This window comes from Megalobrama amblycephala, linkage group LG2, assembly GCF_018812025.1.
Source record: "Megalobrama amblycephala isolate DHTTF-2021 linkage group LG2, ASM1881202v1, whole genome shotgun sequence".
NCBI classification, from domain to species: Eukaryota; Metazoa; Chordata; class Actinopteri; order Cypriniformes; family Xenocyprididae; genus Megalobrama; species Megalobrama amblycephala.
In genome coordinates, this window is record NC_063045.1 from 61,206,130 (window position 1) to 61,278,218 (window position 72,089).

The following is a 72,089-nucleotide window of genomic DNA, read 5'->3' on the forward strand; positions in this document are numbered from 1 at the left end:
ATTATTATGTATATATAAATGCACACACATGCATATTATATATATATATATATTTTTATTTTTTTTTTTATTTTTTTTCGCATGTATATATTTAAGGAAAGAATTATGTAAACAAACTATTTTGGATGCAATTAATCATTTGACATAACTCTGATTGGTAGACATTTATTTAAAGAATTATGGGTCATTTCAATTTTCATCAAGAACCGCTGTTAAATATGATTATTTTAATTAAGAAACAATGTGGGTTGTTTGCTTCAACAAAACCAAATACCATCTATTAGCAACCTCGTAGTTCACAGCGGGTCTGTCTTTAAAGGTTTACAAGTTATTATTAAAAACAAAATAACAAAAATGCATGGGATTTTTACTTCTGGAACCCGACTGCTGCGCTCTATTACCGAAACATCAGATGCATGCATAATGTCTCGTAAATTTAAGGTCATAATCTCTGCTCTGAAGAAACATTCATCCTCCCACATTCCTGCTGAGTCAGACAGACTTCAGACGATGACAAAATCTCTCCGATATACTCGGTGCAAACATGCACCACACAGAAACGTTTCGAACGACAAATGCAACGACCAACAATGCAGCATATGCATTTCTTTTCTTTTGCAATCGTGGAGCCAGACACCTGCCTCCCATTCCACTTCCCTGACTGCAGCTTGGAGCGTTTCCAAATCCAGTCAAACGAGGTCACATTTTCCCCCGCCTCAGCCCGCCATACTGAGCGCGGATGAACCCAATGAACCCAACTGCCTGCTGCAGAACAGACTGATTGTGGAAACACGCCCCTGCTGACACAGTTCCAGCTCACGCCAACGATACCCTATTCCATACTATTTTTTCAATATATGTATAAATTCACCATGCAATAATGAGCAATTGCACAATTGTACAAAATAAGCCCTAGAATTGCATGCACACCAATTCCATGCAATGCAATGCAAAAAAAATAGGGCTTTGTGATCCAATGCAATCACTGCATGTCTGCAGAAGCATTTGAAAGCAGACCAGTGATTTGCATGATGCTGAAATAACTATAGCAGCAAAGGAGACACGTCTCCAGCGATGATGCCCGTATGCATGACTTCATCTTTGTGTCTAAATTTAGGACTGTGCCATGCATGCATCTGCTTTGGAGCTCCCTAGACAGTCTCTTTCACAGATATGTGGTGTTCCTGCTTCCTGTAGCTCTGCTGAATGAGGTGAAAATGGTGGAGAAAAAAGGCACCTTGTCCTAACATGAACTGAGAAACGAGTCTGGCATCGAGAGGCTGCAAATGCTGCAACATTTAAGCATATGCAAGTTTCTTATAGTCAACTATAAGCCATAATGCTTTAAAGCTGTGTGTAGGTGGCAGACTGGGGGAATACAGTCAGTCTGTCTGGGTACAAATAGTACATTCAGTTCTAGTAGTGGGCTGCTGGTCACGTTTCTGCCGTTTATTAATCGAGTAGATCAAGTTTAGACTTTCCTGTTTAACGGCAGATAGAACAAAGGAAGCGCTGAGATATCAGCGGCACTTTCGTTATTCCTGTTTTTCGATTTAATTCCCATCAGTCTTGCTTTCTGTACAGTTTAGGCTTGTTTTGGACTAAGAAAAACAATTTCATGCATTATCTTCAAATCACTAAGTGAGCTCTAAAGAAGTCTAAACTTGAACTTTTGGCGAATGTGTGAAGGTTTACTTACAGATAAAGCCTTTGTTCTCGTCCTTTCACTGTAAAGTTGCTGCTGGAAAAGGCGTTTGTGGACGAAAGCAGACCCGAGCAGCAGCCTTGCGGGGCTCTGTCACCCCATACAAGGCTGCAGGGACTGGGACGTCAAGAACTCAGCCGCTTCCACTGGCTGACTGCATTTATTTCAACAGAGAGCTAATTTTGACCGTGCTGGACCGGGGCCAAGCCCCCCATTCCGGGTCTGCACTGCAGTTCGGTTCAGACGGACCGTCGATTAACCGGCGTTGGGCGGGGTCTGGGAGTCTCCGCCCCCTCTGCGTGCGTGCGGCAGCGTTATTGGGCGGTTAATGTTGTCCGATGATGAGACACAAAGGATCTTGATGTGGGCGCTTGGTGGCCCAGAGCTCCGAATCTCTCATTGAGACGCATTCAAATCTTTAGGCGATTTTTGTATTGTTGAGGGATTTTCATCTTTAGAGAGGGTAATCTTTTAAATCTACATGTTGATATGATATATAAGCCTTGGAAGACAAATGAAATCCGCTTGTGCAAGTTCTATAAAACATAATGTAAATATATTCATCAAGCACGGATGTGATTGGTCCATCTTGATCATCGCGGTGAAAAGTAACAGATACTACCTGACCACGCGGCTTCGTGAATCATCAATCCCGGCCATAATTTAGATATAAATAATGATATTGTTCAACTTTAATAGCGATTATTTAATAAATAAAAAATAAACAGTAACATCTTAAAATAGGAGCATTATTATTATAAACTCTGCCGCGCTGATGTCCAATGAGATCCCAGCAATGAACGTGTGCTTGAAATCGATTGGCGAACGCCTGAAAAGTCCGTTGAGCGCTGAGCGTCACCAAAGACTTTGGCGTCACTCATTGTTTTGAAACTGACAGTTAATTTGAATAAAAACTTTTAAAATTGTGAAACAATCAGATCATATCAGTTAAAACAATATTATAATGACATATATTGTGCCCCAAAATAAAGAGCCTCACATTTCTCTAAAATGGTGAAATGTGAGATTTATAATAGAAAAGAGAGTCGGTGGAAACAATTACATAGGCTACTAAATCTTTAATAATCATCAGTCATCATATGAATAGTGTTAAATAAAAATATCATATTGTGCAGTAATAATGTGAAACTGCACTGTGCTAGACAGTAATAATTCAACACAATACCATTTCAACACTTCTCGGGTATATTTAGTTCATCAAAATTAACTAAAGCTCTCGACTTGTAAGTTTAGCTTCATGATGATGAGAAAACCGTTGAGCGTGTGCACAACACCTGTCCAAACCGTCCAAACTGACACGCGCCTCGTTGCTAGGTGACGCGTGACAAATGAAAAAAAAGATCTAAAATCGGCTCAAAATCAGTTTTGACAAGTTCGCTAACTTTTAAATGGTTGATTATTTTTCCCGCGGGTTAAAGGTGCATTAAATACTGTATAGAGTAAATCTATATTAAAAAAAAAAAAAAGAAGAAAGAAAATGTAACGTATAATGTTAAAATGTGTTTTAATGTAACATTCTCCCTTTAAATAATTTGATTAATTCAAGAATAATTTATGCAATTTTATAATATTTATTTAAAATATATTAGTATTGTTCAACTGCTCGAGGTTAATATGGGATTTAGAATATAAGTAATATAATAGAGAGAGAGCAACCATTGTCGCTCACTCGCAACAGCTAAAGGCTATCTACACTGGACACGACAAAGCACCTGTTGTAAAACATTTGTCCTTTGTGTCAGTATGTATAAATTGAACAAGACATGAGTTTAATGTCGGAGATTTGTCACTCATGTTGCGCCACATTCAGTGTAGACATCATCACTGATTGTAATGAGTCTTTTGTTTTGTCGCATATCGCCTCTGGCATCCGGTGTAGACACGGTGTAATTACTACAGTAATCTAATTACACTGTTGAAGATGTAATTAGCTAGTAATTAATTACTTTTTTAGAATAACTTACCCAATACTGATTGAAACGAATTTTCGCCTGCAAAAATTCGCCAAACAACAGTAAATGTGACCGCACACATCAGAGTCGCGATTTTCTGTTATATATTACAGCTTTTAGTATATTTTAAAAAAATAATAAAATAATAGCCTAATTTAAAAATAAAACGACCAACAAATTAACACTTAGGCCGCGTGTCCACCAAAGCGTTTTTTCCCTCCACTAGCGTATTTTTCCAATTGTTTTCAATTGAAACGCCACGTTTATTAAACGGCACTGAGCGTCTATTTGAGCACTCTGCGTTTTTTACCAGTCGACGCGAGTTGAAGAATATTCAACTTTGCGTAAAATGCAGCGCTCATCTTTGTCACTTTATACCCAGCCGTCCAATCACAGTGGAGGAGGGGCAGGACAAATACAACACCGACCAACCGCCACATTCTTCTAGTACAACGTCAAAAGATGACAACAACAAGCATAATAACGGAGCGAAATCATTTCAAACAAGAGCCAGAGCAAATACTTTACATTATATCGACATTTTTATATAAAAACAATACAGAAACAAACTGTGAAATGAGATACTACTAGGGCTTGTTCACACAGAACGCGTCTTTTCATCTAAAAACGTGATGCGATAACGGCAATAACGAATAAATAAAACAGTTGCCATGCCAACTTGCTACTGTAAACAAAAGTTCGCAACGCTTGCCCCGCCTCTGAGTTCTTCTGATTGGTCCACTGTTTTGGAAAATGACACTGATGAGCGGTGCTGCGTATAAAAGTTGAAATTCTTTTAACTTGACACGGCGTCTTAAAAACACAACGCTCATGTGCATGGTGCAGTAACGCTGCATTCACACGGGGCATCGACGTTGACGTCCATGACGGAGGGCGTGTCTGAAGCTTGTCTGAAGCTTGTGTTGACACGACCGTTACAGTGATAACAGCCAATCACATTACTTTCCGGTGCTGCATGAACGCAATTGGCTAGCGACTGCTCTAGAGTGTTTGCATAAGGCGATCTGATTGGCTGACGTCTGCGTTGGAGCTTGAAAAGTTGAGAAATCTTCAATTTCTGCCGCTTGCAACACGAGTGAAGTGACGCAATGGAACCCACAATTCAGTTCGGCAACGCGTGACGTCACCCATTCAAAGTAAACTAGATGCGTTAACGCCTACACCCCGTGTAAATGCAGCATAAAAGATACAAGACGCAAGCGTCATACACGTCCTTCTAGCGCGTGTTTACATAGAAAAAACAATAGAAAAGTTTTGCATTGGAATAGAAAAACGTGTTCTGTGTGAACAGCCTGGAGGTGTTTTCAGCAGAGCGCCTAGTATTTTTAGCTGGCTAAAAACGCTTTGGTGGACACACGGCCTTATAGCTACTGAATATGAAACAGTGAGCATTAAAAATTAAACATAAATAGCTATTAATTTAGTATGAATATTAAAATCCATATGAAACAATTAAACAAACTGAACAATACTATCCTTAAACCAGCCCCACAATCTAGTGATCCATAGATTGACTCCTAAATTAGTCAAATACTGGATCTCAGGTGTCAGCATTTTCCTGCAGAGCTCTTGGTACTGTTGGTCAATATCGGTCCTCAGGTTGTAGCCTAATATGGAAGCTTTTCCAATGGGCTGCCAGGGCTTCATGTGTCTGTCCGTGATGTCCTTAGCCTCCACGGCTCCCCTGCCGTCAATGCAGATGGCCTCCATCTCTGCGTTTCTCCCGCGCAGCTCCCTCACATGCTGCTCCATTCGGGTCCGGCCGTAGGCCTCCACACGGGCCCAGAAGGTGGCGTTAAAATGCCGATAGAGCTGCCAGTCGGCGTCGTTCCATTGCCGAGCTTGAGTCTTCAGCTCCGGGCTCATGAGAGTCGTGACATTTCGAGCGTTAAGCTTAAAAAACAGCAAGTCATCCATCTGCCAGCATAGAGCATCTTTCAGCAGAATGAGAGACTCGTCAAAGTAGTCTGATATTAAAACAAGTCGAAAGTGCTTTTCGACATATTCAATGCCCTGTTGAACTCTTGGATCTCCAGCCTCCAAATTGTTCTCAAAGCCAAAGTCAAAAAACTGTAGGTTCCTGAGGTAAAAGGCGTTGATTCCCTTTGGGTTGAAGTAGCGGTTTGGGTGGGCGAGAAACTCTTTAAGTTGGTTTTCTCCAGGGATTCTCCATGTTTGGGGTATGTAACCTTTGTAGTAGTGAAACGTTGACTCAAAGAGCTCTGCGGGATCTCGTAGGATGGTGAAGAAGAAGGCGTCCGCTGGGAGGAGCTTCTTCACTTCGGGTGCGTTGAATCGCATGTGATTGCACACGATGTTATAGCACGAGCCCGGCTGGTAGCTCTTCACTTGAGTTCGAAAGAAGCTAGATGGGTAGGAAAAGTCATTACGGCCGTCTGGGAGAGCGAACTTCAACTGATGCTTTTCTCCAAACCGGAGGAGAATGTTCATCAAAGTGCTGCTGGCCGTCTTGTGGGTCTTCATGAACATCAGGTTGACTTTAGGCGTACAGGCCACATCTTCTCTGATGCTCTTGTTCCACACTTGAATGTTTGGTGCACATGCAGCCAGAAGAACACTGAAGAAGATACAAAAATCACAGTCACAGTCAAGTAGCAGGGTCCTTTATACATAATGAAAAACATAATTTCAATAAGTTGCACTGAATGCCCAGCTAACAGGGAACATTGTCAGAATGCTAGCTAATGTTCTATCAAAGTTATGAAAAAAAGTAATATCCAGTAATATTAAATAAATGTTCGTTCTAACTTTAATAATGTTCTCAAAACTTGAAATGTTTTAGTTGGATGTTCATTTAACATTTTTAAATGTTACTACTTGTTTCAGAACATTCCGAAAACATGCAAAAGTAACATTCTCATAATGTTTGCAGAATGAGAAAATGGAATGTTTTCACGACCTCTGTCAAGCATCATGTGAATGCAGCATTAACGTTCGTAGAACCAAACGAAAACAGTGAACAAAACATCTGGCATTTCTCAACATACAAATCTGTAATATGTAGTGTACTTTGCTTACAAACAATACAATGGAGAGCATATGACAGATAACTGTTTTTGTGACGTAAAAAACAAAAACAAAGAAAAAACATAGTAGAACTTTTTTGAGTTTAATGTAAAAATAACTCCAACTGAAAACCAAAGTGACATCTTTTACAGAAAATATAATTAAAATAAAAAAACTTATAATTAAAAGCATAAGTGTGCACACCCCTGAACTATAGACTTTTTATATCCACTGTATGTATGTGCGTGTGTAAAATATATGTACACTATATTGCCAAAAGTTTTGGGACGCCTGCCTTTACGTGCACATGAACTTTAATAACATTCCATTCTTAATCCATAGGGTTTAATATGGAGTCGGCCCACCCTTTGCAGCTATTACAGCCTCAGCTCTTCTGGGAAGGCTTTCCACAAGGTTTAGGAGTGTGTTTATGGGAATTTTTGACCATTCTTCTAGAAGCGCATTTGTGAGGTCAGGCAGTGATGTTGGCGAGAAGGCCTGGCTCACAGTCTCCGCTCTAATTCATCCCAAAGGTGTTCAATCGGGTTGAGGTCAGGACTCACTCAAACTCGCTCATCCATGTCTTTATGGACCTTGCTTTGTGCACTGGTGCGCAGTCATGTTGGAGCAGGAAGGGGCCATCCCCAAACTGTTCCCACAAAGTTGGGAGAATGAAATTGTCCAAAATGTCTTGGTATGTTGAAACATTAAGAGTTCCTTTCACTGGAACTAAGGGTTCAAGCCCAACCCCTGAAAAACAACCCCACACCATAATCCCCCCCTCCACCAAACTTTACACTTGGCACAATGCAGTCAGGCAAGTACCGTTCTCCTGGCAACCACCAAACCCAGACTCGTCCATCGGATTGCCAGACAGAGAAGCGTGATTGGTCACTCCAGAGAACACGTCTCCAATGCTCTAGAGTCCAGTGACGGCTGCTTTACACCACTGCATCCGACGCTTTGCATTGCACTTGGTGATGTAAGGTTTGGATGCAGCTGCTCGGCCATGGAAATGCTTAGTAGTGAGGAAATTTCATGAATGGACTTATTGCACAGGTGGCAACCTATCACGGTGCCACACTTGAATTCACTGAGCTCCTGAGAGTGACCCATTCTTTCACAAATGTTTGTAGAAGCAGTCCGCGTGCCTAGGTGTTTGACTTCACACATCTGTGGCCCTGGAAGTGATTGGAACACCTGAATTCAATGATTTGGAGGAGTGCCCCAATACTTTTGGCAGTGTATAATGGCTAAATATGTAGGCTATAATGTAAAAAATAAACAAGAGTGTGCTTACCTGTGTGTGGTCAGGAGGTCTGGAGCAATAAAATAGTAGAAACCAATGATGCAAATCACAAATGTTCCCAAAAACAACTTTTGTGTCACTCGCTTCATCATTTTAAACACTCTTCCAAACTCTTTTGGATCCTTGAAATGGAATCAAAAGGTAAATAAGACCATTTGCATAAGATTGCATAAAGGAATCCAAAAAGCAACCCTTAGCTGACTGCTAATTGATCAGACTGGTTCTTAAAGAATTAGTTCACTTTCAAATTAAAATTTCCTGATAATTTACTCACCCCCATGCCATCCAAGATGTTCATGTCTTTCTTTCTTCAGTCGAAAAGAAATGAAGGTTTTTGATGAAAGCATTTCAGGATTATTCTCCTTATAGAGGACTTCACTGGAGCTCAAACGGTTGAAGGTCAAAATTACAGTTTCAGTGCAGCTTCAAAGAGCTTTAAACGATACCAGACGAGGAATAAGAGTCTTATCTATAGAGAACCCATCGCTCATTTTCTAAAAAAAAAAAAAGTAAAATTTTATACGTTTTAACCATAAATGCTCATCATGAACTAGCTCTCTTCTTCTTCTTCTCTATTAGAATTTGAAGTGAAGTGAATTAGAAGTGTATTACTGCCCTCCATAGGTCAAAGTTTGAACTAAATTGTCATATACAATATGCTAGTGCAAGTATATATGAGCATTTATGGTTAAAACGTTTTTTTAGAAAATGAGCGATGGTTTCTCTAGATAATACCCTTATTCCTTGTCTGGGAACCTTATGTAGAACGTTTTGAAGCTGCAATGAAACTTGTAATTTAGTAATTTTGACCTTCAACCGTTTGGGCTCCATTGAAGTCCACTATAAGGAGAAAAATCCTGGAATGTTTTCATCAAAAACCTTCAATTTCTTTTCGACTGAAGAAAGAAAGACATGAACATCTTGGATGACATGGGGGTGAGTAAATTATCAGGAAATGTTTATTTGAAAGTGAACTAATCCTTTAAGACATCGGATCTGGAAATGAGTTGTATTGAAAATGTTTTGATTTTGTTTTTGCATTTTCAAAAGAGATTTACCTGTCTCACTTCATTTATCAGAATACTGTTTTACTAGTTTGGTGGATGTGTATGTGTATTTGTACAGAAATGGTTTCTTTCTCTGTGTTTACACATCAAACAGGCGTAAGCCAGTGTTTACAAGCACAACTTTTGTTTCAAAGTTCCTATTTTTGCTTTTATCTCCACACTGTAAAAAAAAAAAAAAAAAAAAATCCTGTAAAATTTACAGTGATTTACTGTAAAAAAAAAAAAAGTGCAATTTACAAAAAATGTTTTAATGCAATTTACAAAAAAAAATGGTTGTTTTTACAGAAAAAAAATCCGTCAGCTGTTGTTGCCAAAATACTTTTGTAAAAATTACAGTCACTGTAAAAAAAATAAAAAAAAATAAAAAATGTACTGTGATCCTTGGAGAGTCTTTAGTTTGACATCAATGAAAGGCTAGATTTTTTTAAAGGAAGATCAAAAGGATTAACAATGCAGATATATTTTCCACAGCCTTCTTTGATCATATTTGGGTGCTGACCATGACTGTATTCTTGTATTTATTATTGTTTGGCATTTGTATCAAACAGCAGGGCTCCATTGGTGGCAAGGGCTCTACGATCAACTTACGATGCTTTTGGGAAACGCTGCCAATTGGTGAATCTGTATGATGTCATAAAAGTTTTAAACTCTGCCTACCTGATCAGTCCTTGTTAAAGCATGGCTGCATTACCACATTAATTCCCAAAATAATCCATGACCAAAGACAGAGACGACAGCGCTCAATCCAATGCATCCTGCTATTTATCGATATTATGGAGATCTACATACTGTACACATAAACCACTCCTGAGAACCTGTCCTGCGTTGACAGAGAAAACACTCCTTTTTTCTGGGAATGGGGTGGGAGCTGCTGTGATTGTATAAAAACATGAAAATCTGTCTATACATGAATGCTCAATGTAGCACGCACCCCGCTCATGTTGTGTCTTCTGGCATGACATTGAAAATATTTTATGTTTTAAAAAATGGTTTTCTTTATGCATTTTTTTTTGCAAAGAATTATTAATAATATACTTTAAATAACTGAATTGTAATATTAATATACATCAATGTTATTGTAGTATCATTAATATTTTGAATTAGTTTTTATGTTTTAATTTTTTTTGTTGTAATTTTGTTGTGTTTTGTCATTTTAAGTATTTTGTTTTTAAATGTCTTTTTTTTTTTTTTTTTTTTTTTTTTTTTTGAGTTAGTTTTAGTTGTTTTAGTAGGAAATATTATTTTTCCAGGGTAATATTTCTCATTTCTATTTAGTTTAACTTGATGTAGAAGTTAAACTAAATAGAAATTTTTTAATATTTTACTTTATTATAACTATAATAATATTTTATTTGAACTATAATAACATTTTATTTGAACTATATTTTATTTTTTTAAAATAATAACATTTTATTTTATTTTAACTATAACATTTTATTTTTTATTTTTAACTATAATATTTTATTTTAACTATAAAAGCATTTTATTATATTTTAACTATAATAATATTTTATTTGAACTATGATAACATTTTATTTTTTTAAAACTATAATAACATTTTGTTTTTTAACTATAATAACATTTAATTTTATTGTAACTATAATAACATTTTATTTTATTTCAATATTTTATTTTAACTAAAATAACTTTTTTATTTTTAAATATAATATTTTGTTTTATTTTAGTTAAAAAAATAACATTTTATCTTATTTAATTTTAACTTAAATTACATTTTATTTTATTTTAACTATAATAACATTTTTTGTAAAAACTTTAATAACATTTTGTTTTATTTTACTTTATTATTTTAACTATAATAAAATGTATTATTATTTTAACTGTAATAAAATTTTATTTATTTTATTTGTTTTTAAATTTATTATTTTTTTATAGTTTTTTTAAACTATAATAACATTTAGTTTTTTTAAACTATAATAACATTTTTATTTTAACTATAATAACATTTATTTTATTTTATTATTTTATTTTAACTATAGTAACTTTTTCTTTTATTTTAACTATAATAGCATTTTATTTTATTTTAATTATAATAACTTTTTTATTTTTATCTATAATAACATTTTATTTTAAATATAATAATATTTTTTATTTTTAAATATAATATTTTTGTGATGTTTGGAGTCGAGACAACAGGGTTGTGGATCCAAATGCAAGCTTTATTAAAAGAGCTTAGTCAAACAAGCAGGAAGTCAAACACTAGCAAACAGGAGAGACAAGGCAAAGAGTATATAGTGTCGCCCAGCCGGCAGCTCTACAGATATCTGTCAGCGCCCAGGTAGAGGCAACTCCTCTGGTGGAGTGAGCTCTCAACCCGAGCGGGCAAGGTGCAAGGTGGCAGTGTGCATGGGAGACGGCACATGGGAGGGGGCCTCGCCCATCACACTGGAACCTGCTGGCGAGATGAGAGGGGGCTGAGAGTGGCAAGGTGGGGCCACGCACTGACTGATGAGAATTTACAGGCCCGGGATAGGAGACGCGCCAGCCGACGGCCATTGGACACAGCTGCATCGTCGGTCACTACTGACGTACGTTGAATGTGACCGACTGGAAGGGAACTGTAAACTTTAACATTTACTTTTGCATTATATATAATTTTATTGTAAAATACTGTCAAATTTATAGATTTGGAAGTAAAAACTATGTGTAATACAGTGAAAAATATGAAAAGGACATTTCCAGAGTTCCAGCATGATACATCGCATATGATTACATTTCTAATTTTTGTTATTAGTAATGTATGTTAGTGTGTTTTGTGTTACATTTCAAGTGAATTAGTTCATGTTTATTGCATTATTTTGTTGTCATGACTCATACCTGATGCTGCTTTATGGACATACGCTTATGATGAACTCTTTTATTCAGCAAGGACGCATAAAACTGATCAAAAGTGAAAGACATTTATTTATGTTACAAATGGGTTTTTGTAATTTTGGTCAAAAGTTATATAATAAAGATTGTACCTCACCCTGTAATCAGCATGATCATTATTTTACCTATGATTTAGATTGAGACTGACATACATGCCATACCTCTCACGTGTCATTTTGCGTCGTCAGCATGAGATCAGCAAATGTGATCACTGATCAAGTGATAAGAAGGAGCACCCATATTATTATGGTGGTTATCACAGTATCTTAAGGTAAAAAGCAGATTTTAATAGTTTAGGTAGATTGGAATATTAACATTTTCACTTAATGAAAGCGATGGTTAAATGCTGTAAAATATGCAGGAAAAGTCACAGTATTTTTACAGTTTTGAATTTCTCTCAACCACAGCAGCCAGTTGTATATCAGTAGTCCTTTGGGCTATTTTTTACACTGTCGTCTTGGGTTGTTTTTCATGTCCGCAGGTTGAAGTGACACCAAATAACATGATATTTAGCCCCTGCAATGCAAAATTTACCAAGGGAACACCACCAAAAAGCAGAATTTACCACCCAGAATGCAATATTTTAGTGAGGGACTCCCCTGAAACGTGACCTGACAACTTTTTTTTAATTACAGTAATACAGTGGATATAAAAAGTCTACACACTCCTGTAAAAACAGCTGGTTTTTGTGATGTAATATATATATATATATATATATATATATATATATATATATATATATATATATATATATATACAGTACAGTCCAAAAGTTTGGAACCACTAAGATTTTTAATGTTTTTAAAAGAAGTTTCGTCTGCTCACCAAGGCTACATTTATTTAATTAAAAATACAGTAAAAAACAGTAATATTGTGAAATATTATTACAATTTAAAATAACTGTTTTCTATTTGAATATATTTGACAAAGTAATTTATTCCTGTGATCAAAGCTGAATTTTCAGCATCATTACTCCAGTCTTCAGTGTCACATGATCCTTCAGAAATCATTCTAATATGCTGATCTGCTGCTCAAGAAACATTTAATGTGTACAATTGTACAAAATATTTGTGTACAATATTTTTTTTCAGGATTATTTGATGAATAGAAAGTTCAAAAGAACAGTGTTTATCTGAAATCTAATCTTTTGTAACATTATAAATGTCTTTACTGCCACTTTTGATTGATTTAATGCATCCTTGCTGAATAAAAGTATTCAATTTCTTCAATTTCTTTTCAAAAAAATAAAAATAAAAATTCTTACTGACCCCAAACTTTTGAACGGTAGTGTATAATGCTACAGAAGCTTTGTATTTCAGATAAATGCTGTTCTTTTGAACTTTCTATTCATCAAGGAATCCTGAAAAAAAAAGTACACAACTGTTTTCAACATTGAAAATAATCATAAATGTTTCTTGAGCAGCAAATCAGCATATTAGAATGATTTCTGAAGGATCATGTGACACTGAAGACTGGAGTAATGATGCTGAAAATTCAGCTTTGCATCACAGGAATAAATTACTTTGTCAAATATATTTAAATAGTACACAGTTATTTTAAATTGTAATAATATTTCACAATATTACTGTTTTTTACTGTCTTTTTAATTAGATAAATGTAGTGTTGGTGAGCAGACGAAACTTCTTTTAAAAACATTAAAAATCTTAGTGGTTCCAAACTTTTGGACTGTACTGTATATGACCCTGGAGCACAAAAACAGTCATAAGTCACACAGGTATATTTGTAGCAATAGCCAACAATACATTATATGCGTCAAAATTATTGATTTTTCTTTTATGCCAAAAATCATTAGGATATTAAGTAAAGATCATGTTCCATAAAGATGTTTTGTAAATTTCCTATCGTAAATAGATCAAAAATGTATTTTTTTGAGTGAATATGCATTGCTAAAGTCTCCATTTGGACGATTTTAAAGGCAATTTTCTCAATATTTAGATTTTTTTTGCACCCTCAGATTACAGATTTCCAAATATTGTCCTATCCTAACAACAACAAAAATGCATCCTTATGACACATATGCTAAATATGTAGATATAAACAACAGAGTTTGCTTACCTGTGTGTGGCCAGGAGTGCTGGAGCAACAAAACAGTAGAAACCCATGATGCAAATCACAAAAATTCCCAAAATCAACTTCTTTGTCACTCGCCTCATCATTCTTCCAGACTCTGAAAAATGCAATCAGAAGACGAATGAGATCACAAGATTGCATAAACAGCATAGACTAGTCTTACAAGAATCCAAAAAGCAACCCTTGACTGATAGTTGGTCAGACTTTTAAAGAAATTTCTAGAAAGTTTTGATTTTTGTTTTGCATTTTCAAAAGAGAGGCTCTCTGTTAACCTGTCTAGCTTCATTTATCAGAATATATGTTGTTTTACTAGTTTGGTGGATGAGTATGCGCAGCGTCTCATACTGTATTTGTACGGAAACAGTTTCTTTCTCTGTGTTTACACACCAAACAGGTGTATGCCAGTGTTTACAAGCACAACTCTTGCTACTTTTGCTTTAAGAGCACATCACAAGACGTTTAACACTTTCTCCGCTCATGCATTTTCAAAGGCTTTGATCTGAAATTGCATTTTAAATTTGTATCAAATCAGTGATTAAAGATTTGAATGTGCCTACCTGATCAGTCCTTGATAAAGCAGGATTGCGTTACCACATTAATTCCCAAAATAATCCCAGAAATCATGACCAAAGACAGAGATAACAGTGCTCAATCCATTGATATGGACCTGTTCTGCTGCTGACAGAAAAACCTCTCAGTCCTTTATTGTGTCTGATGTTTATCAATGATAAAGTGTCTGTCTGAAGAGCAACTGAAGGTCACACCCATCTGTGATTTATTAAAAATCTGTTGTTTAGTGAATGTTTTATGAATCATCTGATGTGGTCAGATTCACACACCCCGATCATGTTGTTTCATGTTGAATTGTACTATTAGATTTGTGTTCAAACCTCGAAATAATCAATACAAGAACTTATGTGCAGATTTATGAGCCAGATTCATGCAAGTAATTATTCAGTATGCATTTGAGATATTTTTACTAGTTTTTGATTGAATTAGTTTTTATTTTTTCATTTTCATTTTAGTAATTTTTATTAGGTTTTATATACATTTCAATTTTAGTTATTTTAGTACGTTACAATAAACTAAATGAAAATGAGATTCATTCTTTATGCATTTTTTATACTTTAAATCACTCAATTATAATTTAAATATACTGTACATCAGTGTTATTTTAGTATCATTAATATTTAGATTTTTTTTTCAGTTTTTTGTTTTTGAATATGTCATTTTTTATTTGAGTTTTAGTTGTTTTAGTAGGCTACATCACATTAAACTAAATAGAAATGAGAAATATTACCCTGGAATCAAGCTAAAAACTAATGTTTAGTGCATTTTATTTTATTTTAACTACCATTAATACCATTTTATTTTTTATTTTTAACTATAATACTATAAAACTATAAGTTTTACCTTTTTTGAACTATAATAATATTTTATTTTATTTTAACTATAATAACATTTTATTTAATTTTAACTATAATACTAATATTTTATTTTATTTTATCTATGATAATATTTTATTTTATTTTAATTATAATACCTTTTTTAATCTTTTAACAGTAATAACATTTTATTTTATTTTAACAATAATTACATTTTATTTTTTACTTTTTAACTATAATAACTTTTTTATTTTTACCTATAATATAATTTTATTTTATTTTAACTATAATAGCATTTTATTTTATTTTAACTATAATAATATTTTCTTTTCTTTTAACTATAATAGCATTTTATTTTATTTTAACAATAATAACATTTTATTTTATTTGAACTGTAATAACGTTTTGTTTTATTTTATTATTTTATTTTATTTTTGTATAATTTCATCTCATCTCATCTTATCTCATCTCATCTCATTTCCTGTTTTCAGCCGTTTGCTGCAGTTGCTTGTTTCTCCCTGAAGGAGGCGCCATTTCGAGTCACTCACTTCCTGATCCGGGGAGGGGAAGCGCGTGCGCCTTTTTATCCTCGGTGTTTTACTACGACCTGCAAAATATAAAGGTAAATCGAAGTATTAACATATCTTATATGTGATCCGTAAACACATTCGTGCATGAGGAAGCAGCACGAGCTCGTTATTCGCCGTGAATCTCATTTCGCCTTGAGCAGTTCCTCAACAAAGAAGCTAGCAGCTAGCATGCTAATGTCATTGTGTAGTATTGTGATTAAACGCGCAGGCTTGACACTTTTAGCTGTCATATTATACATATATTAGTATAAATACATGCATTTGGTTTCATTTTTCAAATTACATGCGGAATTAACAACATGAGAAGAGATGAGAGATGTTAGCAGCTCGTCCAGTCATTTGCATTTGACTCCTTTATTAATAATCAACGACTTTATTATTGTTAAATATTCACATATTTGCAGAGTTAGTCTCTTTACAAAGTCCTGCTATGCTATTATAGTTTAAATAAAATAAAATGCTATTATAGTTCAAATAAAATAAAATGCTATTATAGTTCACATAAAATGTTATTATAGTTAAAATAAAATATTTTTATAGGTAAAAACAAAAAAATGTTATTATAGTTAAAAAGTAAAAAATAAAATATTATTGCTAAAATAAAATGTTATTATTGTTAAAAAAAAGGTATTAAAATTAAAATAATATATCATAGTTAAAATAAAATACGTTATTATTGTTAAAAAAAATTTAAAAAAAATGGTATTATAATTAAAATAAAATATTATAGTTAAAATAAAATATTATTATAGTTCAAAAAAGGTAAAACGATATTATAGTTAAAAATTAAAAATAAAATGGTATTATAGTTAAAATAAAATGTACTTAAAATAACTGAAAAAAAAAATAATTCTAAATATTAATGATAGTAAAATAACACTAATGTATATTAAAATTATAATTGAGCTATTCAAAGTATAAAAAATGCATAAAGAATGAATCTAATTTTCACATTTAGTTTGTTGTATTAACTAAAATTGAAATGTATATAAAACTCTAACTAATTCAATATTACAGAGCTCATTTAACATACTAAAAGTAGATCTTGGCAAGAAGTATGGTTGTTTAATAAGTGTCATATGTCAAAATGAGCCCTACAAAATGTAAATCGTCATTTAAATAACGCACACGACGTTATTCAAATGTTTCACGCTCGACTGGAAGCATCATTCAGTCCCTTGTTCCTCATCTGAGCCTCATGTGTGTTCACACTGATTGATTATCCTGTGTTTCTAAGTTTTCAGACTGTGGTCCTGGAGAAGGTCCTATGCTGGGTTGCTTGAGCCCGACATGTACTGCTTCCGCCAGAGTTTAGAGTTGTAAATAGTGGCTTTTAGAAGGACGGACTAGAGTTTGGATGTTCTGAACACCTTGACTCGGAAACGCTCTATTTCCTCGAAGGCTGCAGGTCCAGCGGGGTTTAAGCCATGTCGGACGGACGGATCTACGTGGGAAACCTTCCCATGGACGTTCAGGAGAGGGACATTGAGGATCTCTTCTACAAATATGGAAAAATTCGGGATATTGAGCTGAAGAACAACAGAGGCACCATCCCGTTTGCCTTCGTGCGATTTGAGGACCCACGGTGAGTCGCACGGCTCGTGGACGAGGCTTTTTCAAGTGTAGAACGAAAATTAGGAGCACTTTCCTCTCTTCCTCTAGGGATGCGGAGGATGCGGTCTTTGGAAGGAATGGATATGGATTTGGAGACTGTAAGCTGCGTGTGGAATACCCACGTTCTTCTGGATCCAAATTTAGTGGACCTGCAGGAGGAGGAGGAGGAGGAGGTGGTGGTGGAGGGGGGCCGCGGGGAAGGTTTGGTCCCCCGACGCGTAGATCTGAGTTTCGGGTTATTGTGACGGGTGAGTTAAGAGGTTTGAGACTTAAAAGGGTGTTAGTTCACCCAAAAATGAAAATAATGTCATTTATTACTCACCCTCATGTCGTTCCACACCTGTAAGACCTTTGTTCATCTTCAGAACACAAATTAAGATATTTTTGATAAAATCCAATGGCTCCATGAGGCCTGAGCAATGACATTTCCTCTCTCAAGATCCATTAATGTACTAAAAACATATTTAAATCAGTTCATGTGAGTACAGTGGTTCAATATTAATATTATAAAGCGATGAGAATATTTTTGGTGCGCCAAACAAACAAAATAACGACTTATATAGTGATGGCCGATTTCAAAACACTGCTTCATGAAGCTTCGGAGCGTTATGAATCTTTTGTGTCGAATCAGCGGTTCGGATCTCCAAAGTCACGTGATTTCAGCAGAAATTCCGAATCATGATTCGGCACAAAAGATTCATAACGCTCCGAAGCTTCCTGAAGCAGTGTTTTGAAATCGGCCATCACTATATAAGTCGTTATTTTGTTTTTTTGGCGCACCAAAAATATTCTCGTCGCGTTATAATATTAATATTGAACCACTGTACTCACATGAACTGATTTAAATATGTTTTTAGTACATTAATGGATCTTGAGAGAGGAAATGTCACTGAGCCATCTGATTTCATCAAAAATATCTTAATTTGTGTTCTGAAGATGAACGAAGGTCTTACGGGTGTGGAACGACATGAGCGTGAGTAATAAATGACATTATTTTCATTTTTGGGTGAACTAACCCTTTAAATCAACATGATATTACAATAGACCCTTTTCACAGACTAATTTCCACAGTTCCTAAATCTGTCAACTTGCATTTTTAAAAAATGTAATGTGCATTTTTATGATTATACTTTGTAGAGCTGCACAAATTAATCGTTAAAAGATGATGGTTCTGTCTATTAAACCTTTGAAAAATCACAGCGAGCATTCAGATCTTCAGCCAGAGAGAGCCGTTGTCATGAAACGGTCATGAAATGTCACGGTTACGTTATTCCTATTATAAATAAACACAGAAGTACTGGGATGAAAGTTTATCGTTTAGATATAAACACTGATGTCTACGATAATAAATTAGAGCAAATCACCTTTTGAAAGTAACTTTGCGCTTCAAATAAAGATTGTATCAATTACATCATTACACCAGTAGGTGGCGACAAGTGACTGTTTAAAAAATATATTTGTCATTGAATCGTTCATTCAAGAGATTGTTTTCAAAAACGCTGATTCATTCAGTAATGAAACAAGTGTTTATGAGTGAGTCATTGTATCATTCACTCAACCCGAGTTTTTTTTAATAATTTAGAATAATTAGACATTATAAATAGACTGCAGCAATTTACATTTTGTCAGAACTTGTAGTAAATTACTTTATTTGAGGCTTCTGACCAATGTAATCAATCTCAATTATACAATAAGAATGTATAATTACACCAGTAGGTGGCGACAAGTGACTGTTAAAAATGTATTTTTCATTGAATCATTCAGATTTGTTCAAAAATGCTGAATTATTCAATTTAACAATTGAAGTCTTAATGAGTGAGTCATTGTATCATTCACTCAACCCGAGTTTTTTTAATAATTCAGATTAATTAAACATTTTAAATAGACTGCAGCATTTAAGTTTGTTCGAACCTCTAGTAAATTGAGGCAAATTTGACATCTTTCTCTCTTCTGACCAACGTAATCAATCTCTTGTTAATTTTTCCTCTTTTGTAAAGTCATATAAACATTATGGCGGATTTTTTTCTTTTTCTGTTTGAGCAAATGGGAATGCAAAAAATATATTTGTAATAGTTCATAGAAGTTTGCCCAACTATGACGACTTCTGCTTCCGAGAACCCCGGAAATATGAAAAGGGTTTACTTTTTACTTACTGTTAATCATAATGAATTGTGAATTCTTGACCTTGATGTTAATTTGTTTACATGCATATACACAAATCTTTACAGCACTTTTCATTGTAACTCTCAAGGTGTTTTGTAGATGTGTTTATGAACATAATAAAAACCTTTCCCTGCAGGTCTTCCTCCCACTGGCAGCTGGCAGGACCTCAAAGACCACATGCGGGAGGCTGGAGACGTGTGTTTCGCTGACGTGCAGCGTGACGGCGAGGGCGTGGTTGAGTTCCTCAGACGCGAGGACATGGAGTATGCACTGCGGCGCCTGGACGGCACAGAGTTCAGATCCCACCAGGTGAGATGTGCATTGATGGAGTGTGCAAATTCACAAGTTCGGTTCGTCCCTCAGGTTTCGTCCCAGTCAACTTTAATGCATTAACACATGCAAATAATTCAAAATTGGTAACGCGTTAAAATAATTTAATGCAAATAAAAAGCACATGGAATTGCATCATTAACATCATTTACGTCATGCAGATAGATGATCTTTGAACTCAGGAGTTTATCACACTGAGTATCTACAATGATGCAAACTATGGAAGCTTGTTTCCGCCACAAAAAAAATAAAGGTAATTGTGATTTTTTTTTTTTTTTTTTTTTTTTAATCTCCCAATTCTGACTTTTTTTCTCAGAATTGCAAGATTTAAACTTGCTATTTCGAGTTATAAAGTCAGAAGAAAAAACGTCTGAGAAAAAACGTCAGTCACACGTCAGTCCCTCGCAATTCTGACTTTATAACTCACAATTTTGTCTTTATATCAAGCAATTCTGACTTCATATCTCGCAATTCTGACTATATAACGCAATTCTGACTATATATCTCACAATTCTGATTTTATAACTCGCAATTCTGACTTTATAACATGTAATTCTTACTATATCACGCAATTCTGACTTTATAACTCGCAATTCTGACTTTATATCTCGCAATTCTGACTATATAACGCAATTCTGACTATATATCTCGCAATTCTGACTTTATAACTCAATTCTGACTTTATAACATGTAATTCTTACTATATCACGCAATTCTGACTTTATAACTCGCAATTCTGACTTTATAACTCGCAATTCTGACTTCATATCTCACAATTCTGACTATATAACGCAATTCTGACTATATATCTCGCAATTCTGACTTTATAACTCAATTCTGATTTTATAACTCGCAATTCTGACTTTATATCACACAATTTTGACTATATCTTGCAATTCTGACTTTAAAACTCGCAATTCTGACTTTATAACTCACAATTTTGTCTATATAATGCAATTCTGACTTCATATCACGCAATTCTGACTTCATATCTCGCAATTCTGACTTCATATCTCGCAATTCTGACTTCATATCACGCAATTCTGACTTCATATCTCGCAATTCTGACTTCATATCTCGCAATTCTGACTATATAACGCAATTCTGACTAGGGATGCACCGATCCGATATTCAGATCGGTATCGCCGCCGATACTGCCATTTTTGCCGGATCGGGTATCGGCCGGACGGGACCGATCCAAATCCGATACTGTGCGTGTACTATTCTGTTGTTGTTAAGCTCTACAAAAGGCACAAACACATTAAAAAGCACCATAAAGTTTCTGTGCACTATATTCCAAGTGTTCTGAAGCTATTCCATAGTTTAATTTGAGGTACAGAGGAATATTTTAGTTGTTAAATTAAAGGTCACGTAAAGGCCTCCCTCTGCTGCGGCTGTCAGTCACTCTCCATTCAGCATTCAGACTGCGTGTCACGTTCAGTTACGACAGTCAACACAATGAAACTCTCCAAGATGAATCAATGTTTCTATTATTATACTTAATCAAGATACCGGTAATACAATACCCATCAATATATCTTAACTTTGTGCTTTGAACTTTTCACTGCGGAGCGCTGCCGCTGCGCGCTGATTCCATGGTGCTTCAAGCACATCATTCTGCACACGGGATACGCATAAAAGCGCTTTGTGCCGCTCATGGGAGCCGTTCATATTATAATATTTTTGCGCAATGAAAGATTGTTTAATAGCATTTTTTTTTGTTCTGTCCTATCTATCATATGTTGCTGCATCATTTTAATTTTTATATTTTAATTATAAGACATTTAATAGCTTCTGATTTCGTCAACATTTTCATATGTATTCACAAACGTATAAGATAAACAAATAGGCCTAGGCTATGCAATTATTTATATTATGAAAAGAAAGTATTATGAAAAGTTAAAGTCTGCGTCACTTTTCAGTTTTCATCTTACATCTCATCTCAACACTTTTTGAGGATCGTGAGTGAACGTGATCATCTCTTCTTCTTTACTACTTTACAGAAGGAAATAAACATGAATGAAAATCAAAAAATATGTTGAAAGTTGCAGTAGCTTACCGAAATCTGTATCACGTCAGTTCAATCAGTGTTGTAAACAATGTCACGTAGGAAAAGCCATTCATTGACCATAAACTTAGTCAGCAACAACAAAAATAAAAACTATTTAAAACAAAACGGATTAGAAACTTTATGTAAGCATAAGTATTATAATATAATATATAATAAAATGGACAAACTGGGTGTGTGTAATCAAAGGCATCGTTTTCATTTTATTCTGGAGACTGAACTCGCGCTCTGCTGCCACACTGGAGCACGCTCACCACCTACTGGACAGGGGTGGGAATTACAGTTAAGTTACATCAGCCTCAGTAATCTGTCAAAATGACGGACAGGCTGCAGATTTTTTCCGTCACTGCTAAAAAAAATTCCATCAATGACGGAAAATTCTCGGTTAACCCGACCTTTGAGATTATATATTATATACACGCCACACTACCGCCGGTGACACTCCACGACCGCGGTGGCGCGGTTGTCATGCCGACCGTCACAGCCCTAAGTGAGGCATACAGTTTATTAGGTAATTTAGCGCTTTTCTTATTACTTGAAGATCGGATCGGATCGGTATCGGCCGATACTGAATCCCAGGTATCGGGATCGGTATCGGAAGTGAAATAGGCGGATCGGTGCATCCTTAATTCTGACTATATATATCTCGCAATTCTGACTTTATAACTCAATTCTGATTTTATAACTCGCAATTCTGACTTTAAAACTCAATTCTGATTTTATAACTCGCAATTCTGACTTTAAAACTCAATTCTGATTTTATAACTCGCAATTCTGACTTTAAAACTCAATTCTGATTTTATAACTCGCAATTCTGACTTTAAAACTCAATTCTGATTTTATAACTCGCAATTCTGACTTTATATCACACAATTTTGACTATATCTTGCAATTCTGACTTTAAAACTCTTAATTCTGACTTTATAACTCGCAATTCTGACTATATGACGCAATTTTGACTAACTCACAATTCTGACTTTAAAACTCAATTCTGATTTTATAACTCGCAATTCTGACTTTATATCACACAATTTTGACTATATCTTGCAATTCTGACTTTAAAACTCTTAATTCTGACTTTATAACTCGCAATTCTGACTTTATAACTCGCAATTCTGACTATATGACGCAATTTTGACTAACTCACAATTCTGACTTTAAAACTCAATTCTGATTTTATAACTCGCAATTCTGACTTTATATCACACAATTTTGACTATATCTTGCAATTCTGACTTTATAACTCACAATTCTGACTTTATATCAAGCAATTCTGACTATATAACGCAATTCTGACTATATATCTCGCAATTCTGACTTTATATCACACAATTTTGACTATATCTTGCAATTCTGACTTTATAACTCGCAATTCTGACTAGGGCTGGGCGATGTATCGAATGCTTTTGTCATTTCTTCAGTAAAGCCAGGTTCCCTGATTACCGCTAAATCGTCATCACCTGCTTTCAAATGGAGCGGCATTTAATAGACAGAGCAGAGCCGTAGATCACTGATAAGCCACGCAATATCGCGTTCAATATCGACGGCGATACATATCGATATTGAACGCGATATTGCGTGGCTTATCAGTGATCTACGGCTCTGTCTATTAAATGCCGCTCCATTTGAAAGCAGGTGATGGCGATTTAGCGGTAGTCAGGGAACTGGCTTTACTGAAGAAATGCACGTGACAAAAGCATTCGATACATCGCCCAGCCCTAATTCTGACTTTAAAACTCGCAATTCTGACTTTATAACTCCCAAATCTGACTATGACGCAATTTTGACTAACTCAATTCTGATTTTATAACTAGCAATTCTGACTTTATATCACACAATTCTGACTTTATATCACACAATTCTGACTTAATATCACACAATTTTGACTATATCTCGCAATTCTGAGGAAAAAAGTCAGAATTGTAAGATAAAAAAAGTCGCAATTACCTTTTTTAGTTTTTTATTTCTTGGCGGAAACAAGCTTTCATAGCAAACACCTGTCACCCTGGTAGGCGGAAATTTCTATTCTAACCCTTTAACCTGATCTCTGTCATATTCTGTGATTGTTTCTGAAGAGTGCGAGCCCTCACATCACAAAACATCAACGTCAAAACATCCCAACGCTGTATGGCCAGATGATACGCAAACTACTTTTCTCGGCTGGATAAAGCAAACCAGTTTCTCGCTAGTAAAGTTTTGATGGATGAGGATTGTAATCAAGGTAAAGACGATTGCTGTGACATACAGGAGTCGTACAGTAAGCACGCATGAGTTCGATATATTGATGCGCAAACAAACCGTGCATGTGTGTTCTCGACGCACTGATCGCACATTGTGTTTATGCACAGACACACTTCAGTACATTCACGTTCCAAACACATTCAGGATAATGTTTTTATCTGTCGTATGTTGCGTGTATGTGTGTTTAGTAATTCTGAATGGATCCGTGAACTGTAGTATATGCAGTCAGGTCTAGTGAAATTTTAAAAATATGACGCTTTGAGCGCTGTTGAGTGGAGTATCTTGCAATTCTGACTTTATATCACGCAGTTGCGAGTTTATATCTCAGAATTGTGACTTTGTAACTCACAATTGCGAGATAAAAAGTTAGAATTCTGAGATAAAAAGTCGCAATTACTGTGTTTATTTTTTTTTATTTAGTTGTGGAAACGGGCTTCCATACCCGTGCGTTGATCATTGTAGCCAATCACAGACATATCTGATGAGCGTGTCAACACAAAGGCCAATCAGAGGTGTTTATGAATCCACTCAACAGTGCTCAAAGTCACATTTTTAAAATTTCAGTACTGACTTGGTATCGCGGTTGTTAATTTTAACAACACTAGTCAGGTCAAGATGGTCAATAGTCAGATTATTCAGTAAAACTCAAAAATTACGAAAAAGCCCGTTTCTGCCACTAAATAAAAAAATAAAAACAGTAATTGCGTCTTTTTATCTCAGAATTCTGACGTTTTTCCTCACAATTGCGTGATATAAAGTCACAATTCTGACTTTTTTTTTCTCGCAATTCTGATTTTTTTCTCACAATTGTTTTTTCTCTCAGAATTCTGTCTTTATATCTCGCAATTCCGACTATTGCACGCAATTGCGAGTTTATATCTCAGAATTCTGACTTTATATCGCAATTGCGAATTTATATCTCGCAATTCTGACTTTAAATCTCAGAATTCTGACTTTATATCACGCAATTGCGAGTTTATATCTCAAAATTCTGACTTTATATCACGCAATTGCGAGTTTATATCTCAAAATTCTGACTTTATATCTCGCAATTCTGACTTTATATCGCAATTGTGAGATAAAAAGTCAGAATTCTGAGGTAAAAAGTTGCGATTACTGTGTTTATTTTTCAATTTAGTGGCGGAAACGGGCTTCCATACCCGTGCGTCGATCATTGTAGCCAATCACAGACATATCTGATGAGCGTGTCAACACAAAGGCCAATCAGAGGTGTTTACGAATCCACTCAACAGTGCTCAAAGCGTCATATTTTTAAAATTTCAGTACTGACTTGGTATCGCGGTTGTTCATTTTAACAACACTAGTCAGGTCAAGATGGTCACTAGTCAGGTTATTCAGTAAAACTCAAAAATTACGAAAAAGCCCGTTTCTGCCACTAAATAAAAAAATAAAAACAGTAATTGCGTCTTTTTATCTCAGAATTCTGACGTTTTTCCTCACAATTGCGTGATATAAAGTCACAATTCTGACTTTTTTTTTCTCGCAATTCTGATTTTTTTCTCACAATTGTTTTTTCTCTCAGAATTCTGTCTTTATATCTCGCAATTCCGACTATTGCACGCAATTGCGAGTTTATATCTCAGAATTCTGACTTTATATCGCAATTGCGAATTTATATCTCGCAATTCTGACTTTAAATCTCAGAATTCTGACTTTATATCACGCAATTGCGAGTTTATTTCTCAGAATTCTGACTTTATATCGCAATTGCGAGTTTATATCTCGCAATTCTGACTTTATATCTCGCAATTCTGACTTTATATCGCAATTGTGAGATAAAAAGTCAGAATTCTGAGGTAAAAAGTTGCGATTACTGTGTTTATTTTTCAATTTAGTGGCGGAAACGGGCTTCCATACCCGTGCGTCGATCATTGTAGCCAATCACAGACATATCTGATGAGCGTGTCAACACAAAGGCCAATCAGAGGTGTTTACGAATCCACTCAACAGTGCTCAAAGCGTCATATTTTTAAAATTTCAGTACTGACTTGGTATCGCGGTTGTTCATTTTAACAACACTAGTCAGGTCAAGATGGTCACTAGTCAGGTTATTCAGTAAAACTCAAAAATTACGAAAAAGCCCGTTTCTGCCACTAAATAAAAAAATAAAAACAGTAATTGCGTCTTTTTATCTCAGAATTCTGACGTTTTTCCTCACAATTGCGTGATATAAAGTCACAATTCTGACTTTTTTTTTCTCGCAATTCTGACTTTTTTTCTCACAATTGTTTTTTCTCTCAGAATTCTGTCGTTATATCTCGCAATTCCGACTATTGCACGCAATTGCGAGTTTATATCTCAGAATTCTGACTTTATATCGCAATTGCGAATTTATATCTCGCAATTCTGACTTTAAATCTCAGAATTCTGACTTTATATCACGCAATTGCGAGTTTATATCTCAAAATTCTGACTTTATATCACGCAATTGCGAGTTTATATCTCAAAATTCTGACTTTATATCACGCAATTGCGAGTTTATTTCTCAGAATTCTGACTTTATATCGCAATTGCGAGTTTATATCTCGCAATTCTGACTTTATATCTCGCAATTCTGACTTTATATCGCAATTGTGAGATAAAAAGTCAGAATTCTGAGGTAAAAAGTTGCGATTACTGTGTTTATTTTTCAATTTAGTGGCGGAAACGGGCTTCCATACCCGTGCGTTGATCATTGTAGCCAATCACAGACATATCTGATGAGCGTGTCAACACAAAGGCCAATCAGAGGTGTTTACGAATCCACTCAACAGTGCTCAAAGTGTCACATTTTTAAAATTTCAGTACTGACTTGGTATCGCGGTTGTTCATTTTAACAACACTAGTCAGGTCAAGATGGTCACTAGTCAGGTTATTCAGTAAAACTTAGCTTAAATTTTTTTTTTTTTCTGTCACTAACCAACTGATTAAAATGTAGTCGCTATTAATCTCTAATTTCAAAGATGGTTTCTGTTATTTTAGGAAGTTCTTATCACACAGACGTATGTTTGTGTTAGTTTGGTTTTAGTTATTTGTTGAAAAAATGGGGTGTAACGCCATGTGCTAGCGATTGAGTTGGGCTCCGAATGACGTAATCGAGACCTTTTTTTTTTTTATACAGTCTGTGGTCTAATTTCTAATTTAGTTTTTCAACTAATATTTATTATTAATTCAGCTTTTTATTTTTTTATTTCAAGATTTATTTTTGGTGTTTTTGCCTTTATTATAACAGGGACAGTAAGTTAACAGGAAGTGAAGTTGGAGAGAGAGAGGAGGACTGGATTGGGAAATGTCGGTGTGCTGCCCACAAGGCTATTGTCGCCGACAACAGAAATGTTTTTAATAGTTTTAATTAACGATAATAACCCTGATTTAAAAGTTCATCCACCTTGTTTGTTGTGCAGGGAGAGACGTCCTACATCAGAGTCATGGAGGAGCGGGGCACAAGCTGGGGTCGCTCACGCTCCCGGTCCAGGTCTCGCGGACGCTACTCACCCCCGTACCAGAGCAGAGGGTCGCCGCCTCCCCGCTACCGATCGCCACCGCGTCACATGACCCGCCATAGCCCGCCCTCCCGACGAGCCCCGCTTCAGCATCACAGCCCGCCGCCGCGCCACTATCGATGAGCGCCAGCCGCGGCAGCTCCTTTTCTCCGTGCTCCCTTTTCCTTTATCAATTTTGTAATTTACATTCCATTGTAGGAACCCGAATGGCCTTATTCACCGTTCAGTTCATGGAGAGTTTGCGAAATGTGTAAATGATCATGTGGATGATGCGAGTATGTTTACAGAACAGATGATTGTGAAAGATCTGAAGATGAATAACCCGTTTTGTCCTTTGTGATTATTGACATGAGGCAACAGACTAAAGACCTGCTGTTTGTGATTAATCTGGTCCGTTTCATAAACATGACAATTTTATGATTTTTTTATTATTTGAATTAAAGGCTGAAATTTTAACATTTTTCTTTCTGGAATCTCCCCATGTGATTTTTTTTTTTTTTTTTTTTTTTCTCTTCTTTCTTGTTTTGTATCATGTGATGACTGTATGCATAATTTTTTCTTTTTTTTTTTTCAATTAAAGCATTGTCAAATTTACTACTACAGTGTATCACGAGTCATTTTTACACACCAGCGTTTTACAGCAATAACAGAAAACCTGGAAATAAGTGTTAAAAATCAAGTCATTGAATTATCAGTAAAAGAGTAATAAATTAACCAAATTACAGTTGTATATGATGCATTAAGACATTTAATTTAAAAAAATATATCTGTAAATGTTAAAATTAGCATTAGCATCTTTCTTATCTGAGTCATTTGTACACAAAAAGTGCAATTGTGTAAATATTTTAATTTCAAGGATTAGTATCAAATTCAGAATTGTGACTATATCACGCAATTGCGAGTTTATATCTCGCAATTCTAACTTTATATCACGCAATTGCGAGTACATCTTACACTTGTGACTATATCACACAATTGTGAGTTTATATCTCAGAATTGTGACTATATCACGCAATTGTGACTTTTCACGCAATTGCGAGTTTATATCTCGCAATTCTAACTTTATATCACGCAATTGCGAGTATATCTTACACTTGTGACTATATCACACAATTGCGAGTTTATATCTCAGAATTGTGACTATATCACGCAATTGCGAGTTTATATCTCAGAATTGTGACTATATCACGCAATTGTGAGTTTATATCTCAGAATTGTGACTTTATATCACGCAATTGTGACTTTTCACGCAATTGCGAGTTTATATCTCGCAATTCTGACTTTATATCACAAAATTGCGAGTATATCTTACACTTGTGACTATATCACACAATTGCGAGTTTCTATCTCAGAATTGTGACTTTATTTCACGCAATTGCGAGTTTATATCTCGCAATTCTGACTTTATATCACGCAATTGCGAGTATATCTTACACTTGTGACTATATCACGCAATTGTGAGTTTATATCTCAGAATTGTGACTTTATTTCATGATTAGTATCAAATGATCACAACCTCATTACAGGCAAATTATTCTAATAGTTTAATTTTTCCATTATGTGACGCCTGATGTTTCAATAAATAATTTGTTGGAGTCTATTGTTATGACAAAAACATGCTAACACTAACTGCGCTCATCAATGTCAAAATGACTGAGATGGCCAATCAAATCAAAGATGGCGGGGCTTTAGCGTTCACAGAAATTGAGCGCGAATTTCACCGCGACGCTTCCGTTTTTGACGGTGAAAGAGCGCGAATGCGAAGTAAGATTTAAATAGCTGTTTTACGATATAAATGATAAACCACCAACAACAGTAATATCCAGTGACGCAAACTACTCAACTTATATGTCAAATTTCGCCGTATTGAATGTGAAATATACGCTGAATCATTTGCGATACAAGAAACATTTCGCCTCATACGACTAAGAGTGAATCTCTGTGTATATTTTAAGATAAATTTCTTATTTGTAAATAGCTATAGGATAATTGATATTTTTGTTATTTTACTGTTCTTTCTTTTTCTTTCGCTTTGAGAACCTTCGAAACCTTGTGAATCATTTGTTTCGAATCAGTGATTCAGAGCGCATTTCGAGCAAACTGCCAAAGTCACGTGGTTTAACCGTCATAACTGTTTCAGCATGGTTATAAATTTCAGCATGGTTATGGTTCTCATCTCTTCAGTTCTATAAATTTGTGGACATTTTATAGTAAAAAGGAAGAGTTAGTCTCTTATTGGCCTGAACCAAGCTCTCCATAAAACAAAAACAACAGTAATAAAATAACATATTTTACAGACACTTCATATTTAACGGTATTAGATGATTTTGTTAGTTGCAATAGATTACATTTTCACAAATTAGAACATTATAAACATGACAATTAGTTTGTAAAAGGTGTTTCTACGTTGCATTTACATAATTTGACCAGCAGGCGTCACCAGAGTGTCACTATCCTCAGATCCTCAGATTCTTTCTGGTTCAGTGCTTAAAATATGGCCCTTAAGAGCTCTAAAACCTACATCTATGCTGCTGTGATTAAACGTGAATAAATGGCAGGTAAATTAAGACTGACGTTTAATCAATGATGTGGTTCTGTGATCGAGGTTTATTGATGAAACTGAGGCTGCTCGGTTGACTTCGCTTCGACGTTGTCTCAGATGATAAAACGGAAGGTTTTGGACCACAGGGAAAACACTTTAAAAAAATAAAAAAATAAAGTCATACAGATAAATAACTGGGCTAAATAAGTTAACTTACCTCATATATTTTATTTTTTTAACAGTTTAATGAATAGCGTAACGTTAACTGTTAGCTTTGAGGCGACTTTCAAATTGAAATCTGCCAAGAACTCCATAAAGTAACAAAAATTTACCATAGTACATAATCTTTTTTTTTCTTGTTTTCCAGTACAAATAACTAAAAATACATTTACTTGAGAACGATAATAAATCTTGTTTTCTGAGAAACTGTATCAAAATGAAGTGAGTTTATGTTTAAAACAAGAAAAAATATCTGTCATTAAAAAATAATCTCATTAACTAATTTTCTGACCTCACTTGCAGATCATTTTTCTTGTTTTTAGCATAAACTCACTTCATTTTGATGATGTATTAAGACTTGCTTTCTGAGTAAATGTATCTTGATTTAAAAATGTGTTGATTTAAAAAACAAGAAAAAATACTGAGTAAAATAAATCATTTTTTTGCAGTGCATCTGATGCCATCACTGTACCACGATACGATTTACAATAACATATAAGATTTGTATAGTTTTAACAGCTATAAATGCATAAACACACATTTGCAGAAAAACAATCTACACAGTGATTTGTTTATGTTTTCCTGTCATCAGTTTTCACAACTAATGAAAATGCAACTGGCCCCGGATTATCCATCATTATTGTTGTTTAAAGGTATTTTGTTAATAATAAGCTTTCAATTTATTAAAAATATATTCATTTATGCTAATTCTGTTCTCCTCCAATCACAAGCCTGCAAAAGTGGCAGAAACAGTTTCCCGCATGTGGCGATGAGGGTCCTTCTCAACCTCTGTGTTGCTGGAGACTTTCTGAACGTAAGTTTACATATAAAGGTTTGACTTCTACATACCTGAGCTCCTTTAATGCTCGAGTAAACAAAGGAATAATCCTGGAAATTAAGCTGGTAAGTAGCAGCCGGAAACAATCATGGGGATTTCTTTGTTCACTTTTCATTTAATCTCAGTCAGTCTGTAACACCGTACAGGGAACAATAAATCTCTGTTGCATTTTCAACCTCACAATTAATATCAATAATAATGATAACACAGAACATGTGGGAATGTACACAACACTTGGCCTGTTCCCTGTGGATTTTCATTGGATAACATTTGATTGGCACAAATCAGGGCTTCAACAAACATAATATATGAGCATTATGTTGTTTTGGTGCACAGCAAAATCCCCAGAGTTAAATCAACTCTGCTCAGAGTACATATGGTCTCTCTCTAAATAATGTTAAAGTAACACTGAAGCAGAGTTAAAGTTAATGAGATAATTCACTTGTAGTTCTTGTGTTTTTTCTTATTTGTTCAGTGATTCTGCTTGTTAACAGCAGGCGTTCATCACTAATGTGCAATCATTACTTAATTAATTGCTTAATTATATCATTAAATTTAACTCTGCTTCAGTGTTATTTTAACACTATTTAGAGAGGGACCATATGTACTCTGAGCAGAGTTGATTTAACTCTGATTTTGCTGCCAAGTTGGATCACGATGAAGATTTAGGCCACTTTTCTTGTTATATTCACATATCTTACACAAGTACATATATATTTTCCTCACAGACCACTCTAGCAAATCTTACTACAAAATAGGATTCGAGAACGTACAACAGGTGCAAGTATAGGGATGTTTTCGCTATGGGATGACTGGGAAAACATACAGTCGAAAGAAGTGTACAATGTAAAGCTGAGAGATAGAAAACAAGAATAGACGTGTCTGGAGAGATTCTTCACCTGGTTGCTCACAGGGATGAACTTGTGTTTGTGCATCAATATAAGTTAAGCTCTATCGAAACTTGTTGTGCCGTAATGTCCATTAACACAGACAATAATCTGTAATTTGAGGTTTCAATAAAGCACTTGCAACAGCAATACATGGTGCCAGACATTGAACATTAAAATACAGACTGTTTCAAAACAAGAGAATTGAATTAACATTGAACTAAATTGAGTTGAGTAATGACAACTTGACAACTAATTTGCTTAAAGGTGCAATATGTAAGATTTTTGCAGTACAATATCCAAAAACCATCAGTGTTATATATTTTGTTCACTTGAGTACTTACAATATCCCAAATGTTTGCAACTATTTGTAAATCATGAGAAAATTGCAGTTTTAATCAGGGACGGGACGTGTGAGGAGTCGCTGTCAATCACGTCATACCCGCGTTACCCTCGGTTTCTGGTTTTATTTTGTAGAAACCATGGAAACACTAAAGACGCTTTAATATTTGCATGTTTTAATAGACAAGGGAAGAACTGTTTGGTTACATTTATAGACAGAAAACTAATTGTTGTTATATAGCTCAACACGTTTAGTCTTATTAGCGAACACACAGAGTAACGTTATAACATCATTTTTAACACACTCAAATGTATCTAATGATAAACAGAGCTGCGTCACCTCATACTCATGACCGGCGACTGTGTCATAATAAAAGTCCCGCTGCTCGTGAGGCGTGTGTTGATCAATCGCTCCAGCTCCTCGTTCAGCTCCACAACACTCGCTCCTGCTCTGCTTCATACTACAGTAACGTTAATAATCGCATCCATGAACATGATTTCTTCCCGAGTCCTATCTCGATTATTTTCCACCGGCTGTGAGGTGAAGACCACATGTCCCAAGATTCCGCGCTCAAACTTGCCGTCATCAAGCACCAAGCTGAATAGACCTCTGGCGACCTCTAGCGGACAGAAATCTTACATATTGCACCTTTAATAAATTAACTTTGCAACACCGTTGATTTCTGTGAAGCTGCTTTGAAACAACCTGTTGCATAAAACGCTATATAAATAAATAAATGTGACTCGACATTATACATATTCACATGATGGAATCATTGAACATTGTCAGTGTAAATTTATATTCTATATATTAGATAGCTTCAGTGTCGTGACCACAACATGTCAATAAAACATTTGCATGATGCATGCAAAGAGACTTTACATCCATCAGAACAAACTCAAAGGAAATACTTAAGCAAAAAAAAGCACAGCTCAAATAATAAATAGCGTTTTACTGAATGATTCAGGGTTTTAATATGCCAGCTTTAAAACTCTCTTGCATTGCAATAACTTGCTGTCACAATGATTTTCTATAGTAATCGACAGTCACATATGAGTCAATTGAGCTCTACTTGTATTGAACCTGAAACACTGCTTTCATTAAATTAATAGGGGTGTGACGAGACACGGGTAACGTTAGCTCACGAAACGAGATTTTTACACAGTATTTTTAAGAAATCCTCAATGAAGAAATACATGAATAGAAAAATACTCTGCAGCTGTTTGAACTAATCATCTTGTAATGAATGTCATTTCAGTTCTACTTTCCAAGTATGAATTATCATACTTTTTTTGTGCTTTTTACACAAACTCAACTGACTGGCTTCTCGCCTGTATGATTTCATACGAGTCTCTTCAGACCTTACTGCACATGATTTATGAGCTCCTACAACTTTTGTCCTCCTAACTGAACTCCTTTCCACAAATTGATCATAGAAATAAAAACAGTATAAATAAAAATGAATAACACGGTTTTCTCTTAGTCTTATTAAGTTCAACCGTAATCAAAGCACTCTCTCAATATTCAAAGTGCAAACAGATGATACAGAGCTGAGAGATGGTTACAACCCCACAGCCCAACCTAAGATAGCTTTCATATTAGGAGATATTTGCATGCATCAGGGAGCTGCATTCAAAATGCTGGGTATTGAAATCATGTTTGAATGCGCGTTCGCGTTTTACTTTCGCTTTCTATTTCGCGCATACTCTGTGAATAGTAGGGTTGGGTACCGAACTCGGTACTTTTAAGGGCACAACTGAATTACATCGGTACTGCATAGTACCGATTCACATTAAATCAATCGGTGCCAAATTTCAGTACCTGAGAATGCATCTTGTCACAAGAGTAAGGTATGTTAGAGAGAGACCATGCAACGTCACACATGCAACTTGTTTAAACACAACACACAGGGCAATGTCTAAATGCTCTGAAGTGTGGTTACATTTCACAAAACTAGATGCAGACTGAGACAACACAATTTGCAATATGTCTATAAAAACTTGCTATAAAACTAAATAATCTATGATCCGCGTTGCAAGCGTTGTTAATCTGCACAGTTCCACACAGAAACCGCGTGCTCAGTATGTTGTTACATACTAAGTATTGTCACAGTCATATTTTCCATGTGTTGCTAGTCAAACTCCAGCTCTGACAGCATCGTGGGGAAAATGAAACAAGACTTTTGTGCTACTGTGCTAAGGAAACACACTCACGGCACGTGTCCGAACGTAACGAGGTGAAGAACAGGGCGAGAAACGGTCTTTCATTTTCATTTGAGTTCTCCGATGTAATGCAATCTTATGCATGCAACAGCGCATAAAACATAACAGTTTATTGTCGTCTAGTGTGTACAATTTCTAAATAAATAAAAAATAAATGTTTAAATTGAGAGGTTTGGGCTTATTTTTTTACTGAAATAATTTTTTTTGTTATAACACAGAGAGAAAAGTACCGAAAAAATTCAGCATCGAATTTCTGGTACTGGTACCGGTTAAAATGTGAACGGTACCCAGCCCTAGTGAATAGGGAGTGGCGGTGCTGAGCACACATTCTACAAGATAAGACATTTGTCTGATGCTTTTTTTAAGCTCTGTTGCGCAACGAATCCTCCGCCATGGTCTTGTCAGTCATCTCGTGTTGGATGAGCCGGATGGAATTGAAGCAACCGATATCCAACTGAATTAAATGGTTTTTATTTCTATAAAACGTCAGTTGTAGCGGTGGCATATTCTATCCTAATTTCACCCTCACACACTGTCATGTCAATATAGCGACACAACTTTTCACCTCGACGAGAAATCATCACATTTTCACCTCGACGGCACGAGATCTCGTCACACCCCTTGAAATGAATTCGGACTGATTTTTGGCCTTATTGTGATGCGAGTTACTCGTTTTCGTAAGAATGCTCTTTGTTTAAGGGCAAGTAGGTTTGGTGATAAATCGCAAACACAGTGGTTGTGTCACTCTCAACTACTTCCGCAGTCCGTGCTGTGGCTGAAGTGGCGTGAAGTTGAAGCAGCTGATTATCTGCACGCAAATTAATTTGGCCCGATTGCTTTTCCAACAAAAAGGCTGATGTGAAACTCTCAGCGGAAGACTGTGGTTCTCAAGTGTTCTGACTCGTCTTCAGTGAAACACAAACTTAAAGAAGAGCATCATCTGGTTCGGCCTCAGGAGAGGAATTTCTCCACAGACTCCAGAAGCTCGCTGGAGCAATTCAGGCTTTTGAGGTCCAGTATTAATTTGTCTTCTCTGCTCTGCGTCGTCTGCTGCTCCTCTGATGTGGGGGCGATTATGATTTGTGGATCCTCCGTGTCTTCGTAAAAAGCCAAACCATTGCTCAGGAGGCTTATAGAATTGCTGTCTTCCTGTTCCTCATTGCACTCCTCTTCTTCCCCTCCTGGAGTGTTTTTGGCCATGAGAAGCGGGACGGTGGCCATGTTGATGGACTCGGATGCCAGGTCAAGGCCACAATCGATCAAAGAGCCGCTCTCTGTGACTGCAGGCTGTGATAGACAAAACATTTAAATTCATGCATTTGATGCTTTTATCATTGTACATTTAAAGCTATACTTACTATTGACCATCTATAAACAAAGGCAGTGGCTAATTGCACTAAGTAAAAACAGCAGTTTATTTGCAAGAAGTGTAAATAGTCGTTAGATACTATTTGCACCTCAGTATTTTAGTACATTATAAAACAGTATGCAATGTGCTATTAGCCTATTAAATATTAAGTATTTGTCGCTGTGATGAACAACATTGCGAATACAAAAAATGAAATGGCTGTTTGAACAATTTTTGAATCATTCAGTAGCGCAGCTGCTTTGTTTCCGGGGTAACCGCTGCATTTCTGCTGTCAGAGAGTGCACGTGCACTTTCATTCAGCGCATCTCCTTCACTCGTTCCGCCATGTGCTTCTCATGCACGTTGGGCTTGTTTACATCAGCGCACGTGTCTCTTTGACGCAGCATACAGCGGTGTTGTGCATTTTATATGGTTGATGGGGAAAGTATTCTTAAAGTGCATTATAAAAATGAATAATTCGTAATCAATAATTATTCACGGTAAAGTGCCTGCATTAACAATATCGTGCATATTCATTATCGTGATATATCATATTACCGAATATCAGCACATGTCTAGTCCACACATACATAGGTATTTTTACAATCAGTTTATTTCAAAGGAGATGACAGTGCGCACTTCGACATCACAAGCCAACATCTCCGATTACACTAGCTACGCGACAACTCTGCAACCAGGAGTTTCTGAAAATCTTCACCCTGGTAGGAGTTTTCAGAAAGGTTTGGTTTCATTGACCTGATACTATGTTGGCATGTGGACGAAACGACTAAAGTGCATAGAAAAAGCTGTGGTTTTGAAAATACCCATGTTCGTGTGGACAGGGCCTGAGGCATATTGGGAGTTTCTGCTCTTTTTCTGGGTAAAAATAGGAAAAATAATCCTTATCCCTAAAGAACTTTGAGGGAAACATGTAAATCAGTATGTTTTTCTCCAGTGTACAGAAGTGTATAGGATTATTTTTTTTTTTCACAATGGATGCATAAATCGCAATTTTAACCAGAAAAATCGCAATTTGATTTTTCCCCAAATCGTGCAGCCCTAGTGTATAGTGCATTATTTGGGATGCAACTAATGGACTATTTACTGTAGTCACTCTTGTGAAGCACATACCTTACCTTCTCTTCACTGCGCTCTTCCTCTCCTCGGCCCTTGTTCTTCGTCTTGCCGTGTTTCGTTTGCGGCTTCCGTCCTTCATCTCTCAGCAGATTTGCCGACTGTGAGTTTCTGAGGATCTGGCTCTTTTGCTCCACAGGATCTAATTCTACATCACTCCAGACCTAGAAATGACATGTTTAGCATAAAAGTCCTGCCATTTCTACTACTTTAACCACAATGAAACATACAGTAATAGCTAGTCTACTACTTAAAGGGATAGTTCACCCAAAAATGAAAACTATTGCATTACACTGCATCCCAAATTATTATGCAAGTGACATATCAGTAAGATTTCAGTACATTCAGATTTTAGTTTTTCTAAGAAAATGTTTATTTGTTTATTTATCCATGTCTTTTTGGTATCAAAAGACTTGGTATTGGTATCTTAACTGGTATCAATCTCAGACAAAATAATTTGTCAGATCTATGGAAACCCTACTTAGATGTTGTTCCACATTATTAAGCATGTCACAGTTTTCATGCAATATGGGCAGGAAGAAAGATCTTTCTGAAGATGAAAAGCATGAAATGGTGCAATGTTGTGCAAAAGGCATGAAAACAACTAATATTGTGTGAAAACTGAATGGAGATTATCAAATTATCATAAGATTTGACAAACATTCCTTATTTAAAACTTTATACAACAACACAAGTGTGACTATTTTTTTTTTTTTTTTTTTTACGATCATTTAGCTTTGCCTTGAATTAAGTCCTTCATTTTTTTTTTTTGTGGTCACATAGCAACTGCCGAAAAAGTCACAAACTTTCATACCATTCCGATGAAGTAGCAATTTTAATATTTCAAAACACCAGAGGGTTAAGCATATGTAGATACATACTGTAAAGAGCATATAAGCAGATTTTAGCATTATATCTTCAAAAAGTTGCAGTCATAATATTGCATGATGTGCAATGTGGACTCACTGAAGAAGATAAAACATTTCCATTATTCAGTCTCCTCTTAGTAAAATACTGACCGTGTCTGAAGTGGACATAGAGGAGATTCGCTGGAACTTGGCCTTTGACCCTGATGACTGTCTGCTGAGCATGTGCTCCTTGAAGGAAGACTTCACTGTTCGACACCGAGATGCAGTCTTTACGTGAAGACTGGGCTAGAAAATGCAGACACGGCACCTTCTCTGCCAGAGTGTCTCTGAAAATCAGAGTCAAAAATGCACACTGCGTTATATGTTTTGCACAAAAATTGTGTGGTTTGCTAAGGCGTTTGCACTTGAACGAACCTATATTTGGAGCGTATGATGGCGTAGATGAAAGGATTGTATATGGCTGATGCTTTGGCAATTACTGCAGGAACTGCCTTAGAATATGGAGAAAGAACGTGGCTGTATCTGGAACATAAAAACAACAACCAAAACACATCTTTATTCCTGGTACATTTCTGGTACTGCGGCATTGAAATTCATGCTGAAACCCACAGTTACTGACGTCAGAATCCGCGATAGTTTTTACACTGCGAAAAATTGTCTTTTTGCCTCGTTTTCAATTACAAATATCTAAACATATCTTAAGCAATTTTGCTTCATTTAAGATTTAAGTTCAAGTTAAGTGAGTTTATGCTTAAAAAAAAGAAAAAAATGTCAATGGGGTAAGAAAAATAATCTTGTTGTCTTTTTAAAATCAGTTTTTTTTTTTTTTTTTAAGCATAACTCAATTTTGTTTAGTTAGACTGCGAAAAAAATATTTTCTTAGCATTTTTTTCCTTGTTTTTCAGTACAAACATCTACAAAATCTTAAAATTAAGTTACATTTACTTGAAAAGAAAAGTAAGATAAGTCTTGTTTTATGAACAAATATAAAAATTAAGTGAGTTTATGATTGTTATTTTAAGCATAAACACGTTTTTTGAAAATTTGTTTTTCAGAAGATGACTGAATATCTTACGAAAATATGCACAGTATCTTGATTTAAGAATGTTTATATATTTGTACTGGAAAACAAGACAAAAATACTGAGGATGAACATCTTTTTTTGTGTATTTTGTAGTGCATTTGTAATGGAAAACAATATACAATATATTTTTATATATTTTTACACTGCAAAAAATTGTCTTATGTGTTTTTGCCTCGTTTTCAATTACAAATATCTAAACATTCTTAAATCTTAAATGAAGCAAAATTGCTTAAGATATTAAGTCTTGTTTTAAGTTCAAGTTAAGCGAGTTTATGCTTAAAAAAAAAGAAAAAAATGTCAGTGGGGTAAGAAAAATAAACTTGTTTTCTTTTTAAATTCAGTTTAATTTTTTTGTTTTAAGCATAACTCAATTTTGAATGTTTAGTTACACTGCGAAAAATTATTTTCTTAGCATTTTTTTCCTTGTTTTTCAGTACAAACATCTACAAAATCTTAAAATCAAGATACATTTACTTGAGAAGAAAAGTAAGATAAACCTTGTTTTATGAACAAATATAAAAATTAAGTGAGTTTATGATTGTTATTTTTAGCATAAACACGTTTTTTTTATGTTTTTCAGAAAACGACTGAATATCTCACGAAAATATGCACAGTATCTTGATTTAAGAATGTTTAGATACACTGTGAAAAATTATTTTCTTAGTATTTTTATGTATTTTAGTACAAATATCTATATATTATTTTTATTTCCCCATTGACATGGAACTTTTATACGGAAGAGGATTAGGGCCAAGCAATAATAAAAAAATAAAACCATCTCGAGATTAAAGTTGTTAAATTTCGAGAAAAAACTTGTTAAATTACGAGAAAAAAACTCGTTAAATTTCGAGAAAAAAGTCTAAATAAAATGTTGAGAATAAACTCGTTAAATTACGAGAAAAAAACTAATTAAATTTCGAGAAAAAAGTCGATATAAAATGTTGAGAATAAAGTCATTAAATTATGACTTTATTCTCATTTTTTCTCGAAATTTAACAAGTTTTTACTCGTAATTTAACAATTTTTTTCTCGTAATTTAATGACTTTATTCTCAACATTTTATCTCGACTTTTTTCTCGAAATTTAACAACTTTAATCTCGAGATGGTTTTAATTTTTTATTATTGCTTGTCCCTAATCCTCTTCTGTACTTTTTCCTTGTTTTAAGCATAAATACTTTTTTAAAATATTTTTATAAAACACTTTTTTTTTTAGGAAAAAAAGACAATATATGAAGTCATTTTGATTCTCAACTAAATGCATCTTGATTTAAGAATGTTTATATATTTGTACTGGAAAACAAGAGACAAATACTGAGGAGGTTTTGTAGTGTATTTGTACTGGAAAACACTGGAAAAAAAGTATTTTTGTAGTGTAGAAAAATGGAGCAACACACCACTGGAACCAAACAGAGAGCCGACTAAATAAAGCTGAAGACCCCTGCTGTGGCTGTTTACATGACATGGAAGTGACCCAGAGGTGTTGTTGGTTGAACGGAAAGAATCACATGGATGGTTATGTCTGTCCTCCAGCAGACTGCACACCAAGGCTTCCCGTCCGCTCTTATAAAGGTGTTAGCATCAAGCCGGCTCGCCCTACGTGAACCCAGCAGCCCTCACTTCAGCTGACAAACACTGTCTTTCACTTTGGACAGTGCTTCTATAAAAGGATGTCTTTTTACCCTGGAATTCTTAGAAAGTCTCAGATCTTCTGCATGGTTTGACTCCCTTTAACAGACTACACATGAATCAGAATACTTCTTTGAGAGATTAGATGAGCTACATGAAAACGGCCATCACTGTTTAGGGCCAAACTGCCGAAAATGAAAGTGTGCATGTATTTTCAATTCAAATGTGAGAATAGAGGGATAATGCATTTTTTTGTAGGCCAAAACCCAGAAATATGACACATTTTAGCACTTCTGGCTCCATCGTCCTAAAGTCGATGTTGAACTAATCTCACCATGGTTCCAAAAGAAGGTTTTCACAGCAATCCCGTAGAAGAACCATTTTTGGTTTCTCAAAGCACTTTTCAGTGAAAAGTTCTTAAAAGAACCCTTTTTTTCTTAGTGTGAAAAACGTAGTGTTTAAAAATCTATATCTCTTTCCACTATAGAGGGTAAGCATGTGACGTCACCGTTGACCGTTATGACTGCGGTTATGTGTTACAGCATTGGTTTTCAGCGTGAATGCTGTGAAAAACACAAAAAACACATCCAAAATGGGAAAGAGCTTTGCGACTGACTGCACAAATAGCTTTGACACAAAATCTGAGGTATATCTTTACAGACTGCTGAAAGCTATACAGAAAAAAAGAAGCAAATAGGTCGCTGCAATTCACAGAAACAACTGGACTCCAGGCAGAGAAACATGTTTTGCAGTTATCATTTTGTTGGATTTTGGGGTAAAATCATACCCCATATATTGTTTTGTTATATATTGTGTCATCAATTAAATATTTACTATCTTATATTCTGCTTAATTGGGTGTTTTTAAATAAACACTGACAAAAACTATAGGGATATGACGATATATATAACATTGATATAAGTGATTAGGCTACTCAGATTTATATTGTAGTTATATAAAATATTCACAGGCAGATTTGCTTTATGTGTCTCCCCGGCGTCGAAATCAGGCACATATAAATGTTAGGAAACACGACTCCTGAATGCATGTCAATATCCATGGATTAGGTTTATTTGACATGTCATAAGGAACACTTTCGATCCTAACCTTCAGTGAAATCGTTTGTTTTACTCGCGTTTTCGCAGTTTCCCCTATTAAATCCAGTCATGCAGCAGGTTCTTTTGCCACTCAGTCCAGCTGAGGGAGCGTGTTCCGGCGGGAAAGTGACGTCAATGCATACCCTCAATAAAGAGAATTTTGTGGAATGGAAAGGTTCCATGGATGTTAAATGTTCTTCATGGAATGCCAATAAAGAACCTTAATTTTTAAGAGTGTATATTAACATTTATGGATTTTCATTTGTTTAAATGTTTATTTGCTGTTGGATATTAATAGAAAAAGATCAAGAGCATAAATGTCCAGGCTAGAGATGCACATGCATGTACACAGCATTAACTCCTTCAGTTCATTGAACAACATTTAACCAACAGCCTAACCAAAGACACAAAAATTACATATATTGTTTGAAATAATTCCAAAAAGTCGCGATGATAGTTACCCTGCCCAGGCGATGAGAGTGACGCAGGCGTAAGGAGACCAGGACAGCACAAACACAATGATGACCACAAACGCGATCTTCGCCAGCTTCCACTCTGTCTTTATGGACTGCTGTTGGATGAGGGTGGTCTTCCTCACATGGCTTCCCATCTTCTCCAGATCTCTGAACACATTGGAAGATGGACAATAAGACTTTTTTTCCACGAATGACATTGTACACCTTGTAGATGTTCCAGTTATGATGACCAGATGTCTTGCCATGACTGATGATGGTGGTTTATGGTGATTTTGAAGATTCCTGTCCAAAAACATTAACTTGACATTAACTTTTTTGCTGTGGCTAGTGGTTTTCCAAAGATACTTGCCATTCAGCATTTTCACTGGCCACAATTTTGACATTGATACCCTGGGGAAAAACTTCCATATAGATATTTTTAATATTATCTCATAATTTTGCAGCAGGTTTATTAGGCTGCTGTCACTTTAAGACCTGACGCACGGATCCATTATACTGTTACACATTAAACGTTCACTTAAAGGGTTAGTTCGCCCAAAAATGAAGATAATGTCATTTATTACTCATCCTCATGCCGTTCCACACCTGTAATACCATTGTTACTCTTCAGAACACAAATTAAGATATTTTTGATGAAATCCGATGGCTCAGTGAGGCAATGACATTTCCTCTCTCAAGATCCATTAATGTACTAAAAACATATTTAAATCAGTTCATGTGAGTACAGTGATTCAATATTAATATTATAAAGCGACAAGAATATTTTTGGTGCGCCAAAAAAACAAAATAACGACTTATTTAGTGATGGCCGATTTCAAAACACTGCTTCAGGAAGCTTCGGAGCGTTATGAATCTTTTGTGTCGAATCAATATAAATCATATAAGTCGTTTTTTTTGTTTTTTTGGCGCACCAAAAATATTCTCGTGGCTTTATAATATTAATATTGAACCACTGTACTCACATGAACTGATTTAAATATGTTTTTAGTACATTAATGGATCTGAGAGAGGAAATGTCATTGCTCCCTATGGACACCTCACAGAGCCATCGGAATTCGTCAAAAATATCTTAATTTGTGTTCTGAAGATTAACAAAGTTCTTACAGATGTGGAACAACATGAGGGTGAGTAATTAAATGACTAAATTTTCATTCATCCCCTGTAACACCAACAATATTCATCCGGATCAAATGAAACGAGTGAGCGTTGTACTATTTTGTACCTGCTTGCATTACGAATGGCGAGGAACATGAAGAAGTAGCAGTAGGAGATGATTCCAAGAGGGATGAAGAACACGAAGCAGCAGAGCATCAAGGTGTAGCTCTTGTTTGCTGGTGTGGACGTCACATAGTCCCATGTGCAGGACGTCATGAGGCCTTCTGGGATATAGGAACCTATCGAAGAACGATTACAACACAGTGTCTAAGATTGTGGAGAAACTTCAAAACATCACATTGTAGAGGTGGAAATCTTCAGGCACCTCATGATCTGATCTGAATCATGATGCAATTATAAAACCATTCTTGATCTACATTTTTTCTTATTAATTAAAGAATTTACTAACTTAACTTTATTAAATTACTTGTTTAATTATAAGTACTTAAAAATTATAATAGGCTGACTGAGCAAAAATATGCAATGTGGTTCAGATGCTGATTGAATTCTGCTATCATGCATATGCGGGGGAAACTAATCATGATTGATGAGAATCATGATGCATGAGAAAATTGATTCTTTTCTCCCACACTTATCATATTGTTCTCTTTCAAAGGCAGAGGAAATACGTGACACTCACTCCATCCCAAAAGAGGTGCAAGACTCCAGGACAGAGAGTAGATCCAGACCAGGAGGATGATAATTAGCGTCCGCCGTCCGGACGTCCAGCGGATGGCCTGCAGGGGTTTGGTGATCACAATGTAGCGGTCGATGGAAATGGCCAAAAGGTTGATCATGGATGTGATCCCGAACAGAGCCCCACAGAAGGCGTACATCTTACAGCCTGCGTGGAGAAGCACACACAAGCACATGGGATATGGAAACAGATCGCAAATGAGTACGTCTGGATGGGAAGATTGGGAAATTAGTTACCCATTTCACCGAACACCCATTCCTTGTACATGCAGTTGACGAAGAAGATTGGCGACTGAGTGATGGCCATGAGAAAGTCACTCACAGCAAGATTCATGATGAAGTAGTTTGGAGGCGTCCGTAGCTTTTTGTTACTGAAACACAAAATACCTTTTTACAGTTTGTTACAATCCCAGTTTCGAAAGCATGTTATTTTTGGCCATTTCCTCAATACACATTAGTAAACTGATCGACTTTGACCAACCAAACACCAACAGCTTCAACTCACAGCCCTTTAAATCTTAAATGCACAGATTTTTCCCGGATGTAAAAAACAATTATTTGCACTTTTTTTTTTGCAGTTGCAGTTTTAAACAGTATGCAATCATACACTCTAAAAATGCTGGGTTAAAAACAACCCAATTTGGGTTGAAAATGGACAAACCCAGCGGTTGGGTTAAATGTTTGACCAACCTGCTGGGTAGTTTTATTTAACTCAACTATTGTTTACAAATGACTGTATGTCTGGCTTAAAATGAACCCAAAATAGGTTGGAATTTAAAAATCAAATTACTAGAGGCAACAATAATAATCAAAAGGTGAACATTTATTAAAAAGCAATTTAATAAATGTTTATTTTTTAATTATTACTCATTAAACTTATTAATAAATGTTCATTACTAACATACTTTGGGTTCATTTTAAGCAAGCAATACAGTTATTTTACTTGAGTTGAGTTGGTCAAAACATTTAACCCAACCGCTGGGTTAAAACAACCCAAATTGGGTTAAAAATGGAAAAATTGGGAAAATGGAGAAATGCAAGTTTACTGAACCTTTAGACAAAATATTTTTAAAAAAAAAATCTAAAGTATCATATTTGACATGGCTCATATAGTATGATATAATGAGAATATGGAGGGAAAAAACAGCTCAGTTTTATTCAGAGGCCCAAACTGACCAAAAATATGCAATTTAAATGCTATTTATTTGGACAAAAAGTAAGTTGCTAAGTAACTTAAGTTGCTTCAGTCCAGTAAGTGTTCATCTTGAAATATTACTAACGATATCAAAGTTATTCTTAAGTTTACTTAAGAACTACAGAAACAACAGAAAGACGACAGGCATGACAGGTTTATCAGCAAAATTTTTATCATGTTGATCATTTAGAGGAAGTTTGTGTATCAAATAGGATACAGCAGCTTTAAAACATCTATAGGGGTAAAACAGTGAGAGAAGGTTCATTGACTCAATGCATGGAGTCGGAGATGATTCATCGCTCAACAATCATTGTGATTGCACGTCATCTCATTAATCGTACAGTCACGGTTCACGCCATTTCCTCTGATTGGAAGTGGCCTGGCATCACCTTATGAACCATCAGGCATTAGTCGCCCTCGATACATCAGCACTTCACAGGATGAACACGTCCTTTCCTAGAAAGCTCTCGGCCGACAGACGACCTCTTGAGAGATGCTTCAGTTTGAGCCATTCTCAGTTAGGGAGAAAATTCACACATATGAAAAGAGTCTGTTATCGACGTGTGATTAACAGCAGTCACGTTTAGTTATTATTAGGTAACACTGGAAATAATCCGCGAGGGATGTGGATTGTGGCTTTGTTTCGCACACATCGGACAATATTAATATGCAGATGCATGAAGCGAGTTACCTTGAACATAAAAAAATACATTATCCTTATTAAAATTTCACAACTTACTTTCTTATCACACATTCCGGTAACACTTTACATAATGTATTAGTACAATGTTGAAATTATCTGCACACTAAAAATGCTGGCTTAAAAACAACCCAAGCTGGGTTGAAAATGGACAAACCCAGCGAATGGGTTAAATGTTTGCCAAACATGCTGGATAGTTTTATTGTTTAAAAACTACTATATGACTGGATTAAAATGAACCCAAACTAGGTTGGAAATTAAAAATCAGACACATAAAAGGTGAACATTTATTAATAAGCAATTTAATAAATGTTTATTATTTAATTATTATTTATTAAACTTATTAATAAATGTTCATTTATTAAACATATTAATAAATGCTTATTTCCTACATACTTTAGGTTCATTTTAAGCAAGCAATACAGTCATTTTTAAACAATAATGGAGTTGAATAAAACTGGAATAAAAATGGAGTTGGAATAAAACAACTCAATCGCTGGGTTTGTCCATTTTCAATCCAACTTGGTTTATTTTTAACCCAGCATTTTTTTTTTTTTTTTTTTTTTTTGAGTGTAACATCAATAAATAAATGCTTTACATAGCTTTATACTACCAGTATTTTTCACTGCAAAAAAAAAATATTTTCATAATGTAATTTTCTTCTTCGGTAAATGTATCTTGATTTAAGATTTGTACTGGAAAACCAGAGAAACATAAACATTTTTGCAGTTTGTTCATGTTGATTAATGCAGTTAACTAATGAAACCTTATTATAAAGTGTTTGCAAAATGCATTTAAACATATGTAAACTTTATGAGCTTGTTGAGTATGTCTAAGCACATTTAGTAAATTCGGTCTTCCACTCAGCAAAGTTAATGGAGATGACTGCTAGAATAAATGAGAAAGCGTTCTAATGAGGTCGGACATTGATTCCTGTCATGTGCAATGGGTCTGGTAAATTAAACAGGCCGTCACTGGCTTTGTTTCTGAATCCTGTCAATGATCATTGAGAAACAGATGGTTTGTTTTCCACTTCCATGCCATCATGTGCCACTGTCACCCATTACCCCTTCACTCCAAAATCCTACAGGCCTGCATGTGCATCTGATTAATTACGGTCAAAAACATTTTGCTTTGTTTACACTCAGTGTGCAACATGTTATATAATTGCGTGGCTTCTTTTCATGACATTATGCAATCACATTGTTAGTGGACCATTGCAAACAGCAGCTTCTAGAAGGCAAGTTTAAAGTAAACACTAACAATAAGGTCTCATTTGTTAGCTTTATTTAATGCTTTATCTAACATAAATTAACAATGAGAAAAATAGTTTTTATTAATACTGGTTAATGCTAGTTAAGGCAAGACACACCAGCTGAATAGGCAATAAAAATGCAACTAATAGATATCACCATGATCACATTAAGAATGGAAAACATTTTTTGTAAGTTTTCTAAATTCTATGTTTAAATATGCAAATGAAGCATCATATGCACTAATTTGCATCACTTCCAGAACATAAATCCCAACATTGGTTCGAAATTCTTGTTTTATTTTGTTGACATATTAGAGTTAAAGGTTTTTACAGAAGGGATTTTGGATATCTCTTTTTGTCACTCCAGAAAGCAGAAAATACTGTCAACAGACAGAAAAAAGTCATTTTTACCATGTTTTAAGGAATAAAATTTTATAAATCAGACGAATGATATATGAACAAACCCCTCAGTAAAAAGCTGCAGAATATAGATAGGAATAAATGTGTAAATTTTGGTGTTTGTAAGTAATGCTGAAGTGGAGAAAAAACTCTTTAAAGGTATGAATTGACAGTCGCGAATAGATAAAAAGCAATAAAATAAACACTTAAAGTTATTTTGGATGTTTTGAGCCAAAAGTCCAAAATCTCAAAATTGACCAGTGTATGAAAAAACTATGGATTTGTCTGTAATGTCTTGCCTTAATAGAAATACAATTATTTATAGTTTGTTCATGTTAGTTCAAAGTGCATTAACTAATGTTAACACATACAACTTTTAACTCAAAAACATATTAGTAAATGTTAAAATTAACATTACATAAAAATAATAAAGACTAGAAAGTTTATTTAGTTAAATAATGAAACCTTAATGTAAAGTGTTAACAAAAATTAAATAAATAAACCATGCAGAATAAACCTTAAGGGATAGATCAAGTATTTAAAGCCAAAATATCAAATGTATAATAAAAAAAAATCAAATATCAAAAAAGTCAATATTCTACACTGTAAAACCGAACAGTGAAATTAATTAAATTAAATGAGTTTGTTTCACTCAAATAATAATGAAAGTTCATTGTACTTAATAGAAAAAAGTTGCATGAAGTCAAAATTTCATTGTAGTAAGCTGAACTTAATATGATTGAGTTGAGCTGCAACAGATTTTTAATTTCCAGCATGCTTTGCGTCAGACCATATAAATAACTGTTGAAATTAAGTGTTATTTTGTGTGTTTTTGCACAAGACTAACATATGGAGATATAAGTTAATGTTTAATGTTGTGTTATGTTGGGATTCAGGGGGGTTCTGTTATGTTAGTTTTGTAGGGTTACCACTGTGGTGAAGAGTAGAGCCTGTGGTTAGGTTGAGGATGAGCTGCAAAACATTTAAGACCACATATGTTGTTTGATTACATATATGCAAGTATGTAATGACAGTCTCTCTGATAGTTATAATAGCATGTCTTATTTGCTATGTAACATTTAACCAAGATCTGAATGTGATGTTTATGTAAATTAACTGTATGTAATTAACATTATGATGAGTTGGGCAAGGGATGCTGGTAACGGGATTGTTAGTGAGAGACACCTGTGCACCACACTGGCCTTGATCTGATTCCATGGCTCTCAGCCCCGCTCCGCCCCACTTGTGACAAAAATTTTAAGTTCTACCAACTTTTAAAAAATGAGTTAGTTTACTTAAATGTTTTGAGGTAATACGTTTCCTCAAATGTTTTGAGTATTCTGAACTTATTGGGTTTTACAGTGTATAAACATTCTTAAAAAATTCTCCTTTTGTTTTCCACTGAAGAAAGACAAACCAGGTTGGAATAAAAGTTCAAAAAGTAAACAAGCTTTCATAATTCAAAATGTGAATGCAGGTCCATCTCTCAGTGTCAGACTCAGACCTTCAGCGCTCATGAGAGTGTGTTTTGTCTTTAGAGATGTAATCCAAGAAACCATCATGGGACTGAAGAGAGCGAGAGTGAGAGATGAACTAAATGTAAAAAGTATGTTTGCGGCCCTTGAGGATTTAGGCTGAATGCGTCGCATAGAGCATTAGATATCATCCGAGACTACTACGAGCACTACTTCATGACTTCAGTCCGTGAGTACTGAAAACACTAAACCTGCAATATACGACTCCACATTCACACTGCAGTTACCATATGTGATATATCAGGCTTTTACAGCGCATTTAGTATGAAATAGTGAGAATATGGAGGAAAAAACAGCTAAATTTTATTCAGAGGCCCAAACTGAGCAAAAATATGCAATTTGCTGCAGAAGCTATGGATATTTATATGGAGAAAGAGTGATGAAAGTGTGATGCTTGTAATGTAAATCAATGAGATCTTTATATAGTATAGCAGATACTTGCATAAAATGCATATAAATATCAATATCTGCCAATAATATAGAAAGTTGTGGGTAACACTTCAGTATAGGGAACATGTATTCACGATTAACTACAACTTTTGCCTCAATTATCTTCTAATTTACAGCTTATTAATAGTAAGGTAGTTTTTGTAGCGTCAAGTAAACCTGCTTCAGTCCAGTTAAAATATTACCAATAATATCAAAGTTATTCTTAAGTTTACTTGATAAAAACCAGTAAAGATTTCACAGCAAAAAACGTGAACCATGAGCTGAAGGAGGACGTTTGTATAATTAAATTATACTAAAAGACTTTTACTTGCTAAAGAGTCTTAACTATCAATTCTATTTCATGCTTTAATGTTGATTATTTTCCTCATATTCTCCATTGTTGCAGCTCCTCTCTTCTCTTCTCTGTCAGTAACGCTCTGTTTAGTTCCTCTGTTTAGAGGAATATTGTGACGTGTTCATTCCCAAAAGAAATCTCAAGACTACAATGGAGGCGTTTCAGGGAGTTCAGAAACACTGACACTGATATAGAGAATAACTCCTGCTGGAGGGACTTTTTCATGTTCAAACAGCAATGTTACACACTAAGTTGAACATGTAAAAAAGCAGAATAGGACCCCTTTAACATGTTCACTTTCATACTTAAATGTGGTTTCACTCCCAAAACGTTGCAGTGTGTATGATGAAGCTGCAGTGTGTCCGCTGTCATCATCTGTTACTGATGGCAAACTGTCCCTCTCAGCAAAGACTAAAATAAATCTGTCAGTATAAAACCACGTCAAGACTGGCAGACTTCAAGTATACAGCAGTACATGTAATTAAAACAAATGATACAAAATAAGCAGTGAGTTGCATAAGCAGTGACTCATAATTTAAGAGAAAAACAAACATTTGAAGCATCAGCACAACTGTTTTCAACATTGATAATAGAAATGTTTTTTGAGCAGCAAATCATCATATTAGAATGATTTCTGGAGGATCATGTGACACTGAAGACTGGAGTAATGATGCTGAAAATTCAGCTTTGATCACTGGATATAAATTACAGTTTACAATATATTCACATAGAAAACAGTTATTTCAAATTGTAATATATTTTACAATTTTTACTGTATTTTTGATCAAATACATGCAGCTTGGTGAGCAGAAGAGACTTCTTACAAAAACATAAAACGAATACTCTTACTGCATACAAACTATTGTCTTATGACATTTTTAGGAGAAACACCTGAGGCCAGATTAATACTTAAATGATATATAATTAAAAAAAACTCTTAAGAGAGCAACCTCTGGGAACTCGTGTTTAATGCTTAACTGGAAACTTTCATTGTCAAAATTATTTGGCACAGCCTTATAAGAATAAAAACACCTTAATATTGAATATATGAGACCCATAGGCCTACCTAAAGAAGGCGTACATGACCAGCAGGTTCCCGATCACTCCCACAGCCCCGATGATCGCCACGAAAAAAGCCACTATGTAGTGTGCATGATCGGGAACGTCCACTTTCCTGAAGAAGCCACGATCCATGTCCATGGGGCCCTCCATTCCTGTGACGACGAGAGCGCAAACGTTACTTAGCAATCCATCAAACCCCATTAAACTCGTAGAGAGTTTATGAAGTACATTCTGACTTGTTCTCCAGGAGAACCTCTTCACAGTGATCTCGATCACAATGTGAAAAACACATTTTTGCTGATGCAAAAGCTCGGTTTAGTGTGGTTATACCAGCGTTTTTTGCTTTGAGCCCTTATCTGTTGCACAAGCGTCCAAGAACTGCGGTGCATGTGATGCGAGAGGCTTAAGGGAAATAAGAACATGCTCTGTTTGTGCTCTTGACCTTCCTGTACTGCGACGCCAAACAGAGAACTGCCTCAAGCTCCAGAAATATGGAAAAAGCAATAACACATGCTGCAGATATACTAGAACATACTTCTTCTTCTTTTAAAAACATAGTAAATAACATTGTCCTTGGATCACATGGTGAATGTGATGAAGGGTTAACACACCTTTAGCTTTAGGATGGAGGTTCAACAATACTTTCCTCATTTGATCAGTGGTTTCAGCTCACCATGAAATCAAAATGGACAATTCAATTTGTTTATGGAGTATTGCAGTGATTATCATAAATTATTTATCAGTGCACATCATTATTGTTTTTAATTCATGTTCCTCATAATTTTGAATCAGAATATCTTCCTCTTGCAACAACTCTTCTCTGATGATGAGGGCGGGGCAAACTGTCAATCACATGAGATCCACCAATAGCAAACCACAACCATCCAATCAATTCCCCACAGACAAAATCAAGCCCCGCCCTACATTTGTTCTTGTTCCAGAAGTTGTTTCACTTGGATATACGTCACAATAGGGAAGAAAAGACGAAAGCAACTTTCCGACTTTTAAGTACTGAAACACTTTCTGAAAAATATCTAAAAATATCCCAGGCTTTATTATTAGAGTACATTTTACAAGAAAATACAATTTTGTTTTTTTCTAAATTGCACATTTAATTCAATGTCACTTGCCATTTCTTTGTAATTATATGTGAATTTTACTAGCAATTTCTGAGTGTTTCTACGTCATTTATTTTTAACTCCCTTTCCCCTAACTTGTTTATTTATTTTACTTAATATTATTAATAATAATAATAATTAGTATTATTTATTTAGTTTCCTGATCACAAAATCATTGTGTAATGCGACTGCAATTACTTTCTTATCTGTTATATTTAACAACGTTATCTCATATTTCACTCTTTATAGAATATTTATAAATGTATTCTATCCACTCATTCCGTCTCTTTAACCAGAGATTACAATCACAAGATTCACGACAGAAAACAAAAGCATTCACTCTCTCAGCCCTTCAGCTAAAATGAAATGATTCTTTCAAATATGAAACTAAAACCGCCAGTAGGTGGCGGCAAATCATTGTCTGAGTCATTGAATCATTCATTCAAACGATTCATTCAAAACGGCTGTTTCATTCAGGGGCTGCATTTAACTCCACTTTTAGACATACACTCAAGAGACATTTTGAAGTGCGTTCGATTTCGTCAAGTGGACGAGGGAAGTTTGTTTGGACAGATCCTCGACTGCTCGATTTTGACCGAGGGAGCGAGTCTTCTCAACATGTACACATATGGCAAATCCATAGACCACAATGCACCATGATTGTGAAGTCACAGCAGATCACACTTAGGTTCGTTTTAAAAGAAGCAATCCTCTTCAGCATTGAAGTGATCTCAGACCCTTTCTTGTTCACACCACAACTTCATAAGAACTCAGACCCCGGCTTTCTGTGTTTTCAGAAACACTGTTGCATCTTTCCAATTGTTAAAATAAAAAAATAAGCTTTAACTGGAAGATTTTACAATTACTTGAGAAGACTGTCATGCCTATGGTTTAAAATATATATCTATTTCCTTCATAGTTCAAATGTGCCATGTATAACTCATAATATATATATGTCAATATAGAAATGTCAATCTATTCATTCTCAGTCGTTACTGTAGTATATGTCCAGAACTCGTAAGAAGCAATTTCAATCATTGCACTAGCCCAATCTTTCAGTTCTGGGGCTTTCTCAGCCACTGTAATACATACCATTATAACAGAAAGTACATACTTAGAAACATTTGGTAATTGAGACTTGTCACCTAGTAAACACAGTTGAGGTGTTAGAGATATTATGGAGCCATACCAGTAACTTACGACATCTGTAACTTGTTTCCAGAATGGTTTAACAAGGCTACACTCCCAAATACAATGTAAAAAGGTAATTTCATCCTGTAAAGTCTTACCGGAGTGTGTTAGTATCTATGAAGAATCTTATATTGAGTGAACTTCCCCCTTATTTCTTTTATATATTTACCACACCCCGCCAAAATGCTGGACCATTTCTCTAAATCATTTTCTTCACCAATGTCTCTCTGCCAAATGGTCCTTAAATTTCCCAAGTCACTACTCCTAAAGGAGTTTACCATTTTATATAAATGTGAAGATTGTTTTTTTTTTAATAGCTTGAGATAGGGTTGTCAACCATGGGGCTAACCTTATACCAATATACAGTTACGTAACTGTAAAAACTTCCAGAAGTTTTATTTTCCTACAAGATTATAACACTCTTCGTAAGACCTTAACACCCCATTGTCATACAAGTCTTCAGTTGTACTTATACCTTGCTGGTGCCAGTACTTCCAATAAGTAATCTTTTTACCAAAACGGATTGCGGGGTTATGCCATATTGAAGAGTATTTCTGTAAATGGTGAGATAATTTGAATATTTTATGAATTCTAACCCAAACATCTCTGGTATGAATGAGAACAGGATTTGTAGTATTAAAAGTAGACTGTGAGAATACTTCAATGGGAGTAAAAGGTGTACAAATTTTATATTCAACATTCATCCAGTCAGTTTTATCCTTTTCCTGATTCCAATATTTAGCTATTTTTGTCAGAACAAATAGCAAATGATATAGTCTACAATCAGGAACCATTTTCTTTAGGGGCAATCAGCTTATTTAGATTGATCCATTTTAATCGGAAGCATCATTAATATATAATTAAGCTGGGGGGCTGTAACCATTTTAATAATATTAATTTTTCCCCATAGAGTAAGTTGTGCCCACTTCTCCAGGTTAGTTTTGAACTTCTGTAATAATGGGTGTAAATTGAGTGTTATTATTTTCTCCATGTTCCAGGACAGTTTTATTCCTAAATATTTAATTCCCTTAGGGACCCATTTAAATTTAAACTTTTCTTCATAACTGGTAAACATGAATTGGAAAGGGGGGTAGCTTCAGACTTATTCCAATTAACTGTATAACCAGACAATTTTGAGAAGGATTGTATAACATCCAATAGATGTGGTAGAGAGGTCAGGGGGTCAGTTATAACTGCTAATATGTCATATGCATGTAGTATCCCAGAGTGTACTCGAATGATAATTTCCAGTATTTCCAAAAAGTACAAAAGTAGTCTTAAAGAACACCCCTGGTGTGTCCCTCTTGAGAGGTTAAAAAAGGGTGATACTACTCCATTTGTTATCACTGCAGCCTTGGGCTCTTTTTATAATATTTGATAATATTTGCCCAAAGCCAAAATGTGACAAGGTAGAGAATAAAAATTGCCACTCTACCTTGTCAAAGGCTTTCTCCGCATCAAGAGAAATAGCTGTTATTGGAGAATTTTTGGATTGGCACAAAAAAATTAGGTGAAACAACAATCTTACATTGTCGGAAGAAGCTCTGTTGTTCATGAATCCCACTTGATTAGGATGAATAATGTTTGGTAACACCTTTTGATTTTTGTCAAAATTTTCAGATCAACATTTAATAAACCGATAGGTCTAAAATTTTATCTCTTTTACTAAAATGGAGGATTCGGTCTCCACCACCTGATCTGGCTGCAAGCTAGGCACTTCAACGTTTGAGAGAAAATCTTCAGTCTCAAAGATTTAGTATGTGTTATAAATGTATACAGCTTTTCATAATATTGCTGAAAAACTTTATTTATGTCTTTGGCTGCAAAAATTTGTCTATCTCCTTGTTTAAGGGATAGTAAATATTAACATTAACCATGCTGTTAGTGGTCATTAGTAGTATATATTAGGTGTAACAAAGGAATGCAATATTTATTTTATATGGCAAATATTTTAAGCATTCCCCTGTAATGCGATCGCGAATGGACCTTGTTGTCAGCGGTGACGGAAAAGACGGAACAGCGGGAATGGCGAGCCTGAACGTACACTTGTCGAAATGAAATGCAAAGCGGACCGGGACCTCTATGCTTTCACATATCACAAAGAAATCAAACCACAATTTGATTTAATGTTCACAAATTCACGCTGAACCGCTCTGAGAGCATTTGAAAGGGTTAAACGAACTAGGTGTGAAAACACCCTTAATTTACCACCACCCCAAACAACTCTAGTGTATGATATTGGTTTTATTTTGACATTTTTCCGCATTTAATAACTGTCACTGGCTCACCAGTGGACCCATTCGCCACTGCATGTTTAAAACAAATATATCCTATACTTATCTTGATTTAATGTTGACAAACTATATATAATTCGAAAGCTTATGATTCATCCTGTGAAAACTTTTTTGAAAACGACCCTCCAAAATCCTTGCATTTCCATGAAAAGTCTTATTCTTAAAATCCTCCCGTCAGGTTTTGTATTACAACAATTATTTTAACTACTTTATAATAAAAACCTTTTCTAATCTTGACAAAACACATATCGTCGGAAGGTCTGAGTCTCACGGTTCCATATCTGCCAACTGTTTTGTGATATTTGGACAGAAATATATAAATTTGTTACAGGAGAATGCATTAAAAAAAATAAATAGAATGTCAATGACACTTGGTGGCTATTTTTGGTACAGCACCTAAACAAAATCTCATGGGAACTTCAATTTTTGTGATATCAACTTCAAATTTGGAACACAAATAGCTTTGATTTGATAGTAATTTTAGAGCAAAAATTATTTTGTAACATATATTTTATATAAAATATTTAGTACAGTACATTTGATTTACAGTAAATTTAAACTTCCATAACTTTTTCAATAATTTTTTATTTTTTGAAGTGATTTCGCTTAAGCAATAATCTGCTGACTGTCTTCTTTAAAATGAGACCAAATTTATGTCTATATTCCAAAGCATTCTTAAATTACAACCATTTAAGTTTGGATGGTGCATTTTCATGTATATTTTCAAAAAGGGGGGTGTCATTAAAAGCTGTTTTTTTAAACACAGTTATAGTTTATTATATTGTTATTTTCCATTTGTGTATTGGCTTTAATATTTTATAATTATATATTAATATATTCATATTTAATATAAAAAATCGGACTTGAACGCAAGTCTTTATGAGTGAGTCGTTGAGTCATTAATTAGACGATTAGTTCAAAAACATGGATTAACTCATCAGCTCGAAGACGCACAATGGCTCTCCTGTGGATTTATTTGGAACTATTTTCATTGGCAAAATAAAGTAAAACAGACAATATTCTGAATTTAAAAATGTAAGTCACCTAATATTTAATTCTTGTTTATTGAAATTTTGTATGAAATCACATTTCCAAATGTGCTGATATTCGGGAAAACAGCACTTTTGCTCGTGAATATTAAAGGATTAGTTCACTTTAAAATGAAAATGAGGGGTTAATAAAGGCCCTCTGAAGCGAAATGATGCATTTGTGTAAAACAAATATCCATATTTAACAAGTTATTAAGTAAAATATCTACCTTCCGCCGGACCGCCTTCCGTTTTCAACTTATGAAAAAAAGCTTAAAGGTCCCGTTCTTCGTGGTTTTTTGAAGCTTTGATTGTGTTTATAGTGTGCAATATAACATGTGTTCATGTTTCGCGTGTAAAAAAACACAGTATTTTTCACATAATTTACTTATCTGTATACCGCTGTTTCCACTGTCATAAAAACGGGCTGATGACTTCCTTGTTCTATGAAGTCCCTCCTTCAGAAATACGTAACGAGTTCTGATTGTGCCAGCGGTTCCTGTGTTGTGATTCGACAGCAGCTTAGCGAACCTTGCCCGGAAAGGTCACGCCTCTTACCATAACGGGGAGATGCATGCGCTCAGTGTTATCGTAAACATGTCTTTAATTTTACCTTATCAATTTGAGCCGGAATCAGACCCGGAGAACATAGATGAAGAGGATCGAGTAGAACCTGTGCAAACACGTCTTTTGCAGGATGTGTCACAATGGTAAGCTGTTTATTTACAGTAGGTAACGTTACATAGGCCTAAACATAGAACAGTGATTCGCGTGGCTGCAGCTAAACCAGCATGTGGTTAAACAGTAAACAACAGATATAATCAACAAATAATTTAAACTGATCATAACAAACACCAACAATCGATGGTGTCCGGTTGAATTACTACACTTTTTAAAAGTTTTGGTCGGATAAGTTTCAATTGCCATCTAGTTAACAAAGCTAAACAGCGTTGCTCTTTGTGTGATAAGTTACAGAAACTGTTAAACGCACCAACGTAAATAATAAAATACACTTACCGGTTGTGGTCCACAAACAACGCCTTCTCCAGACAAAGAGGGAACTGCTCCATCTTTCAAAAATAATCTCTGTACGAATCCGGCATTAAACTGACTGAGATTGAGGAAGCTGTCCTCAGTAAAATGTGCTGCACATAGTTTAACATGTGGATTATAATTTTCGGGAACCGAGTTAAACATAAATTGTAACCACTGATTTCTAAGTACAGCGTCCCTGGGAAGGCCAAACAAAGGTGATTGGACTGCGGGATGAAAATAACAGCGTTTCGACGACATGGCGACAAACACACTTTACAAACGCAACTCTTGCTCTTCTCTGTGGGAGCGCAACAAGACCCTGCCCCCTTTTTTTGTATATTCCTGTGGGCGGAGGTTAGTCAAAACACAGTTTTAGTGACATCATTAAAGAAGGAAGTAGAGGGATGTAGTCCAAACAGGCCGTTCGTTGTAGGCTATTTCTGTTAAATAAAATATCTCGCTTGGCATTGAACTTTGAGCTTTAAAATTTTACAGATTTTATTTATACTCTAACAACAACATTACACACTAACTAAAGTTGGAAACATGGGATCACGAAGAATGGGACCTTTAACTGATGTGACGGCAGTTACGCTTTCTTCCTAAGTTGAATACGGAAGGCGGTCTGGCGGAAGCTAGTTATTTTACTTAATAACTTGTTAAATATGGATATTTTTCTTACACATACGCATTGTTTTGCTTCAGAAGGCCTTTATTAACCCCCCGGAGCCGTATGGAGTATGTTTTTCTTTGGATGGATGCACTTTCTTCAGCTTTATACTTGTTGATCCCATTCACTGCCATTATAAAGCCTGGACGCATCAGGATATTTAATAATATAACTCAGATTGTGTTCATCAGAGAGAAGAAATTCATATATACCTAGGATGGCTTGAGGGTTAGTAAAGCTTGGGCTAATTTTCATTTTAAAGTGAACTAATCCTTTAAAAACGAACTTATACAGAGACACTTTTTGCTCTCTTATGATCTGTGTTCTGCAGTGTTTGAAGATATTGAACATTTCTAACTTTCGCTATATGAACTGAAGCCCTTTCGGGCGGCTGATAAAGCGTCCTGTGGCTCTCAGTATTGATTAGTTCCCGCTAACGGCTCCTGTCTGAAGGTGTAGAGAACATGTCCTCTGAAAAACCTTGCACTCAGGTGGACGTCCCTGCGTCTCACATACACGTCAATCAGATCTGAGGGAAGCTAAATATAAGCAGAGATAAATGCTGTTGCAAACATATGATCTGAGCATTAGCAACATGCTAACATCAAAACCCTATTTATGAAAACGGATAATAGCGAATATTAAGTTAAGTCCCTATTTCACCATCCATAAAATGTGTTGTGCAGGAAAGCTTTATAATTGTAATAATTTAAATTGGGCACAGACAATGACCCTTACGATTAAAGGAAGTAATTAAGCCTGAGAGAGAGTGATTAAATGACCCATCTGTGTAGGTGCCATAAGAGGATTTTGTTTTTATTTATTTATTTAATGTTAATGTGATCAAGACCATCAACAGTCATGCAAGTTAAAGGCTCCTGTTCAGTAAAAGCAGCTTGTTCACTTCACTGTAAACATTTAAGTTGCACTTGAAAATGTCATTAAATTATATCAAATCAAAAGAAGTGCCAAGTGTCAAAAGTTTTGAAAAAGCTCCTGCAGCATTTAAGTGCAGATTTAGACCCTTCATTTAATGCAATGACGTTTTTAAGCGTTAATGGATATATAAATATATGTTAACCGCTCAATGCTCTCAGTCTACATGCAAATTCTGGGACAGAAATGGGTTGATTACAAACTCAAAATGTATCCAAATGGATTAAAGATGCACAATGTTAAAATCTGGGAAATACATTTTTTCCATCTCATGACTTTAAAATAGCAAGTCAAAGGCCTCATGCAGACTGGAACAACAACAGACAGACGCCACCAAAACATAAACAAACACAGAAAATAATCACAACAAGCTCACAATGATTTTATTTCTGATTCAATGATTCAATTAAAACTGCTCAAAATTATGGCTCAAAACATTATATGGCTATTTTTATACTTTTTATCTAATCTAAAAGTGGAGTTTTCCCAGCTAACAGGGAACGTTCTCAGAACTTTGGGTAACGTTCTGGCAATGTTCTCTTAACGTTCTGAACAAACATGCTTCCAGTAACATTAATAGAATGTTAGTTTAAAGTTGTCTGGTCTTTAATAACGTTATTTAATTACGTTATTTAATAACGTTAAAGCACAAAAATGTTATTTACACATTCGGATGTTCGTCTAATGTATTTTAAACGCTATTACTTGTTTCAGAACATTCCGAAACATTCCCTTAATGTATTCTCTTACATTTTCATACAAAAAAATAAATAAAAACTGGATGTTTTAAACCTTCAGGAACATTCAGAAATAAAATTTTCATAATGTAATGGGAACGTTAGCAAAACGTTCTTACAACATAATTTTGTTAGCTGGTTTCAGTGTTATTTTAGTATCGCTGAGATACTATTATAGTTTTAATTTGTATTTTGAATTAGATTTTATGTTTATATTTTTTTCTTTTTTATATATATTTTTAAATATGTCTTTTAAATTTTTATTTCAATTTTAGTTTTAGTTATTTTAGTACATCAAATTAAACAATGAAAATAAGAAATTTTCACTTGGAAACTAATCCAGGTTTATTTTATATTTTATTTTATTTTAAGTTTTATTTTCAGTTTAAGCTTATTTTATTTTAATTCAAGTAACAAAAATGTTTTATATATATAGTTTTAGTTATAATATTAACCCTGGCTGGGTTTTGGCAAAAATAATATTTTAACACATAAAATGTTGAATAAAAAATATTATACAGAAATTGCTCCTAATTCAACAGAATAAATAATCACAACAAGCACACAAGTAAAATAGCTCAAAATCATTATATGGCTATTTTTGCACTTTTTATCTTTTATCTAAGTGGTATTTGGCAAAATAATGTTTTAACAAATAAAATGGTCAATAAAATCTACAGAATTTATTCTAAATTCAGCAGAATAATTATAGAGTGAACAAAGCAGGCAGAAAATAATCACAACAAGCTCACAATGATTTCTTTTCTGGTCTAAAATTGACTATTTTTGTACTTTATATCTAATATAAAGTGATTTTTTTGGGGACCAAAATAATGTTTTAACACATAAAATGTTGCAACATGCAACAGAATAAGTGTAAAGTACACAAACACAGACAGAAAATAAACACAAGCTCACAATGATTTAATTTCTGACATTTTCAATTGAAATACTTCAAAATGATAGCTAAAATCATTTTATGGCTCATTTTGTACTTTATGTCTAATATAAAGACCAAAATACATTTTAACAAATAAAATCTGCAGAACTTATTTCTACAATTCATCAGAATAAATGTGACGAGTTTACCTGCTGTGCTGCGTCTCTCTCTGTCTGAGCCGGCGGTATTTGCAGTGAAATCTGTTGACATGAGTGCAGCGGTGTTTATCAGTGTATTTAAGGCTGGTTTTAAATGTGAGCGGCTCCGGCTGTGCTTTAATCCAGCAGTGAGGTGGAGCTTCACTTACTACTGTCTTACAGTCAGCATCAGCGCACTAACACACAGATCGACTCTACCGGCGGCTGCAGACTGATGCACACGCTCAATTGATTTTCCATACACTACTGTCACTTTCAATTGCCCACAGCTTGTTCATCTGGTCTGATAAGATGACTATAATGTCAATGCATGTTTAATGCAGATGTCAATGAAGGAGTGATATATACAGAGTGCACATGCAAATCTGACCATAAACCTCTTATTCATTAAAGCTACACAACATTTTCAGAGCGCTCGCTGTATTATGCAAGAAATTATACGGTCTGACAAACATTGGGATGTTACAGAGAAACAGAGAAAGTTCTCCAGCTGCTACTGAAACATGCAAAAGCCACTTCGTCACATGCAAAACAACATCATTTGGTAAAATTGTAACACAAGGTTTCATTAGTTAACATCAACTAACAATACTTCTATAGCATTTATTAATTTTAGTTAATGTTAATTTTACCATTTACTAATGCATTTTTTAGGTTTGTATTGTGAACTAACATGGACATTTTTATTAAGTAACATTAAAGGGGATCTATTATGCCCCTTTTCACAAGATGTAATACAGTATAAGTCTCTGGTGTCTGTTAAGTTTCAGCTCAAAATCCCCCACAGATCATTTATTATAGCTTGTCAAATTTGCCTCTATTTGGGTGTGAGCAAAAACACGCTGTTTTTGTGTGTGTCCCTTTAAATGCAAATGAGCTGCTGCTCCCCGCCCCTTTTCCAGAAGAGGGCGGAGCTTTAACAGCTCAACAACAACAAAGCTGGAGAATCTCACGCAGCCAAAATGACGAAAGTGTTCAGCCTTACATTGTTCAAACCGGAGTCGACACTGATGGAGAGACTCAGAAAAAAAAGTTACAACTTTTAGGACGTTTCTGAATGGTTAGTGGATAAATTGATGTAGTTGCTGTGGAGTTGATTCAACTCATCCACTAGCATGTGCCGTCATGTTCATCTTTTGTGTTGAATTGACCCTCGTTTGTGAAGCAGTCCGGCGTAAAATGACGGCATGTCAACAACACTCTACTACCTCTTCTCTAAAGCAGCCCAACATGGCCACACCCCCTTTATTGTGTGTTCTTGGGGGCGGGGTTTATGTAAATTTTAGGGTTAGTGATGTCACCAACCTAGGAAGAAGCTCGATGTAGTCCGTACCAGCTGTTTGTTGTAGTCCTTAAGCAGCAAATTCTGTAAAAGAAAAAATATCTCCCTTTGCATTGAACTTTGAGCGTCGTAACTTTGCAGATGTTGTTTATGCTCAAACAGCAACATTACACACTAACTAAAGTTAAAAAAGTGAAATCATAATCAAGGACCTCTTTAACAAAGGTTAATAAATGCTGTAATGATGCCCGGCCAAAAAAAGGTGAGGTCGCTTTTTGGATTTATAGGCAAATGCTTAAGAGTCTATGATTGGATCATTATTGCAGCAATTATTATGTTTCTGTTATTTTATATGTTTGGCAACAGTTGATCTTAACCACTTCTTGATGGAAATAAATGATGTTACTTGCATCGTTTTTTTTTGGCCAAGCAGTATATATTGCTCATTGTTAGTTCATATTAGTTTAGAAAGGACCTATTATACTTTTTTCTTTAGTGTGTAATGTTGCTGTTTGAGCGTGAAAAAGCTCTGCAAAGTCCCTCCAGCAGGAGTTATTCTCTATATCAGTGTCACTGTTTCTGAACTCCCTGAAACGCCTCCATTGTAGTCTTGAGTTTTCTTCTGGGAACAAAGACGTCACAATATTCCTCATTTAAATAATTAATATGCAGAATAAAGGGGCGGGGCCTGGTTGAGTTAGTTAGTAGGGTGTTGAAACTGGAGGTATGGTAAGGGGCGGGACATTTCCCAAACACACTCGAAGTGCTTGACCAATCACAATACACTCTCCAGTCGACCAATCAGAGCACATTGTGCTTTTCAGAAGGAGGGGCTTCATAGAGACAGGAACTAAACAGAGCGTTACTGACAGACTGGGAAGAGAGGAGCTGCAACAATGGAGAATAATGAACATTCAAGCATGAAAACCCAAAAACAACATCAAGACTTTGTAAATGGGCATAATATGACCTCTGTTAACAAATGAGACCTTGTTCTAAAGTTTTACCGGAAAACCTGAATCATTTTCTTTGTGGAACTAAACTAAAGTTCCTAGATAATCTCAGTTAGTAGAGCTCAAAGTCTTTTAGCACATATGAGAGTCATGAGGGAGTCCCATCGGTAAACTCTCGCCGGGCCAGAAGAAAAAAACTGGACAGCAAACGCTGCATGTTGGGAGCTTCAAGCTTTTAAAATAAGCATCCATGTGTGAAGAGACTCCTCAGAGACAAACCTCACAGATAAAAGCTTACCGACACCGATCGGATCACACTTCAGAGTCAAGCACTACCTGCTGCTCATTCACCCTTCATTTCAGCCAACTAATGCTTTGTGCCTGAAAGCATGAGGTAATGCTAAAATATCACGGCACACTTTAACTTGAATGAATCAAAGCATTTGTCACGTTTCTAAAGAATAACAGCACCCAACAACAGCACTACACCACTGTGTGTTCAACCTTCAAGCCCTGTGCATGCTTATTGGTTGACTGACGTTGACGAGATTAACCCCTTGGTATCAAAATTTGGTACCGAACGACAAGACACTTTTTGATACTCGATGGTATCGAGGCAATTTGGTCAGTGCCTAAAAAGTATTGAACTCGATACCCCTAATTATAGCTACACTTTGGGATTTGATCATGTAAATAAATCTATATTTCATCGATCTAATCATTACTGATAAACATTTTACAATTTATGGCCATTATTAAAGGAAATATTCAAGATTGTAGCCCAGAAATCATGTATAATTTGATAGATAAAAATAAATAATAAATCATTTGATCAATTTAAAGTGATTCCAATGGGTTACTTCACCACTGGCAAAATGGGCTCTCAAAAAAAACGCCTATACAGTAGAAAGGCGGAAACATTTTTTAAATACCTGATTAGAGAAAACTTCAGCACTTTTGCCAAATAGGTAGGAAAACTTCAACACCCATAATGCAATGGGCATGTTGCCGTCCTAGGCCACTCCCACCAGTCTGCTATGGATACATTTAACCAGAGACAAATACCTTGCTTTAGTAGGAAATACTTCTTAGCAAACTTTTAGTCATAATGGTGTTGACTTGAGTTGTTCCCCAAGAATTCAAAGAGTAAATGTGTAGCGGGAGTGAGTTACTTTTGTTAAGAATCGTAAATACGGAGGGAACGCCATGACAGACCTCTGTGTTTTAGGCCAAACGGAGGGGGGAAAAGCTGTTCAATTTGATTTCATAATCCTGTTTAAAGAGTAAACACAGTTTTCACTGATTGCTCTGTTAAGAACCCTCTGATTGTCTGTGGTCAGAGATACAATAATGCAGAAGTGTGATCTGTAGTTTTTATGAAAGTCCTGGAGCTGTCAAAAGTCTTTTGCTGACAAATGAACATCGATAAAGTTAGACTTTAACTCAGAATGACACTGAACACGGAAGAGGAGTGACACCAGATTAAGCTGATGTTAAAAAACACATTAATGTGTCTGCATTTATCTGTGTCAGTCACTTGAAAAACATGACCTGACATGTAGTTTAACATATTAATGTTAATCCGCTCGCTGTCTGTATGGATGTTCTGAGAACACATCATATTCTGCGATAAATGTTGAACATTTTCCAGCATGTCTCAGCCTTTTCAAAAACTCAATGCATTTTATTTAAGTATTATTTTTAAGTTTATGGCTGTAAACTTTCTCTTAGACTGTAAATTATTTTTCTTTCTCTTCCTCTCATTAACTTGTCGCTGTTCTATTGTGTATTTTAATATTGACTGTTGTATTAGCGTGTCTGTCTTTGTCTTATTGTGTTGTATATTGTTTTTCCTTTCTTTCTTTTTATGTGTAACATCTACCTGCCAGGGGGTCTGCAGATGGAAATTAGCCTAAGGCTATAATCTGGAATATTTACATTTGTCTTAATGTTCATTAATATGCATTGTTCCCCCTTTTCTAAAATAAAAAAAAAATAATAATAAAATAAAATAAAATAAAATAAAATAAAATAAAATAAAATAAAATAAAATAAAAATATTTTTAAAAATAAATAAATAAATAAATAAAAAATAAAAAATAAATAAAATAAATTAAAAAATAAATAAAATAAAATAAAATAAAATAAATAAAATAAAATAAAATAAATAAATAAAATAAAAAATTATTTTAAAAAATTAAAAAATAAATAAATAAATAAATAAATAAATAATAAATAAAATAAATTTAAAAAATAAAATAAAATAAAATAAAATAAAATAAAAAAATAAAATAAAATAAATTAGCTTTGAGTAACCTGAAAACATTATCCTGATCCAATTAAAATAAAGGTTCTTTATCGGCATCGATGCCTCCATTACTCTTTCCCCGCCACTGACAATTTTCCGGCAATGCATGCATTGCAAAAAATGCTTTTCTTACTTGGATTTTTTGTCTTGTTTTCAGTTCAAATATCTAAAAATTATTAAATCAAGAAGCATTTTGTAGACAAGTAAAAATTATTGTCTTGTTTTCAGAAAAAAATTAAGTGAGTTTTTCCTTAAAACAAGCAAAATAATCTTGTTTTCAGTTTGAAATAAGTTTTTTTTTTTTTTTTTGAAAACAAGACAATTCTTACTTGTCTAGAAAATGCTTCTGGTTTTAAGATTTTTTTTACACTTTATTTTACAGTGCCGTAGTTACATTGTAATTACTCAAATAAGTACTGAGTACTATTAATTAACTACATGTACTTACTATAGAGTTACAGTTAGGTTTTTTGGGTTTGGTTTAGGGTTACTTAGGCTACTTGTAATTATGCATAATTTACTGTTATTACTATAGTGAGTACATGTAGTAACGTGTAACTACGGCACTGTAAAATAAAGTGTTACCAGAATTTTTAAATATTTGGACTGGTAAGTAAGAAAAGCAATTTTTGCAGTGTGTTTCCACTGTTGTACAGTAGGGGGCACTATTACGCATCTTCTGAAACAGTACAGAATAACCAGATCAAAATACAAGAGAAGAAGAAGCAGAAATAAGTGATTGCTGACGCACATGTAAAATAACGTGATCATCAAACACTAAACAGCATATAAATCAAAACTGTCTAACATTACAATATGAAATGTTGAACCCATGAAGAGGAAACTTCTGTGTTGATGGACTTTTTGATCATCGCTCTGAATCCGATCCAACAAAGTCAAAAAACATGATTTTGTTCAAAATGTTGCTTTTTAAATTAAACCTTCCCACATTCAAGTGTTGATAAAAAAGAATGCATGAAGATAGAATAAAACATTTTGTCGTTGTTTAAAAGCAGAGGTTATGTTCTTTCTTTTTATACATTGCATATAGATATTGCATTCACAATTTTGTGAAAATGATCAAAAATGCTGGTGGAGAAAGAGTTAAAATAGTGGAAAAAGGTTCTTTAGATAGTTTTTCTTTTCAACACTTTTGGACCCTTTCTCTAGTCTATCAACATATTGATCAAAACATTCACATTATCAGAGCAACACAACAGTGATATCTAAAACTTATTACAATAAAACAATAAGTGATGCATGCAAACTAACCTCTCAATAATAAGCCGTGGTCGGTTTAGATCAGCTCATGGACTAAAACACATCCAGAGATGTTCAGACGTCAAAGGAGGAGAGTGTTTGAGCCGCTGGGATCAGTGTGTGTGTCATCTGCTGTGAGCGCTGACTGTTGCATCCACACCGGTCCGTGTCTCTAAGAGCCACTTTCCATCTGACTCCCTCTCACGACAAAGAAATGTGATGCTAGATTGCAAAGGGAAGCATTACTTTACTATTGCTTAAATGTCTTGTTGACAAACTATTTAAATGTTAGAACATCACAACTAACAAATGTATATATATGTATATTCTTCCAGTAATGTAATTATGCTGTCATTTCTTCATAATACAAATCAAACTCGATTTTTATGAGTTATGAGGAAATAAGTATAAAAAAGTACTTTCTAACAGGATTTGGACTCAGAAAAAGGGGTTCTGACTGAAAAATGTATTTTTCTGAAGTAATTTTTCAATTTAACTGTATAAAAATCATTCAGAAAATACATTTTTCTGTCAGAACCCCTTTTTCTGACGAGATTTGGACTCAGAAAAAGGGGTTCTGACAGAAAAATGTATTTTTCTGAAGTAATTTTTCAATTTAACTGTATAAAAATCATTCAGAAAATACATTTTTCTGTCAGAACCCCTTTTTCTGACGAGATTTGGACTCAGAGAAGGGGTTCTGACAGAAAAAATGTATTTTCTGAATGATTTTTATACAGTTAAATTGAAAAATTACTTCAGAAAAATACATTTTTCAGTCAAAACCCCTTCTCTGAGACCAAATCCTGTCAGAAAAAGATGTTCTAACAGAAAAAAACTATTTTTCTGAGGTAATTTTTCAATTTAACTGTATAAAAATCATTCAATAAAAAACATTTGTCTGTCAGAACCCATTTTTCTGACAGGATTTGGACTCAGAGAAGGGGTTCTGACAGAAAAAATGTATTTTCTGAATGATTTTTATACAGTTAAATTGAAAAATTACTTCAGAAAAATACATTTTTCAGTCAGAACCCCTTCTCTGAGAACAAATCCTGTCAGAAAAAGAGGTTCTGACAGAAAAAAAACTATTTTTCTGAGGTAATTTTTCAATTTAACTGTATAAAAATCATTCAAAAAATACATTTTTCTGTCAGAACCCATTTTTCTGACAGGATTTGGACTCAGAGAAGGGGTTCTGACAGAAAAATGTATTTTCTGAATGATTTTTATACAGTTAAATTGAAAAATTACTTCAGAAAAATACATTTTTCAGTCAAAACCCCTTCTCTGAGACCAAATCCTGTCAGAAAAAGATGTTCTAACAGAAAAAAACTATTTTTCTGAGGTAATTTTTCAATTTAACTGTATAAAAATCATTCAATAAAAAACATTTGTCTGTCAGAACCCATTTTTCTGACAGGATTTGGACTCAGAGAAGGGGTTCTGACAGAAAAAATGTATTTTCTGAATGATTTTTATACAGTTAAATTGAAAAATTACTTCAGAAAAATACATTTTTCAGTCAGAACCCCTTCTCTGAGAACAAATCCTGTCAGAAAAATGGGTTCTGACAGAAAAAAACTATTTTTCTGAGGTAATTTTTCAATTTAACTGTATAAAAATCATTCAAAAAATACATTTGTCTGTCAGAACCCATTTTTCTGACAGGATTTGGACTCAGAGAAGGGGTTCTGACAGAAAAAATGTATTTTCTGAATGATTTTTATACAGTTAAATTGAAAAATTACTTCAGAAAAATACATTTTTCAGTCAGAACCCCTTCTCTGAGAACAAATCCTGTCAGAAAAAGAGGTTCTGACAGAAAAAAACTATTTATCTGAGGTAATTTTTCAATTTAACTGTATAAAAATCATTCAAAAAATACATTTTTCTGTCAGAACCCATTTTTCTGACAGGATTTGGACTCAGAGAAGGGGTTCTGACAGAAAAATGTATTTTCTGAATGATTTTTATACAGTTAAATTGAAAAATTACTTCAGAAAAATACATTTTTCAGTCAAAACCCCTTCTCTGAGACCAAATCCTGTCAGAAAAAGATGTTCTAACAGAAAAAAACTATTTTTCTGAGGTAATTTTTCAATTTAACTGTATAAAAATCATTCAAAAAATACATTTGTCTGTCAGAACCCATTTTTCTGACAGGATTTGGACTCAGAGAAGGGGTTCTGACAGAAAAAATGTATTTTCTGAATGATTTTTATGCAGTTAAATTGAAAAATTACTTCAGAAAAATACATTTTTCAGTCAGAACCCCTTCTCTGAGTCCAAATCCTGTCAGAAAAATGGGTTCTGACAGAATAATTTATTTTTTGAATGATTTTTATACAGTTAAATTGAAAAATTACTTCAGAAAAATACATTTTTCAGTCAGAACCCCTTTTTCTGGGTCCAAATCCTGTCAGAAAAATGGGTTCTGACAGAAAAATGTATTTTTTGAATGATTTTTATACAGTTAAATTGAAAAATTACCTCAGAAAAATACATTTTTCAGTCAGAACCCCTTTTTCTGGGTCCAAATCCTGTCAGAAAAATGGGTTCTGACAGAAAAATGTATTTTTTGAATGATTTTTATACAGTTAAATTGAAAAATTACCTCAGAAAAATACATTTTTCAGTCAGAACCCCTTTTTCTGGGTTCAAATCCTGTCAGAAAAATGGGTTCTGACAGAAAAATGTATTTTCTGAATGATTTTTATACAGTTAAATTGAAAAATTACTTCAGAAAAATACATTTTTCAGTCAGAACCCCTTTTTCTGAGTCCAAATCCTGTCAGAAAAATGGGTTCTGACAGAAAAATGTATTTTTTGAATGATTTTTATACAGTTAAATTGAAAAATTACCTCAGAAAAATAGTTTTTTTTCTGTCAGAACCTCTCAAAGCAAAGGGAAGCATTACTTTACTATTGCTTAAATGTCTTGTTGAAGAGAGGCAAGCTTTTCTGCCACCCACAACATCCTTGTAAATGCAGAGCACAAACTAACTCACATCTATAAAAATGGTTCTATAGGGTTCTTGACTCAATTTTAAAGAATGCTTAATTCAAAAAGGTTCTATATAATGTCTTAATGATTGCATAATATTTTCATGTTTAATGGGTTATTTCAATTTTTTCTAATGATAAAGCATACTTACGAGCTGCCTAATTCATAAAATAATTTAAAATTAAAAAAATAAATTGACTAAATCCATAAAATGATCCCATTATGGGAAAAGGTTCTATATGGAACCCTTTTAAGGTTCTAAAACATTTTCTTCTAAAAGTGTACAGTTTCCATTAACCACCATAAGTTATACAGTTCACTCATAAATGCATTTATCATTGATATGGCAGACTCATATCATGTCTAATCACTAGAGATGGTCTTCTGATGTTCACTGATGTATGTAATTTCAATGTACCTTCATCTGAGCATTCAATAGAAAAGCAATGAGTTGTTTCGAGAAACAGCATGCTGCTGTTTTCCAATAATCAATATGTGCCGATGACTTCTCTAAATGAATGGAGGATGATTACATGTTGCATCTGAACAAACGTCCTGAGTGACTGCATTGATTCTTTAGTCTACTGTGCACCTAAAATATCCTAATGATCAATCGTAGAGTACCTGTACACTCAGTACAGCCATGGATGACAAACTATAGCAGCACTTCAATACTTATATTCAGCAAGGACAGATCGATTTTACGATTGTAGCACATGCGACTTGTCCTTGCCTGAGGGTGGATCACGGCAAAACGCGTCACTATCGCCAAAAAACACGGCGGCGTTTTGAGTAGCTTAGTGTAAAATAGACCTTCACCGCTGCCGTCTTGTTCTTCAACTGTTTATTTGAATGCAGACATTTTTATACAGACAACCAGAGAGATGCAGCTTCTGTGAGGGAAAAGAGAAAGAGAAGCAGGAGATCGATGGGGTCAGTAATGAACAGCGCAACGGCTTTAATTAACTTCACAAATCTGTCATTGACAGCTGCAACAAAAGCCTTCAGGATCTCAAACACGCGACAGCATCACACGCCAACCCTGGGCTGCGATTAAAACATTAGTGAACGATAGACGTTAAATCTTGGAGGACAGAATGACGTAGTAAGACGGTGCACTCATATTATTATGATGGGGAGAAAGTGCAATGGGCAATATGGTGGAATAAGTCCCGCCTTCTGAATAAAAGAGCCAATCGCTGATTGGTAAACTAATATTAACGCTATTTGAGCATAAGAAACAACATGTATAGGACAGTTCGTGTCAGATTTTGATGTTGATTTGAAATATGTTATTTAAAGGTGCCATCGAATGTTTTTTTTACAAGATGTAATATAAGTCTAAGGTGTCCCCTGAATGTGTCTGTGAAGTTTCAGCTCAAAATACCCCATAGATTTTTTTTTTAATTCATTTTTTTAACTGCCTATTTTGGGGCATAATTAGAAATGCACCGATTCAGGTTGCGGCTCCTTTAAATGCTCACGCTCCCCGCCCACGGAGCTCGCGCTTGCCTTAAACAGTGCATAAACAAAGTTTACACAGCTAATATAACCCTCAAAATGGATCTTTACACAGTGTTCGTCATGCATACTGCATGCATGCGTCGGATTATGTGAGTATTGTATACTGTTATATTGTTTACATTGATTCTGAATGAATTTGAGGCTGTGATCCGTGGCTAACGGCTAATGCTACACTGTTGGAGAGATTTATAAAGAATGAAGTTGT

General features: G+C 34.8%; 3 protein-coding genes and 1 long non-coding RNA gene across 6 annotated transcripts in view; 1 reads left to right on the top strand and 3 right to left on the bottom strand.

Annotated features, from left to right (window-relative positions):
- The window catches only part of LOC125262535, a 7,785-nt gene extending 5,658 nt beyond the window's left edge, over positions 1-2,127 (bottom strand). The window contains exon 1 of one of the 2 annotated variants that reach the window (XR_007183588.1): positions 1,700-2,127. This is a non-coding gene — a long non-coding RNA (uncharacterized LOC125262535). The remainder of the gene's footprint in view (positions 1-1,699) is intronic. The other variant, XR_007183587.1, reaches the window with a different exon arrangement.
- Positions 2,128-5,097: 2,970 nt separating this feature from the next.
- On the bottom strand, positions 5,098-14,305 carry gal3st1b (galactose-3-O-sulfotransferase 1b). The gene is made up of 2 exons (XM_048181338.1): positions 14,068-14,305; positions 5,098-6,277 (listed from the first exon to the last, which is right to left on the bottom strand). The coding sequence occupies exons 1-2, from the start codon at positions 14,166-14,168 to the stop codon at positions 5,152-5,154; spliced, it is 1,227 nt and encodes a 408-aa protein (XP_048037295.1). The 5' UTR covers positions 14,169-14,305; the 3' UTR covers positions 5,098-5,151.
- Positions 14,306-15,941: 1,636 nt separating this feature from the next.
- On the top strand, positions 15,942-28,570 carry srsf9 (serine and arginine rich splicing factor 9). Of its 2 annotated transcripts, none has more exons than XM_048181339.1 (5): positions 15,942-16,089; positions 17,295-17,642; positions 17,720-17,919; positions 19,971-20,143; positions 27,878-28,570. In XM_048181339.1, exons 2-5 carry the CDS (start codon positions 17,485-17,487, stop codon positions 28,097-28,099), a joined length of 753 nt encoding a protein of 250 aa, XP_048037296.1. In that variant the 5' UTR covers positions 15,942-16,089; positions 17,295-17,484; the 3' UTR covers positions 28,100-28,570. The 2 variants fall into 2 exon arrangements, with proteins under 2 accessions (XP_048037296.1, XP_048037297.1); XM_048181340.1 differs by having other exon boundaries at positions 17,459-17,642.
- A 5,730-nt stretch (positions 28,571-34,300) lies between these two features.
- opn4xa (opsin 4xa) lies at positions 34,301-51,836 on the bottom strand. The gene is given in 10 exon segments (XM_048181342.1): positions 34,301-36,314; positions 37,512-37,673; positions 38,529-38,618; positions 38,620-38,704; positions 38,793-38,900; positions 42,648-42,809; positions 43,885-44,056; positions 44,458-44,661; positions 44,751-44,884; positions 51,448-51,836. Coding segments are annotated over 10 exon segments (1,650 nt in total). The 5' UTR covers positions 51,645-51,836; the 3' UTR covers positions 34,301-35,978.
- Positions 51,837-72,089: the final 20,253 nt, after the last annotated feature.

What these genes read in the sequence shown, in the direction of transcription:
- srsf9 (XM_048181339.1), top strand. Translation starts at nt 17,485, where the DNA reads ATGTCGGACGGACGGATCTACGTGGGAAACCTTCCCATGGACGTTCAG. An exon ending in GTGCGATTTGAGGACCCACG is followed by an intron (nt 17,643 to 17,719) that starts GTGAGTCGCACG and finishes CTCTTCCTCTAG; the next exon opens with GGATGCGGAGGATGCGGTCT. An exon ending in GTTTCGGGTTATTGTGACGG is followed by an intron (nt 17,920 to 19,970) that starts GTGAGTTAAGAG and finishes CTTTCCCTGCAG; the next exon opens with GTCTTCCTCCCACTGGCAGC.
- gal3st1b (XM_048181338.1), bottom strand. Translation starts at nt 14,168, where the DNA reads ATGATGAGGCGAGTGACAAAGAAGTTGATTTTGGGAATTTTTGTGATT. An exon ending in GCACTCCTGGCCACACACAG is followed by an intron (nt 6,278 to 14,067) that starts GTAAGCAAACTC and finishes TATCTTCTTCAG; the next exon opens with TGTTCTTCTGGCTGCATGTG.